Source organism: Paramormyrops kingsleyae, chromosome 23 (genome assembly GCF_048594095.1).
Source record: "Paramormyrops kingsleyae isolate MSU_618 chromosome 23, PKINGS_0.4, whole genome shotgun sequence".
Classification (NCBI taxonomy): domain Eukaryota; kingdom Metazoa; phylum Chordata; class Actinopteri; order Osteoglossiformes; family Mormyridae; genus Paramormyrops; species Paramormyrops kingsleyae.
This window is the reverse complement of record NC_132819.1, coordinates 21,240,527-21,312,444: the sequence shown is the minus strand read 5'-3', so window position 1 is coordinate 21,312,444 and position 71,918 is coordinate 21,240,527. Positions and strand designations below refer to the sequence as shown.

The 71,918-nt window shown below is 48.6% G+C and overlaps 1 protein-coding gene across 1 annotated transcript; it reads left to right on the top strand.

The window, feature by feature from the left end:
* Positions 1–43,359: 43,359 nt before the first annotated feature.
* LOC111848301 (adhesion G protein-coupled receptor B1a) lies at positions 43,360–67,736 on the top strand. Its single transcript, XM_023820193.2, has 32 exons — positions 43,360–43,929; positions 47,795–48,743; positions 50,582–50,740; positions 51,513–51,611; positions 51,823–51,984; positions 52,308–52,472; positions 52,756–52,920; positions 53,026–53,190; positions 53,403–53,504; positions 53,803–53,909; positions 54,051–54,245; positions 54,729–54,797; positions 54,904–55,012; positions 55,212–55,355; positions 55,495–55,567; positions 55,743–55,845; positions 55,984–56,027; positions 58,313–58,439; positions 60,756–60,859; positions 60,996–61,098; positions 61,211–61,361; positions 61,474–61,543; positions 61,649–61,715; positions 61,960–62,045; positions 62,160–62,331; positions 62,500–62,595; positions 62,705–62,735; positions 62,949–63,565; positions 64,519–64,554; positions 64,820–64,924; positions 65,180–65,233; positions 65,743–67,736. The coding sequence occupies exons 2-32, from the start codon at positions 48,056–48,058 to the stop codon at positions 65,935–65,937; spliced, it is 4,563 nt and encodes a 1,520-aa protein (XP_023675961.1). The 5' UTR covers positions 43,360–43,929; positions 47,795–48,055; the 3' UTR covers positions 65,938–67,736.
* Positions 67,737–71,918: the final 4,182 nt, after the last annotated feature.

Sequence of the window (71,918 nt, the reverse complement as noted above, 5' to 3'; positions counted from 1 at the left end):
AAGTACTATCTATCAATCTAGTCACATGACTTTTCCTCAGCCGTGAATATTAGCATCCCTTTTCATCACAACCGTAATAGCGATCAAGGACATGCTTGTTTTTCATTATTATCGATTTGGTCAATTTACAGTAATAATGTTGTCTCAGTTTTGAATATGAAAATCTTCATAAATGTACTTTTTGGGGGCAGGAGGAGCTGCAGGCGGGATCCAAGCTGGTCCGGGATTAAACTGTCCCCAAAATCCCGGGATCGGAGCCCACATGGCCAGCGGGCAGCTGCCAGACGGACGGGAGTGGGTCTCGTCCCTCGGGGATGCCGATTGGAGCTCACGCAGCGCACTGATGTGCTCTAAGCTAGTGTGTGTTTTCTCCTGTGTTAGTGTACTTATCGACTTAGCTGTGTTGATCCTGTGGTGTCCGTTTCATGAAGACAAACAGCATGTCTGGTCTTGTTCTAAGAGTTTGTACCTAATATAGCACAGCTGTTAGCAATATATTCTTACAGAGGCACTGCTATTACTGCTGACTACTGATGGGGAAAATGATTTCTGGAACCCATGATGGGATTAGTATGCACTTCAGCCCCTGACAGGCTCAGCTTGTGCCTTTAGATATTCTTAGTTTACTGAGTGTCTGATTCTGCTGCCTCGTGACAGTCCTATTCGTGTGACAGACCATGTTGAAAATTAAAGGACGATCTAGGTTCCGCTGGCTAGCCCCAGAATTGTCCCTTCCGATTGGCTCCTTGAAGCGTCAATCATGAACATATCATCGCTCAACCCCCTTCAGTGTTGTGCTTATATGCTGTCACTCACTCGCTGTTTACATATTTGGAGTCTTGGAGATCTCATAGGACCAGATAATCAGACGACAACAAAAGAGTTAATTTGTCTCCATTCTGTCAAGCCCCCCCTCCACAACGGAACCCACCTTAATTGTTTGTTGTGATGTCAGCTGCTTTCCCCTACTTCTTGTTTTGAGTTAGAAGGAATATTGCGCATCAAAGGCTGTTTTTAGCCTCATGCATCCAAATAGCGCACAGCGGGATGCATGAATGACTGCGATTGATTGGCGCATATTACCAGAGGCGAATCTGCAGCAGTAATAGCAGAATTAATCCATAAATGCTTAAATGTTTGTGTCACTGGTGAGCGCATATAAATCAGGAGGCCAAGAGCCTGGTGTGAGGGTTTATTACACTTCCTGTTTATGAGACTTTGGACGTCATTTCAGAAGGCAGATTTTCCTGGAAAGGGGCCATGTTGGTGTTATTGCGGGTCACCCAACGACCCACGACCTATAGGCCCTGTGGAAAGGAAGTGAGAGAAAGGCATCGTGGGAGTAAAACGATTCGAGAGTAGGAAAGACGCCACACAAAGGGGAACACTAAGCTGGGCTTATTTGCATGGGTGAATAAAGGATATAGCAGTTCACACTGTACTGGAGATCCAAGGGTGGAGACCCGCACTGTACAGGGGGTCTAAGGGTGGAGGCCCACACTGTACAGGAGATCTAAGGGTGGAGGCCCACACTGTACAGGAGATCTAATGGTGGAGGCCCACACTGTACAGGAGATCTAAGGGTGGAGGCCCACACTGTACAGGAGATCTAATGGTGGAGGCCCACACTGTACAGAAGATCTAAAAGTGGAGGCCCACACTGTACAGGAGATCTAAGGGTGGAGGCCCACACTGTACAGAAGATCTAAGGGTGGAGGCCTACACTGTACAGGAGATCTAACGGTGGAGGCCCACACTGTACAGAAGATCTAAGGGTGGAGGCCCACACTGTACAGAAGATCTAAAAGTGGAGGCCCACACTGTACAGGAAATATAATGGTGGAGGCCCACACTGTACAGAAGATCTAAAAGTGGAGGTCTACACTGTACTGGAGACCTAAGGGTGGAGGCCCACACTGTACAGAAGATCTAAGGGATGGAGGCCCACACTGTACAGAAGATCTAATGGTGGAGGCCCACACTGTACAGGAGATCTAAAAGTGGAGGCCTACACTGTACTGGAGACCTAAGGCTGGAGGCCTACACTGTACAGGGGATCTAAGGGTGGAGGCCCACACTGTACAGGAGATCTAATGGTGGAGGCTCACACTGTACAGGAGATAACAGTGTGATCATCAAGGAAAGATTAAAAGACTAGGTACAGCATGTAAGTTCCTGCCAACCTGGAGGTCTCTTGCGCCCCCCCCCCAGCCCTGCACCCCACACACACATACCCCCTGCTGGCTCCAATGTCAGAAATAGCCCCTAATGGGTTCTGAGAGGTGTGATCTGTGGGCGCGGCCAAAATGAGATGAAGGGCTCGTGCAGCCTCATGTGGGGGGCTAATTTCCTGCCTGGGAGGAGGGTCCTCCATCAACTGAATCTCCTGTTTTTTTTGTTTTTTTTTCCTTTACGAAATCGAGACAAATATGCTGATTCACCTCCCCTCCCCTCTATTGCTGAATGTGCTTTGGTGAAGTTTCTCACAGCAGATTGGGTCCGGCATCCTGCAACGCGCAACATGCACACTGCGCTTGGGAGGGGAACACAAAACACAAACAAATATTTTCCGGACTGTTCTGCTTTTATCCAGCCAGGTCGCTAGTCTCATAACCCACCACCACCCCCCCCCCACACACACACATAAACACACTTCATTTGTTTGTTTATTTGTTTCTGATTTTATTCCCCTGCTCAGCATTTACGTCTGAGTTTGAAAGCCCTTTGAGTGACTCGTATGCCCCCCACCTCTCTGCATTGTCTCTCTCTCTCCCTCCCTGGTCGCTGGGCCCCGTCGGGCCCTCTCCTGTCCTTCACCGCTTTGTGTCATCCTCCTCCTCATGTCCCCATTACGCTCTCAGAGGCTCTCTCACTCCCTCGCCCCATGATGCTTCTCATTTTGCGTTTGTTGCTCTCTTATTTTCTCCCATCCCTCTCTCTCTCTCTCTCTCTCTGTATCTCTCTGCTTTGTGTACGCCTCCAACTATCTGCCCACCACTTCCGCTCCCCCCCTTGCCTTTTGCTCTCTCTCTCTGTCTCACTCTCACTCCATCTCTCTCTCCCCACCTTGCACCTTGTACCCGTGGACCTTCTGAAAAGCTGGAAGGGAGCACCAGAAGGTCCAAGGACGACGTCACGTGATCCAGAAATCTAAAGGCAGTCTAAGGCTTTTACGCCTGAGTGCCGGCTTCCGTTACACTCTCTCAAATGAAAACAATACGAAACAAAAGAAGCAGAGGGTGAATATGAAAGAGGCCCATCGATGCATCACCCATGCTGCCCCAGTGACATGAACGATTAACCCCATGGAAGATCAAACAGACAGGTGTCACCCGTTGGGTTTGCACGCAGAGAATCCTATTAGGTACCTGAAAAACATGGACGTGCGATGTACGCCCCTGCTTTCGTGCAAGGATTCATGCTCTCAGGCGGAAACCCAAGCTGAAGATATGACTCAACACTCAAATGAACTGAATTAGGTCATTTATGCAATAATTTCTCCCTCTCCCTGGTCTTATCTTGATGGTCCACGTGTCTTGACTCGCAGATCGGGGGGTGCCGTGTGCATCATGAGGGAACTTGGAGTCTAGGTAAAAAAGGGAGGTGTCATATGCATGAATCACTTCCTGTGAGGGCGCCTGTGTGTTTTTAACTGACTGGCCTAGCATCCGTACACGGATCCGTGAGTCATGCGAGGAGATTCCGTAGTGAGAGACCCCCCCCTCCCTCCCAGAGTCTAGGATAGGTGAGTGGTCCTGGTGTGAAGGCAATCGAAGCCGAGAGATTCCAACACAGTCACCCCCCCCCCCCCGCGCCAGGGTGCCCAAAAGGTAGTACTCCAGAGCATCAGTTCTCCTGTGACACTTATTCAAAGTGACATTCCATTCATCGCTTTAACCGACCAGTTGTTCACCGGATGGATTTTCCTCAAAGGTGCCGCAGTTTCTCCCCAAGGTCCTGAAAGCCCTGGGAGATACGAGTTGCTCAGAAGTGGCTTTGAGCTGCAGGCCTCGCAGCCTGCTAGCTTTGTTAGCGAGCTGCGCTCATCAAACCACCCGCTGGGCCTTGATCATTGTCTGTGTGGGATTGTCGCTATACAGACCACGACTTTGATGGCTAAATATGTGGGATTGTCACAATGGAGACCCTAAGGCTCAGTGACTGTGAGGCTGTCACTAAGCACACCATTTTGGTTATTGATTATGTAGCATTTTTGCAAACCCTTTTTGGCGATGTAGGGTAGTCGCATTGAGAATCCTTAGGCTTTTAATGATGGGGGATGGCAAAGCAGACAGCAGGCCTAGTGGATATATAGCATTACAATTAAGTCCCCTAGGCTTAGTGACTATGTGGGATTGTCATTAAGCAGACAAGTGCATTTGGTTTTGCCGCCAAGCAGAAACTGGAGTTTGGATGGTGGATGCAAAGTCTAATCCCCATTAACTGGTGTCACTGCATGACCTTCACAAAGCAAAAACTTTACTATATGGTCACATTGTAGAGTTTGGGGGTCTTGACATAAATTGCAGCATCTCTTCTCCTATTATCATAACCAGCTCGTAATGAAAATATGTAAAACAGGACTTTGCTCTCAGCTCTAGGGACTAATAGATCGCCGCCTGACAGCCGTGCTTAACAGCCCCTGCTGCAGGACCCCAAACGGAAGCGGGGGGGGTCTTACTTACAGATTACTGTGTCTGATGGTGCCGCAATCAATGCCCCGCATCTTACCCTGACCTTGTTTTTCCCAAGATCAAGACAGAGTAGGTCGTTCACTTGATGTGTGGCAGCAAGATCATTTCTTAAGCCCTTTCATAGCAAATCCTTGAGGCCAGACTCTTTTATTTACCTGGGATTCTTTTCTCAGTTGCCAAGTCAGTTGCAAGTTCCTGAATTTCAGAGGATTATCTGGTGATTCTCTCCTTTCTAACTCTGCTGCACAACATGTGGGAATGAATCACACGTAGAAACTCCATCATCAGTGTTGCGGTCCAGAAACTACAAATCCAGTCCAAGATTTTGTGTCTACCAGCCAGTTGAGTACTATGTGACTGAGTCTCTTTACACTAAACTGGTTGGTAGAAACAAAATCTTGGTCTGGATCTGTAGTTTCTGGACCGGAAATGCCCAACACTGGGCATCATCATTCCTCCAATCCCTACTTCCCTTTTGCAAGAGGGGCTCAAGCAGTCACCAACTCGGAGTATATGTGCTGGGACAGGTGTCACTTTCCCAGTGAAAGAACCCAAAAGTGCGAATTGAGATGCTGAGAACAGGATGGTAACAGCAGAGTCTCTCAAGGCCGTCAGGAGGACTGAAGGCAGATTGGATCTCCTGTGTAATAATAATTGATACTTTACTGATCTCCGTGGGGAAATTGTCATTAAACCTCCCTCAACTTGCTCTTTGTAGAGTAAGCTGTCCGTGAAGGGCAGCCACCCATAGCGGCACCCAGGGAGCTGGGGGTTAAGGGCCTTGCTCAAGGAACCGCAGACATGCTGAGGCTGAGTTTGAACCAGTGACCTTCTGTTTACAGGCACACAGGCTTAGCCCATTGCTTCACACGCTGCCTCCAAGATCAGCCTCTAGAACATTCAAAATCGGGAAGGAGCAGAGTGAAGGTGAGGTGGTGGTTATGGTGGAGGGGGTATTTGGATTTCGCTTACAGCAGCCCCCGCCGGTGAATACCAGAAGAACAACACTTGACTGTAGACTGATTGTGAGACATCTGTCAGCATTTCCAAGACAATTGATGTAACCCTGCAGTTAAAGGAGCCCGACTGGCCCTTTGTAAAATGGGAGTTTGTACTGCAGTTTGGCTGAGCAGAATTATCATGGGATCTGAGGTTATTCCATTAGGGGTAGAATCTTTGGGGATGGAGAAGCTCTGCCCTGTAAATCCTACAATGCATGTAACAAATAAATATAATCAAGTGGTTTGGGTGGGTCATTGTCACAGGGAACTTCTGACATGCCGGACTAGGAACGGGGTAGTGAGGACCTTAACACTGATGATGGTGATGACGGAGTTTCTACGTGCGATTAATTTCCACATGTTGTGCCACAGAGTTAGAAAATCAGATGATGGGGAATAGGAGCAACCAGTATAGCCAGCGCCCATAGGAGCAGCCAGTATAGCCAGCGCCCATAGGAGCAGCCAGTATAGCCAGCGCCCATAGGAGCAGCCAGTATAGTCAGCGCCCATAGGAGCAGCCAGTATAGCCAGCGCCCATAGGAGCAGCCAGTATAGCCAGGGCCCATAGGAGCAGCCAGTATAGCCAGCGCCCATAGGAGCAGCCAGTTTAGCCAGCGCCCATAGGAGCAGCCAGTATAGCCAGCGCCCATAGGAGCAGCCAGTATAGCCAGCGCCCATAGGAGCAGCCAGTATAGCCAGGGCCCATAGGAGCAGCCAGTATAGCCAGTGCCCATAGGAGCAGCCAGTATAGCCAGCGCCCATAGGAGCAGCCAGTATAGCCAGGGCCCATAGGAGCGGCCAGTTTAGCCAGCTCCCATAGGAGCGGCCAGTATAGCCAGGGCCCATAGGAGCGGCCAGTTTAGCCAGCTCCCATAGGAGCGGCCAGTATAGCCAGGGCCCATAGGAGCAGCCAGTATAGCCAGGGCCCATAGGAGCAGCCAGTATAGCCAGCGCCCATAGGAGCAGCCAGTATAGCCAGGGCCCATAGGAGCGGCCAGTATAGCCAGCTCCCATAGGAGCGGCCAGTATAGCCAGCGCCCATAGGAGCAGCCAGTATAGCCAGCGCCCATAGGAGCAGCCAGTATAGCCAGCGCCCATAGGAGCAGCCAGTATAGCCAGCGCCCATAGGAGCAGCCAGTATAGCCAGCGCCCATAGGAGCAGCCAGTATAGCCAGCGCCCATAGGAGCAGCCAGTATAGCCAGCGCCCATAGGAGCAGCCAGTATAGCCAGCGCCCATAGGAGCAGCCAGTATAGCCAGCGCCCATAGGAGCAGCCAGTATAGCCAGCGCCCATAGGAGCAGCCAGTATAGCCAGGGCCCATAGGAGCAGCCAGTATAGCCAGCGCCCATAGGAGCAGCCAGTATAGCCAGCGCCCATAGGAGCAGCCAGTATAGCCAGCGCCCATAGGAGCAGCCAGTATAGCCAGCGCCAGTGGCGTGCACAGACATTTTGGGGGGCAAGTGCTCCAGGGGGAAAAAAGGGCACTTTTTGCATATGTGGAAAACCTTTTCTTTTTATAATAAAAAAAACGCACAGGTTAAATGCAATTTGACTTTTATTTCAAAACATTCTCTAAAAATAGACCAAAATGTATGAGAACGAATAAGACTGACTGTGGTCATTACAAGAACAGGGCAGAATGGTCGTTTTCACAGGCAATTGGGAACTGCCTATTTTTCCTTTAGCAAATTAATGTGTTAATGTTGCCAATATGTTACACCAAAAAAAATTAACATGTCTAACCAGTGCTTCTCAAAACTTTTAACATGCACCCCCAACACCGTACCCTACAAACTACCAATAACAACGTCACTGTTCTGTCACAATCAGGTCACAACACAGTGCGTAAATGTCTGCGAGCATCGCTGAGTCAGTAACAACCAGTTAGGCTAAAGACTGCATCTTTAGACAGTTGGACGGTGTTCTAACTTTCTCACAGGAGACACCTACTAAAGACAGTCAAAGACATTAATTTCAATCTTACCAAAGTAGGACAGTAGTTGACGTTAGTTATGGAAAGGCTAATCCACAAAAACGGAGAAACGTCCATAATTCTATTATTCATAATCATGTCAAGGTTTTAGGTTTTTCTGCAGTTCCATCTCTAAAAAGTGTGATGTCTTCCCGTCACTGACTTCAGTTTGAAAACTTTGTATTTATTCACAGATTTCCGTGAGATCATCCTAAAATTTGTAACGAAAAATGGGCTCAAAAGAGCCCTCTGCCTAACGGCATGTAGCCTATAGCATAACGTGATATTTTCAATAGTGTATGCAAAAAGGTCGGAATTGATGGAGAGTGGGGTTGCCTAAATGGTTTAGGTTACATTTTAAATGTGTCGTTTTTTTGTTTATCCATATGGATGGATGGAGGGGGCAAGCTGGCAAAGTTTGTCATGTGCAGTTTCTGACAGGCTACTTCACAACAAAACAATTGCAGGTTGGTCTTAGAGGGCAAACAGAATAATTTCACTCGATTCATGGGTTACCTGACTGGTTGGGAAGGGAAAGAGCTGCCGTGTTGTCCGCCGTGGCTCCCAGTCGCTATAGTTAGCCTACTATGCCTACTCCAAGTAGTCCTATGTCATGCCGCTGCTACACGCCTCACAACAAATGAACTGCAAGCGTGTTCACGTGACACGGTGACAGTGAAAAAGCGACAGGGTTCGGGTGTCTTTGAAGAAGGGGCACAAATCAAGCCATTATTTTCACACCTTTTTAAATCGCGCAGCTTTAAAAAAAAAAATAAAAATCACGTCTTTCAAAAGGGCACTTTTTTGGACTGAGGGCAAAAGGGCAAGTGCTTCAGCACCACCTCGTCTCTATCTGTGCACGCCAGTGGCCAGCGCCCATAGGAGCAGCCAGTATAGCCAGCGCCCATAGGAGCAGCCAGTATAGCCAGGGCCCATAGGAGCAGCCAGTATAGCCAGCGCCCATAGGAGCAGCCAGTTTAGCCAGCGCCCATAGGAGCAGCCAGTATAGCCAGCGCCCATAGGAGCAGCCAGTATAGCCAGCGCCCATAGGAGCAGCCAGTATAGCCAGGGCCCATAGGAGCAGCCAGTATAGCCAGCGCCCATAGGAGCAGCCAGTATAGCCAGCGCCCATAGGAGCAGCCAGTATAGCCAGGGCCCATAGGAGCAGCCAGTTTAGCCAGCTCCCATAGGAGCGGCCAGTATAGCCAGGGCCCATAGGAGCGGCCAGTATAGCCAGGGCCCATAGGAGCAGCCAGTATAGCCAGCGCCCATAGGAGCAGCCAGTATAGCCAGCGCCCATAGGAGCAGCCAGTATAGCCAGCGCCCATAGGAGCAGCCAGTATAGCCAGCGCCCATAGGAGCAGCCAGTATAGCCAGGGCCCATAGGAGCAGCCAGTATAGCCAGGGCCCATAGGAGCAGCCAGTATAGCCAGGGCCCATAGGAGCAGCCAGTATAGCCAGCGCCCATAGGAGCAGCCAGTATAGCCAGCGCCCATAGGAGCAGCCAGTATAGCCAGGGCCCATAGGAGCAGCCAGTATAGCCAGCTCCCATAGGAGCAGCCAGTATAGCCAGGGCCCATAGGAGCAGCCAGTATAGCCAGCTCCCATAGGAGCAGCCAGTATAGCCAGCGCCCATAGGAGCAGCCAGTATAGCCAGCTCCCATAGGAGCAGCCAGTATAGCCAGCTCCCATAGGAGCAGCCAGTATAGCCAGGGCCCATAGGAGCAGCCAGTATAGCCAGCGCCCATAGGAGCAGCCAGTATAGCCAGGGCCCATAGGAGCAGCCAGTATAGCCAGCTCCCATAGGAGCAGCCAGTATAGCCAGGGCCCATAGGAGCAGCCAGTATAGCCAGGGCCCATAGGAGCAGCCAGTATAGCCAGCGCCCATAGGAGCAGCCAGTATAGCCAGGGCCCATAGGAGCAGCCAGTATAGCCAGCTCCCATAGGAGCAGCCAGTATAGCCAGCGCCCATAGGAGCAGCCAGTATAGCCAGCTCCCATAGGAGCAGCCAGTATAGCCAGCTCCCATAGGAGCAGCCAGTATAGCCAGCGCCCATAGGAGCAGCCAGTATAGCCAGCGCCCATAGGAGCAGCCAGTATAGCCAGGGCCCATAGGAGCAGCCAGTATAGCCAGCTCCCATAGGAGCAGCCAGTATAGCCAGGGCCCATAGGAGCAGCCAGTATAGCCAGCTCCCATAGGAGCAGCCAGTATAGCCAGCTCCCATAGGAGCAGCCAGTATAGCCAGCGCCCATAGGAGCAGCCAGTATAGCCAGCGCCCATAGGAGCAGCCAGTATAGCCAGCGCCCATAGGAGCAGCCAGTATAGCCAGGGCCCATAGGAGCAGCCAGTATAGCCAGCGCCCATAGGAGCAGCCAGTTTAGCCAGCGCCCATAGGAGCAGCCAGTATAGCCAGCGCCCATAGGAGCAGCCAGTATAGCCAGGGCCCATAGGAGCAGCCAGTATAGCCAGCGCCCATAGGAGCAGCCAGTATAGCCAGCGCCCATAGGAGCAGCCAGTATAGCCAGGGCCCATAGGAGCAGCCAGTTTAGCCAGCTCCCATAGGAGCGGCCAGTATAGCCAGGGCCCATAGGAGCAGCCAGTATAGCCAGGGCCCATAGGAGCAGCCAGTATAGCCAGCGCCCATAGGAGCAGCCAGTATAGCCAGCGCCCATAGGAGCAGCCAGTATAGCCAGGGCCCATAGGAGCAGCCAGTATAGCCAGGGCCCATAGGAGCAGCCAGTATAGCCAGCGCCCATAGGAGCAGCCAGTATAGCCAGGGCCCATAGGAGCAGCCAGTATAGCCAGCTCCCATAGGAGCAGCCAGTATAGCCAGGGCCCATAGGAGCAGCCAGTATAGCCAGCGCCCATAGGAGCAGCCAGTATAGCCAGCGCCCATAGGAGCAGCCAGTATAGCCAGCGCCCATAGGAGCAGCCAGTATAGCCAGCGCCCATAGGAGCAGCCAGTATAGCCAGCGCCCATAGGAGCAGCCAGTATAGCCAGGGCCCATAGGAGCAGCCAGTATAGCCAGCGCCCATAGGAGCAGCCAGTATAGCCAGCGCCCATAGGAGCAGCCAGTTTAGCCAGCGCCCATAGGAGCAGCCAGTTTAGCCAGCGCCCATAGGAGCAGCCAGTATAGCCAGCGCCCATAGGAGCAGCCAGTATAGCCAGCGCCCATAGGAGCAGCCAGTATAGCCAGGGCCCATAGGAGCAGCCAGTATAGCCAGCGCCCATAGGAGCAGCCAGTATAGCCAGCGCCCATAGGAGCAGCCAGTATAGCCAGGGCCCATAGGAACAGCCAGTTTAGCCAGCTCCCATAGGAGCGGCCAGTATAGCCAGGGCCCATAGGAGCGGCCAGTATAGCCAGGGCCCATAGGAGCAGCCAGTATAGCCAGCGCCCATAGGAGCAGCCAGTATAGCCAGCGCCCATAGGAGCAGCCAGTATAGCCAGCGCCCATAGGAGCAGCCAGTATAGCCAGCGCCCATAGGAGCAGCCAGTATAGCCAGCGCCCATAGGAGCAGCCAGTATAGTCAGGGCCCATAGGAGCAGCCAGTATAGCCAGGGCCCATAGGAGCAGCCAGTATAGCCAGCGCCCATAGGAGCAGCCAGTATAGCCAGGGCCCATAGGAGCAGCCAGTATAGCCAGCGCCCATAGGAGCAGCCAGTATAGCCAGCGCCCATAGGAGCAGCCAGTATAGCCAGGGCCCATAGGAGCAGCCAGTATAGCCAGCTCCCATAGGAGCAGCCAGTATAGCCAGGGCCCATAGGAGCAGCCAGTATAGCCAGCTCCCATAGGAGCAGCCGGTATAGCCAGCGCCCATAGGAGCAGCCAGTATAGCCAGCGCCCATAGGAGCAGCCAGTATAGCCAGCGCCCATAGGAGCAGCCAGTATAGCCAGCGCCCATAGGTGGAGAAGGTGTGCATTCCCACTCTGGAGATCCAGAGCTTTTAGTCGCTGCTCTGAGGAGCCTGTCAGCCTTCTCTCTCGCCATCTTTTTATTTTTCTGTTTATCAGACGCTTTCACCCCAAGTGACACACAGGCGGCAGTCAGTGTTATTACAGTTTTGATTTAAATTAAATTAGTTTGATTTTTATATTATTTTTAATTTTCATTTGAAATCCAGTTTAGTTTTAGTTATTTTTCAGTGTGGTTGTGTTTGTAAATATGTATTTAACTTTCTGTTTAAGTTTTAGTAATTTCATTTCCGGTGATAGAGTTGTAGCGTTGTAGAGCTATTTACTGTGTCTGATTGTTGGAGGATCTTACATGAATACACAGTACACAACATGTCCTCAAAATAGGCAAAATATGTTTCAGGTATTATTATTGGTCATCAAAAGGTAATATACTGGCTTGCCTTTCTTCAAATTATGTCTATTACGGTGGAAAGATAAACAAATCATTATTTTAGCTAAATAGGATTAAGAATGGAAATGGGAAATATTTGATGTTTGTTTTTTATTTTATTTAAGTTAGTTTCAGAAGCAATATTTATAGTTTTCATTTAATTTTATTATTTTTAATTTAATTTTAGCATCATATTTTATTTTGGTTTACAATAATAACTCTGTTGACAATGCTAGGTCAGCCAGTCCCTGGAGCAATTGAGGCTCAAGGGTCCATCTCTCACATCAATCTGCCGACTGTGGAATTTGAACCTGTGAGCCATATATATGTACGTATATGTGTGTGTGTGTGTGTGTGTGTGTGTGTGTGTGTGTATATATATATATATATATATATATATATATATATATATATAGAGAGAGAGAGAGAGAGAGAGAGAGAGCTCTCAAATGAAAGATTATTTTTAGTTTATTTTATTAATTTTAGTTTAATTTATTTTCGTGACTTATTTAAGTTCAGTTTACGAAAATGTTTTCTTAGTTTACAATAATAACTCTGTTAACAATGCAGGGTCATCCTTAGGGAAATTGTGGGTTAAGGGCCTTGCTTAGGGGGCCAATGGCAACCTTTTGATGTTGTGTTTATGTCCTGGAGAACTGTTGATTTAATCAATTCTCAGACCCTCAGCCAATCAAATTGCTTTAGGAGGGATGTGACAATTCCTTTGTTCTACCAGGTGATAAGATTATCCACTTTGGTGGATTTATTCTTACTTTCTATATTTCTCTTATGGGAGAACATACTGCTTTAAGGTTGAGAGTATTGTGCCCGTCGTACTGTGACCATTCAAACGAGACCAAACATGGGTGTATGTGTCCCTGATGTTTGTCTGAGGTAATACCTCCTGTATTGGTGTGAGTTAGCGAGTGTAGGGTGTATCTGTATCTTGACAAAATCAAGTCTTGTCACTGGACTTTGGCTGCAGGGTTCTGGCTGCCCAGTGGGGGTGAGGTGTCCCTTTTGATGTGGTGATCGGGTGATTTGGGTCCAGTCTTGTCGGAGCTGGTGGACCTTTGCTTCAGGACACTGGGTGGAGCACCACAGGCTTGCCAGAGCTCAGACCGCCGGGGCCTGCAAGGTCTTCAGCCTCACACCCCCTCCACTAAACACAGGTAATTTCTTTAAAGTCTACTGTCCCAGTTTCTTTAAAAAGCTACATTTTAATGGGGCGAAAAAGCTTTCTGGGAAAGAAACATACGGAGTGACACCGGCAAAGCCCATCCCAAAGCTGCCGGCTTTGCCAGACTCCTGCAAAAACAGTCATTTGTGCCGTTTCATAATTTGCACCATATTCTTGCTGATGCATGTTCCAGTGTCCAGAAGGCCGTCCTCGAAAGCCGCCATGCTAGATTAATAATGGTAATCCAGACACATTTGGGCTGACGTCTTGCCCTTGGGGAAAATGAGCGTTGGCTCTACACAGGCAGCTTGATCGCAATGGAGTGAAATAACCAGAGGAAACCCAGGCCAATGCTGCTCGTTCTCAGGCATGAGCATTTCAGTGGACGTGATGGAATCTGATTCACCAGCAGGGGGCGTAGTGGTTAAGGAGCAATATATAGGCTGTACGCTTCTTTATTAACCTCAGCTGTGGTGTTTGAATTGTTTCTGATATGTATACAGATATGTGTGTCAAAGAAACTATCCTTAAAATCAGGTTCAGTGCTGATTAATGCTGGTTTTCTTAACTTGTGAAAAGAGTGAAGTTGCAGTTTTATAAAGGGAACTTCAGCTACGGTACTTTTTAAATAATATTTCACACATTTTTTTAACAGGATTGTTAAATTATAGCCAGCTGCTATCTGAGGCATTTGCCGTGACTTTTTTTTTTCCTCAGGAAATGAGTTAATTAATTAAGGTCTCGAATGGAAAAATGAAAGAAAATGAGGAGACCGGCGGTGATTTGAATTCCCCGTACATCACATGGAAGCAGGACTTTTGCCCTTTTCAGCATTTATTTGTAAATATTTATTCTATTAATAACTATAGCGACGTGCCAGAGGGAAGCTAATTTAGCACGTCGGGGGGGGACGGGACGGGACGGGGGGGGCAGTATATGAATGGACATAATATGCAAATGGTTCTAAAAACAAGTTTCATTTCCTTTATGTTCTCACAGGAACCCATCCGGGATGAAGAATATCTGTGTATCACAGATCATCAAGGAACCAATTCTAAAGAACCCACTTTGGTCGGTTTTCTATTTCCTGGATGGGTGCTGAGAGAGCCAGGGCCGTCGTCACGGCGATTCTGAAACCAGGAAGAGCGGGCCGACATCATAATCCATGAAGGAGAGCCGTGATTCGCCGAGCTACACGCCTGCCTTCCTGCCTGCCTTTCTGCTGGCCCTGTCCTCTTATTACTCATTATAATGTATGCCTCTTTGTGTGTGTGTGCCTGTTTGTTCTGCGTAGACTACGGCAGTGTGTGTTTAAAAGACTCTCTCTCTCGTCAGCCTCTCCTTCGGACCCCGACGTTGTGTAACACGGCTCATCTCCATCATCGAGAACAACAGCGGCAGCCGTCTCTTTTGTAAAGATGGCCGCATGTCGAACGTCTTTCTCACTTCCTGCCCCCCCCCCCTCGCACAGTAATAGCCAAATTACGAGCTAAAAGCAGTCCGCGGCCCGCCGGAGAGTCTTTCAACTCGGGCGGAAGTGAGAGAGACCCGGCCCAACATGATTCGTCCTTCTTATTTATTTTCATGTTCTCCTTGTCCTGAGGATCACAAGACATCCAGCTGAAACTATTTCTTTCAATCCACACAGTGACGAGACATTCTCTAGTGCTGTAGACCATTTCTAAATGATGCAGCTTTGCCTTGTAACCTCCCGAAAGCCCAAGTCTCATTCTGTTCTCTCACATGTCCGCAGGTTTGGTTCTGTCCCATTGATTCCTGTTGCTACACTCCCCGTTCCTACCCCCCATCCCTCCGCTATGTGCTTCTGCTTGGCATCCTGTCTCGGTAAGGTTAGGGGTGGTGTCGTGTCTTGGTGGGGGGGCTTTTTGACCTTGCGGTTAGCCTCCCACCCCAGGCTTTGTGTGTGGATCTCATATGTTCTCGATATACCTAGATATATAAAGATGCTCTGGTTCCCAATAACACACAGTCAGGTAAACTGGTGTCTGTGAATTAATCGAGCCCCCAAATCCCCCCCCCCCCCCTCCCCATCCAGGGTGCCCCCTGCCCCATGCTGCCTGGGATAGGTTCACTGTGACCCTGTCCTGAATTAGTGGTATGGAAGATGGATGATATATGGAACTTTTTTCAGCTCTGTTATTGTCACAGCAGTTAAAAGGCCACCTGAGAGGATCTTGGAGCTCTTACCTGCCATCAGGCCAGCAAAGTGGCTTCATTTCGCCTGCGATCGATTGGAGTGTGAGCTCTGAGTGCGGCTGGTGGGCTCAACTTTTACTGGAGGAACTGAGCGGGTCCAAGGACCACACAAGCAAGACACAAGCCCAAACTGTCACATACCATCATACTGTCTGTTAGTCAGCTTTATGTATACAAAAATAAACATATTTCATAACTAATGTGTAATAACCAGGGGTGAGTTTCCCGAAGCCTTCTTAACGCTACGTCGTTCTTTAGTTCTATCTTTTAACACAGAACTTAAGAACGACGTAGCGTTAAGAACACTTCGGGAAACTCACCCCAACATGCTAAAAAAATATGAAGACTAAGTGACGAAGTAGACTTTTATTCTGCGTAGAGACAGTCGGCGTTGAGTTATGCCCTCAGTTTGTGGGACGTAGCAGGAACCCGTGTATGAATAAGCCATTTACGGAACATTCTGGAATGTAGACCTTCCCGAGATCAACATCTCTGCTGCAGACGATCATGTCAACATTCAGAAGTCGGCGTAGTCGTCTCTTCTGACCAGATCATGGATGTTTCTTGGCGACGGCAAACCACCACACCGTCGCAGACAACATCTGGAACATTCTCTGTCAACAAAATCCACAAAGTCACTGGCTTAAACACATATTTGCATCGAGCTAAGTGTTTAGCAGTGAAGGGAGAGACTGCTGCTGCAATTACCTCAGCGGCTCAATCAAGCCAATCGGGCCCGACAGCTGGGCAGCTTGGTCACCATGGAGACAGACTTCGGCATCGACGGGGCTTGCTTACTGGCCCAAATTGAACTTAACGGACGAGCGCTGCGGTTGCTGCAGCTCCGGTCTGCGTAGCCCGAAGGCCGGGTGGGAACCTGAAAGGGTTTATTAGCTGACCCCTGGAGGAACCTGGAATGGTCCGTGCCGCGGGCAGGCTGGACAGCACGCACAGAAAGGCTTTGTAAGGGAGGTCGAGGATCCAGGGAGAATTGCTCATTTATTGTTTTGCTTGTTTGCGTCTGCGGCAAGCCTCTGTGGGCGTGAGTGGGCGTGCGAGGCCCGTGCATCACGGAGCTGCCCTAAATGGGAGAACGCGTGATTTAATCGACTCAATTCCCACATTCCCGCGTAAGGATGCCGTCATTCCCCTCCTTCGCTGGATCAAAGGCTCTGCTGCCGCCTGAGTGGATAGACGGTCCCCCCCACCGAAATCCCATTCACCCCAGCTGAAGCCCCGCACAGTCGCCCCGACTATGAAGACGTCCACCTTCACTAACCCCCCACAGCCCCTGCCTCCCCCGGCTCTGAATCACCTGCACTTTATGGTTCCATGTGCCCCCCCCCCCAAAGCCCCTTGATGCCCTCTATTACGATCAAGCTGTTAAAAAGTGTGTCGGGGGGGGGTGGCATGGAGGTGGCAGCAGAGACGGCCGTATGGGCGGGTCATTACCATAACAAACGATGCAGCAAAAGCTCCGTGTTTAGCCAATCAGATTGCTAGCCTCCCACCCGATGCCGTCCCCCCCCCGCCCCCACCCCCTGGCGCTGCAAAGGGCAGGGTCCACTTTCCCTCCTGCTCCGCAGTGGGCGGGGGGCCATTAAGTGCCAAGCTCATTTCCCCGCTTGCATATGCAGGGCTGTGAGAGTGAGCTTCCTTCTACGCCCTCTCGGGGGCCGTGTGAAACACGGCCGGGGCAACTGCTGCATCTCTGCAGGCTTTCAGTGCCCCCATGCCTTGGCTGCTGGTGTGTGTGTGTGTGTGTGTGTGTGTGCGTGCGAGCGGGTATACCTATCCTTACGGGGATACAATGTCCCCATAACGTGATAAATATCCGGTTTTTTTAATCTTATGGGGACCGATTTCCTCACACACACACACACACACACACACACACACGTGCGCACACGCACATGTAGGGTAAACATATCCTTACGGCAGGGGTCTCCAACTCCAGTCCTGGAGAGCTAATATCCAGTAGGTTTTCTGTCCTACTTGGCTTCTGATGAGCCGCACCTGGCCCAGGTATTTACCTGAGAAGCAGACAATGTGATACCGGGTGCAGAAGTTTTATTACAGCTGGTCGTTCAGGAGGTTTCTCTGTCAAACTGCCCATGTTCATACCCGCTTGGTCTCCTGTGCTTCACCATCCGCAGACAGTCTACGTTCAAAAATGCAGACTGTCCGGCAGGGAGCTGGGAGGGTCCCTGACGACCGGATTGGGAATGGCTGGATGTAACTGCCTGCTGATGAAGCTGAAGGCTCAGCTGCAGGTCCTCCAGCCCCAAGAATGAGCTGGGTTCCTAGGCAGGTTCCCCTCCCTCTCCTCCCCGGAGACCTCCTGAAGGAGACACCCTTCAGATTGACGGGTGTTCAGAACCCCACTCAGCCCAGTGCCATGCTTAGTGCAGGAGGCCTGGGAGAAATGAGGTATCTGGCCCCAGCAGATGGGAAGGTGGGAGGAGAAACAACCAGATAAAGAAAGGGACTGAAGACTGCAACTTTCCTGGCCTGAAACCAGAAGCCCAACTCAAAGGTCAGACAAGCAAAAATCTGCTCAGAGTAAGCAGGGGGGGAGCAGGGGGGAGGACGTGCTGAGTGTCGCACCCACTTTAAAATCAGCAAAATGAAAAGCATTCTGGTGTGTAATGCTGAGAAGCGCACATGCGGCATGCGTACGCATTAAACACACCCAGCATGCACGGCATCAAGATGCATGCGGGACGACAGGCCCGGCCTCGCGGCGCTACTGACCTCACCGTGTTCTGCAGCCACGTCGCAGGGGCGCAGATAAAAGCACCCGCCCGCCTTCCCCCGTCTGCACGCGCCTATTGGCTTAGCTTACCTCTCACACGCCCTCGCTAAGCGACTTTGCCCGTTTACACCGACCCGGAGCACGGCGACGGGGTTCAGCACCGATTTCTCCCCGAGGGTTTTCGACACGCGCCATCTGATCCAAAGGTCGACGCCTCGCTCACTGCCCCATCTGTCGCTCTTACTGCACATCACGGGTTTATTAGTAGTAGGTGGGGTGACAGCACAGTTTTTCGGGGGCAATTTCCAAAAGGGCACTGCCTACGTGCCAGAGCAGGCGTGGAGGAGCTGAAAAAAGCAGCGGCTGCCTGACCGAAGAAGTCCACAGAACGCAGGGCAACTCATTCCGTGCAATACACCGCTCAGCCAGCAGTGGGCGCGATGGTCAAAGACCTGTCCTGTTTCTATACCACTGGTCTGCTCTTACAGTCTGGTCCCTCTCTTGCTCTACCTTTAAAATTATTCCCATTACCCTGAACTTCAGTGCACTCCAGGAAAAATACATTTTAATATCATTTTTGTATAATTTTGTATCATTTTTATAAAATGACCCCCTATTAAATGAAAGGAAAAAGCAAAGCTGTGCAGGGTGAGTGTGTTTGTATTGCAAGACGGCCGTACTTCAGCCTTGGGGCTCATTTAAAATCCAGTAGCACAGTGGTTATGGGAAGGGATTTATAATGGGAAGGTCGATGGTCCAAGTCCCAGGAGGAGTCATAGCTCTGAATCCACTAAGCAATGCTATTTAACCCTTTAGTGGACGGAAAAGCCCTGAGGTGTTTTGGTCGCAACTGCATGTCAGTGTCTGTGTACAGGAGCAGTTAGAAAGTCTATTCTAAAAACATGCTAAAGGTACGAGGAAATATACTCACTTTGCAAAAAGGAAAAGCTCCTATTTAACTGCTTAATAAAGTACTGGTTAAAAATTGTTCCTTTCCATTGTCTTATATTGAGAGTGTGTTTAATAGAGTGCGCTCAGGTAATTGTTCACACATGATTTAAGGGCTACCCACGTCCCCGGCTCGACGCCCAATTCGAGATGCCGTCACCTTCCACGTCACGGATAGGAGTCGAACTCGGGCCACGCTGACGTCTGAAGGACCAAGCGTCTAAAAAAACCCCTCAGATTATGAGTGTCCGGTGCCCCGGGATTCGCTGGTCCCCGGGAAAGCCGAGGCGGAGACGAAGATACGTCGCCATGGCAGCACAGGTGTCTCCTTCTAAGATGAGGAACCACGCGCGGAGAACCGGCCCGCGCCCCTTCTCACCCTGGGGAACATTCTCACAGCGAGGAGCTGTCACATAAGCACCGGATGAATTCTGGGATGTGTGCGGGCGGCAGGGAACAGACACTTGCAAATGGAGACATTTTTTTTCAAGGGGATATTTTTAAGAAGACTTGATCTTACAACCCTTAAATGCCTTCTAATTGGCCGGTCTTTGAACGATTCACATAATCTCTTGCCCTCTAGGGCAAAATCGACAACCTCTGGGTATTGAGCTGCAGATCAGCTCCTGCGTGAAATGCATTTCCATTGTGTTAATTGCTCTCGGGATCCATAATTGAAATTTAATTGCTTAATTAAAACGTACTGCAGGCCTTCCCCTTGGCTCAGGCAGCTAAAGTATTCCCTCCTGATCCGCAGTGCAAGGAGAAGTTATCAATGGAGAACTAAAGCTAACATTATTATGAATGAAGTGCGCGGGAGGGGCTTAAATCAATCACGGGTAACTGACTGGTTTGATAATTGGTATCTGTGACCAATCGGAAGCTCAGGGGTTTCTGATTCGCGGCTGGAATATATTGTCAGCATCCTGGTGCGTGGGAAAAGCCATTGTGAACAGGAGAGAGATACTGTAGATTAATGGAACATGATACACGTTACATTAGTGGGAAGATAAAAAACCGCTGAGGCTTTGCGGTCTCCTGTTCTTGGACGCTGTCCCACTCTGTGAAAGATCCCCACCTTGGGTGTGTTTGCAGAGCTTCCTTCATAAACAAGCAGTTTGGGAAGCAGTATCCACTGCTCCCTGTGCAGAGTACGAGCATCAAGCCACACGCATGTACCTTCCGAGGAATGTTCCGGCATGTGTGTCGAAGGAGAACAGCATTACTGATTAAAAATCAGGCAGCTAAGTGATGTAACGTCATTCCTGCATGGTCAATGCTGGTTGCTATGGTGAATTGGGGGCTTCCCTTGGTTTCGGCCTCCTCTCTTCGGTCTGTGATGAGGTGGGCCCATCACACCTGCCGCGTCCAATCACAGGCGGGCTGTCCTCGAGATTCCAGCAGCCTGCTCCCGCCCACGATGGTCCGCCCCGGAATCCATTACCAGGTCACCTGAAAATCTCGAATGGCCAAGTGGGCGTGATGTTGCTTATGTGTGATTCTGTCAAACTGTTTAGAGAATGTGTTGCACTCACAAGCACCATTTAATCAATTTTTTTGGTTTTAGTCATTTTTCAGCCCTGTCGAGTACAGAGTGTCAGAGATTGTTTGCAGTCATACAGCCATACCTGATACTGTAACTAATGTATTTAACCTTTCTTGTTCCTGCCTTCTAGAATGTTCTGTTTAGTTTTCAGTCCCTTCTTCTACCACCTTACCTGTTGTAGGTTCTCCTACTCACTCTCTTACCTTTTATCAGTGACTGTTAGGTGTTTGATGGTCTAAGACTTGTCCAAAGATGCAGGATTGGCTTTTGTACCTTTGAGGTAGTCAAACAAAACCATATTTGATTTTCATGGCTGGAACATGTATCTGTGGATAAAAAGCACTGCCTAATTCAGGGGCGGGCAATCTTATCCGCAAAGGGCCGGTGTGTGTGCAGGTTTTTGGGATAACCTGTAGGTCAGCTGTTCAAACCCAGGTGTGAGGACTCTTCAGCCAATCAGTCCACTAATTAGCAATCTAATCTGGGAGTCACATTCACACCGGCCCTTTCTGGGTAAGATTGCCCCCCCACCCCCCCGGCCTAATTGTTTGATCAAATTTTTTATCTGACTATATATAAGCATATAACCTATCCTGCTTTAGCAATTCTTCCCAACCCGGTCCTCAGGCCGCACGATCGGTGCATGTTTTTGCTCCCCCTAAACTCCCTGCCATGCATTTTTGCTCATTTTCACCAACAACATGGACCGTCTGCGGGCCCCAGGGGACCAGATTGCGAGACGCTGTGCTTTGCCATCAGACTCCTTTAACATTGTTACCTTCCTTACTTTCTGATTTCCGTTTGTTGCTGAACTTTCAGCTTCTATAAGTTCCCCTATTTCTGTATTGTGCTCCCGTGGATGTTTACGCCTCACTCAGGATGGCAGGTTCTGTCAGCTATGAATAAAGTGCCGTACCGGTTTATTTTTTATTCATACTTTCACAGAACCCATTATCCAGGAGTGCTGCTTGATACCATCCTGCAAACAATTTTCGGCTGTGTTTTGTGTGTGGTTGTGTGTGTGTGTCGGTATGTTGGTTATGTATATATTACATTGTGGGGACCACAAGTCTCCACAGTGTGATAAAAACCTGTTATTTTGATGTTTTTCTGGTCCCCGCAAGGGGAAATTTGATAATTAAAAAAAAAACTGTGCCTGCAATCAAAAAACCTAAAAATGCCAGTCTTGTGTTACCTAAGGTTAAGGTTAGGTCTAGGTAGGGGTTAAGGGTGTCATAGTTGGGGTTAGGGTTTTGCCCAAAGAAAATTAATGGACGGTCCCCACAAAGATGTGAATACAAACATGTGTGTGTGTGTGTGTGTGTGTGTGTGTGTGTGTGTGTGCGTGTGTTTTCTGACCGGATTCTGCAATCCCCATCTCTGAGGTCATCGTTTCACAGCCCCTCGCCCAACCCGGGAACCGGCCTGAACCCGCAGCGTCGACAGACCGTTAGCAGTGTGGCGAGAATGAGGCTCATTCAGCGCTTGGAACATGAGGTTCGCGACGGGAGCGTGCGGCTGCCTCGTTAACCGGGTGTTAATTGGAGGGTGGGTGGTTGGAGTGGTGCATCCCTCGGGGCTCTGCGCCGACCATAATGGGCCACTCGCTCTCTCCCATTTAAAGTTGCTTCTGTTCCACAGCAGCAATAATCATCCACCCTTTTGCCGGCCGGCCTTCGTCCATGTGCTGTTTCTAAGTCATTTTGGAGGTAAAATAAACACACTGGGCCTGCAAGAGCTACTGATAAGAAGTGTGATGAAGATTCCCAGGAAGGACGATCCTCACGCATGAATGTACCAGCGTCACCGACGGGGCACGGAGAAGCGAAACGCTGAGGTCTGTGAGCATCTTCTAAGGCTCCTTCTGCTGCTGGACCCTTAAGCATAATTTTTACCACTCTAGTAAAAAAAAACAACAACAAGTAACAGGAAAGCATAAATACGTCTATCTATCTATCTATCTATCTATCTATCTATCTATCTATCTATCTATCTATCTATCTATCTATCTATAATCTAATTAGGCTTTATTATTATTATTATTATTATTATTATTATTATTATTATTGTTATTTTACCCATTAGTACAGGTGCATGTTCCAGTCATGAAAATCAATTCTGTTTTTGCTTGACTCTCTCAAAGGTACAAATTCCTCATTATCATCATCATCTTGTGCCAGCCAAACTAAATGTTGCACTAAAGCTTTAAGGATGAGGAGTTGTGTGACTAATCTTAACTAGCTTAATATAACTTGCAGCCCAGTATGGCGATTTGATGAAAAGTACAGTGCAGTCACACTGCCGGGAGAACATGGACCCTGAACGAAGCACGTCAGAGGACCCAGCATTAGGGGAACACTCCAAACAAGGCTGACGTGTTTCAAACCCTGCACTGGGTTTTCTTCAGTACACTTAAAGCTCTCATGTTCCTGAAAATGTCTAAATATAATACCTGACGAAAACTATATTGTACTTCGGCAAGCGACCAGGTAACGAGTCATATGTATGAGTGTGGATGGAATTTTTGTTACAATTTTTTTTTATTATAGGATTACGTCTGAATTACCATAACAACTTTGCCCAATAAGAGGTTTATAAAAAGGCCGGTGAATAATTTTCAGGTTTTCTGCAGGTACCGTAAAAAAAAAAATAATAATTAAAAAACGTTCCCTCTTCTTCCCTTCCGGTGTTGCAAAGTGAGCACCGTAAAATGGAAAAAAAATCCACTTAATCAGTCCGCAGCAAAGGATGCTGTCGTGCTGCTATTGATTTGTATTTTTGGCACTGTGCGCAACCAGTGGATTAAACCATTCTGATTCCCCAGTCGGTAAAAATAGGTCAGGTTATTTGTTAGTGGAAAAGTACATATGGCCGAGATAACCTGCGCTGAATCTTCCGGAAGCCCTTTCACATTTCCGAGGATGTCCCGGTGTCCGTAACCTTGCACAAAAGCCCGTTTACAACAAAATAAGGAAGAAGGATATTTTCATATCAAGGTCATGAGGTTTACGCTTGTGAAAAAGCAATGAGTGAACTTAAAAAAAACACAATAAAGAGCCAGAATTACTGGCAGCATTGTGCCATTCAATCGCTTCTCATATCGTGGCGTGTGGCTCAAAGGTCCAAATGCTGTGCCTGCGGACAGAGGCCTGCTAGTTCAAATCCTGGTGTTGGTCATGTGTGTTTCCTGTTGGGCCCCTCAGCAAGGGGTTTGACCCCCAAATGTGGCTCCAAGAAATGCCCTTAACCCTACAATAGTCAGACAGTCTTGGGTGGATATAGACATGCACAGGAACACATGGAGGTCTGGAAAGAGGCGGACAGGTTGGGGAGCAAAAGGTTCACTTTGTTACCTGCGTGGTCTGGACAGCTTGGGGGAGCTAGGAGAGAGGAACATTCTCTCTGATCTTATATCACAGGGGATCAGACGAGGCAGGAAGGATAAGGAGCCAGTGACGTACCGTCTGCCTGCCTTATACGTCATGCAGGACAAAAGCACCTGCCAGATGAATGTAAATGCAGGAAGGTGGCAGTGAGGTGAGACTCATCACTACGTAAAGAGCAGCTTAGTCAGATTAATGGTGAGAAAAAGGTTAAAGACTTTGGTGGGGCTCAGCCCTTCATACGCCATATATTGCTCACTGGAAACAGTCTGCCTTTACCTGGAGAAACTCCAGTTTGGGTGGCGCTGGGCTGCGGCCTAGCAAGCAGAGGCGGGCAGCACCAGTCAGCGTGATGATGTCAGTGGGTTTCCCCTCCGCCGCTCTCAGGGAGGGTCTTCCTCCACGCCCCCTCCCACCTCCTCTCCCTCTCCAGTGCGTTCCATCCTCAGGCCTGTTCTCCCGTTGCCCCGGTGCGTTCCTCTCGTGGGCTCTCATCCGCTCCTCCAGCGGGGTTCCCACGCGCTCGCGTACGCGGCCGGGTGACACCCAGCCCACGGCGCGGGCCGCCCCCCACACTGACGGGGACGCAGTGAGACACACACGCGTACACGAAGCAACACGCACATGCCAAGTCAAGTAAACATACCTAGACCAGACCGGGACCACGCATCAGATACACACATGCGGGTTTGCACAGAAACGCAAAGACACACTCACGTCCTCCCCCCTGCGCCCCCCCCCCGCCTACTGAGAAATGTGGTCCCATCTATAGATAGCTCAACGATGCCTGTGGAAGAACATGATCAAAACGCAGGGGAGGAGAGGAGAGCAAGAGATGAGATGATATAACTCGCTGGCAGCGGACCATGAACCAAAACGGAGTTTCCGGAACATCCCACACCCCGCTCCAGTCTCAGGGATCGCTGTGCATCACTGACAGAAGCTTGGATGAAGTCAAGAAAGAGTTAGAGGCCCTGTTAGTGACATCCGACCCTTATTCCTGTCATGTTGGCCGGTTTTAAGCACAGCCTGAATGATGCCCCCTGCCTGTGTTCATTTTAGTATTTAGTGAATCCTAAAGGGAGCAAAGTCCACGGCTTTTCCAGTAATCAATTAAGTTCCTTCACAATTTGGTAGTGAAGGCAACACAGATTGATATGCGTGTTACTGTTGTTGACATTAGAGTTTGATAACCTGAAGGCTCTGCGGCAACTAATCCATGAATGCAAAAACCCCAGGTTTACAGTTTGCAGGTGTTGAAAGAGGGTCACTGAATAATGGATATGGGGGGGGGGGGGGGTGTTGGGGCAGTCATTGGGACATTGGTTTAGTCTCCCCTGCACATATCCACAGAAACGTGTTTGGGGGACAATGGCACATCCTGCTGGAACATGATCGTTTAATGACCATCTCCAAATGAGTGTGAAAAGCCATTATTGAACCAGGAGCCGGTGAGATATCCATGGAAACCGAACAGGAAGTAAGAGGAGCTGTCCTGGTTTCCACGGCAACCACAGCAGAGCTAAAAGGAACAGTTGTACGGGGTTAGGTTCGCGCCAGGTCGCCCAGGGGCCCGGTGCATGGTCATGCTTGCTTCCAGAGCCTCGCCTTCCTGATGGATCTCCAAGGTGATCTCAGCTTCTGTGAAAGGTGACCATTCCCTAGTCATGTTTGAAAATGGTCAAATTCGGTTTGAAACTAGCCACCATGGCTGTGTATAAATTTATGCGTACAAATACAGATATATATTGAATATTGTATAAATGTATTCTTCAGTATATATGTGTAAACGAAAGTCTTTCAAACGTTTCATAATGGGTGCATTAAAATTTTGCATTAAAACAAAAAAAAAAAAAGAGTAAAAGTCACAAATTGCCCAATTACTGTTTCATTACCAGCATGTCCCATTTTCCCCACCAGGGCGACCAGGTGAGAACCAGCTTTTACATAATCCCCCTTGTCTGAATCACAGCCCAGGAGAGCGCAGCGGGCTTTCCGAACCGGGCCCCTCGGGTCTCGCTTCCTCCCGGGGGAACGCGGCGTCCTGTACGCTGTCAGGTCACTGTGGGGGCCGATCTGATCACGTCGGGCGGGGAATAGGAACTCAGCGAACCAGAGGAGGAGCAACAAAATTATGAATGAGCACCCCCCCACACACACATACAGACACACACACACAGACACACACACACACAGAGACAAGCAAACACACAGACAAACACACACACAGAGACACACAGAGACACACACACACACAGACACAAAGAGACACACACACACACAGAGACACACAGACACACACACAGACACAAAGAGACACACACACACAGAGACACGCACACACACACAGAGACACACAGACACACAGAGACACACACACACAGACACAAAGAGACACACACACACACACACACACACACACACACCTCCTGAACCCATGTAGCTTCCCCATTATCCCATCATTTACTGCCTTTTGCTTTGAAGTGTTTGACTGATGATATCAGGCATCAATTATTAAGCAAAACAAAACTGAAAGCGACGTATTAGAGAAAGGTTTTAACAAACGCCACTGCATCTAAGACAAATGTCACCGTAAGCATGGAGTCATTGTCATTATTATTTCAGTATTATTGAGGGTTGATTTAAATTGATATATCTATCTATCTATCTATCTATCTATCTATCTATCTATCTATCTATCTATCTATCTATCAAAAAGCCTGATGCTGTTTAGTGTTGCTCCCATTCCGGTGACCCACTGGTTCTCTTTAGCTCTTTCTTGGAGGTCTGCTGTGGGATTTGAACTCAGCACCTTTCGGTCATAACTACAGTCATTTAACCATTTCGGCGCACGTTTCAAAAGCCTTTGTTTTAATTACTAATATATTTAGCTCGACACCAGCCTGACATATTTATAACTGCAATCAGTCTAAAACCTCAGGGGGCCTTTGGAGACATTAATTAATTGATTGATGGATGGGTTGGTAGGTTGACTGATTGAAAAATGGCATTAATTAAAGGGCATTAATTAAGAGCGAAAAATAGAACAGGTAACACCTGTACCTCGACCTCTAGGGTTGGGGGTTTGAATCCCTCCTCTGATCTGTGTGAGGCTAGAGTTTGCAGGTTTATTTAAAACTTTCTCCCGGCCAGAAAGAGGTACTCATAAGAGGTACGATGAGCATTTCCATGAAGGACAAGCCTCACACACAAAACTAAATGTCATCGTTTTTTGTTTACCTCCACTCCAACCGTGCATTGTGTGGCAGCCATGAGAATAAGCCACAAACACTCACTGCAGTCACTAATTATTAAATACACCGTTCCTTATTTAAGAGATGTAGAAGCTGCATGTTCTGCTAAGTAGGCACTGTTACCAACTTATGATCTTCTGATTCTACTGACTAGCTATAAACATGCTTTTGAAATGTCCAAGGGTGGGGTGCGGGGGCCCCAAAGTGACTTTTTTGGTGGGGCCCCCCAGAAATGTACATCCAGGTGCCCTACAGTGGAGTGGCATCCCGTCCAGTGTGTACGCCAGCCTGTGCCCCGTGGCAGACTGGCATCCCGTCCAGGGTGTACGCCAGCCTCCAGGCCCCATCACGACCCCGACCGAGATGAGTGTCTAGGAGATGGACGTGTGGATGGAAAAACAGAGTGGTGACAAAGAAAGGTGAGTCGTGATGTCCATCAGCTGGGGGACCGCGGGCACGTAGGGGGGCCGCGGGCACGTAGGGGGGCCGCGGGCACCGGCGGAGTCACGAGGAGCATTGAGGGACGAAGGCCTTGTGTGGCTTTTGATATTTATGGCACAAAGGCCGTGGCATTCTGGGATAATCCGGCCTAACTGTCCACTCCCTCTGCCCACCCACCCCCCCCCCCCGGCTATGAAATGACTGCAATTACCCGCTCGTTTCGTGCGCCTTCATCAGACTCAAAGACTCAAAGCAGAAATACGTTTCCATATCGGGAATAATGACCTGGCATTAACGGGGGGGGTGTTATCTGAGCTGAAAACCAGATTCGTCTTTTTGCATGACAAGGGGTCCTGTGGTACATAATCCTCCCACATCGATTCAGAAAGGGCAGCGAAGCCGACTGTGCCCCCCCCGTCCCGGGACGTTGGGCTGCGTCCACACATAGCAGCCCTAGTAAGGCTAATATGGAAAACCATCGCATCTTTAATACTTTTCTGGAGGGTATCACAACTTCAATTCTAACTAGTAAGAATGCTCTATAGGTGTGGGGGCGCCACAGAAACCAAACGATATGACACCTTTGCTTGCACAATATGTCTTAATTATTCTTTGTTAGAATGGTAACCATTGGGAATCATTTTGGGGGAGGAAGGGGGCAAGGCCTCTTCAATGTCCCCCCATGACACTGAAGAACAAGTGTACGCAGTAGTGGAGCAAGAGCTACACAACATCTTCTAACAAAGCAAGAATCTAATAGGACAACTATTCACTCATCAGAACGTGCGATATTATGAACAGTCAGGTGACATGGAGTGATATTAGGCTGATGGACGTGTTCTGACGGTCTTGAGGCGCTTCTTGAAGGTGGAGAGGGAGTCTGATGACCGGATGGATGTGGTTCAGCAGCTTGTTTCAGGCGGCGCCGGTTTGCAGACCTTGAGGTCCCTCATGGAGACGTCTAAAAGTCAGCCTCTCTGAGGAAATGATCTGGCTGAAGGATGAGAGCGGCTGTAAGGGCGGAGAGGGCCAGAGGAGGGCTGGTGAGGTCAGCAGAGCGGGGAACCGTCAGGAGAGGAAGGCAGAAGGCTGAGATGCGAGCCCTGCTCGAACCCGACCCCGGGTCTCCACACAGGAGGCATGTCTGCCAGCACTGCTGTGTGTGCAGCCATCCAGGGCTCAGTAAAAGGACGATCAGTACGGTTTAAAGAGGAAGGTGACCCTCATTGAGACCACAGGCCCCCAGCCCCGCCCTCCCTGGGGTTCAGACGTGGCTCCAGACTCCGTCCCCAATGGCGACCATTGATGAATTGTTGCCGTGGGGACGGGTGAGGCAGCCGCTCATTCATAACTCCTCAGCAGTGACAAGGAAGGACACACGACAGGCTCATTGCGAGTGGCACCGATTGAAGCCCTGGCACCAGCCATCGGGGGCTGGACATGGCGGGGGCGCGAATCTGAGACTGCCACCCACCGGGCCCTCCAGGGGGCACCGGGGAGCCCGCCTCCGCCCTGCAGGCCTGGGCCGGGCACTCGTTGGCACGTTGGACTTCTTCCAGGGAGGACACCGCACGCTCAGCGCGTCAGCCTAGCTCATGACTGGGAAAGGAGACGAAGGAGAAGGAGGTGCTAATTAAATCCCTCACACTGCAGCATCATCATCGTCACCATCTGATCCTTCACACTGCCTTCGAGGTGATGGTTCACACCCAGGCGCCGTCAAAGGAGACGTTCTCGCCCTTTCTGCTGCGGTAACACTTATTTGGTGATTTATTTAGCATTCTGTTATAATTTTACAATCAAAAGGCCTCAATAATAGTACTTGGATAAGGAGGAAAACTTCCAGAATTTTGGAATTAATTCTCCAGTGCAGTGTTTTCCCATCCAAGCCAGTCCATGTTGCTGAGCTCTCTGGCAGACAGTCTACAGATAGTCTACATTTTTGCCCCCAGGGAGACTATCTGCTCTAGGAAATGAGGTCAATATCCCCCTTCAATCATGTGAGGTATTGCCATCACGGCCGGCTTTGTGAAGGGTTCAAAGCAGCCTCTGAGAATGAATTGGGTACACTTTAGAACTTCCGCTTTTGTAGACAGTTTGGAAGACATCGATCATTGCATTGTGTTGTATTGCTCCAGAACTTTCTATGCCTCCCAGGGTCAGTGGAGTGATTTCGCTGTCACTGTACATTGGCTCAGCGTGTTGCACCGTGGGCTCACACCTGTAATAGACTGACATCCCATCTAGAATATTCCCTGCCTTGGGCCCTGTGCTCCCTACAGAGAGGCCCCAGGGCTGACTGCTGGATGAGTGGTTATATTTACATTTTCATTGTATTCATGGGAAATGCAGAACACTGAAGCCAGGGAAGTGATGAATGTACTCAGTGGTAGCATTTACTGTCCTTGAAAGCATGCAATCGGGCACGGGGCTCCTGAGTTTTGGGGACCCCCGGTTGGGCACAAACAGTCACTACGCTCGGTAAAGTCACTCTGGAGGGCAGCCGAACAAATGCCAGCGTAATCCCTGATGATGGGTCTGAGACTCTTTAGTTAAAAAACAAAGATGCAGTCCTCAATTTCCGGTTCGAGCCGGATCATATTGTATTCCCCACTGAATAAAAATGAAATCTGATCCATTCAGACGCCACTTTTGCCTGCAATATCCCCAGAATCACAGAAGCATATCGGCGGCCCCCAGCCAGTCGACGTCAGCGGTAAAGGTGATAGCATACGAGCCGTTTCTGTTTTCGGCGATTTTAATGGTAAATATAAAACTTTCACGCCCAAAAACGGGATCTCGCATGTGCGGGGGGCTGGCGTTTTAAGTGCAATGTTCTGCTCCTATTTAAAAAAAAAAAAACAAAATCTTCATTTTCCAAGTTGGCGTTCATGACACCCCACATTCACCACGGATAAAAATGGCAAATTGTAACAACAAAATCATCTTAAAATATATTCTCAGCGTGGCTTCGAAGCGGAAGTCTCATCCAAAATTCAACGTGCTTTGTAATACTTCCAAATTCTTCAATCCAGGACTATAAGCAAACTTCTGTTCAAAACTGAGAAGCACTGAGTTTGGAGAATTTGCAATGCAGAAACACAGAAAAGCGGAAAATGTTATGAGCTGTATTTGTTATTTACATACACAGCACCATGTGCGTCCTCCTGGGACCCAGGGAAAAGAGTGTCCTTCAATTTTAGGTTATTTGTCTTTAGAGGAAATAAGACATCTTACAATGTAGATTTTTTCAAATGTATTTTTATTTTTTATTTCACAGCATGTCCTCTTTAGTGTATAACAGGAATAAATATGTTCAGTGAAAAGATAGATGCAAAAATTCCTTGTGTCCAGCCCCCCTGTTTCATACTGTCCTGTGTTTTTGCACTGTAAGTACTGTGAAATCCCCCCCCTCTTGTCAGTACAGTAGCTGTTTGTATGTTATTCTGTGCCACTCTATACCTGTATAAGGACGGCATGACAGTAGAGTCCACTTGACCTGACTTGACTTGACTTGAGTGTGGTTCATTTACTCAAGGGATACTGTGATTATGTTGAAATTCTATTCCCATTCATTCTGGATTCATGTCTGAAGTCAGTAGTCTTCCAGAACTTCATCGTGTGAAAAGCTTGCAGAATCACCCGCTCTGGTGGCCAACACAGCACACAGCCACGCCCGTGGGTGACCGTCACGTCAACTGTGACGATGTGGCGACTTGTGGATAGAAAGGTGCCGTGGAAACGCCAGCACCCTCGCATAGAGCAGCGAATCGTCACTTACCCTATGGTGCCAGAGGGTGAAATCGTAGGCTAAGTGAGTAGCGTGACATTTAATGACGGGCCAACCAAAAACACCCCAGGGAAAGGTCACAGGGAGCCTGGAGCCAAACACTAAACCAAGTTAACAAAGTGAAATTGAAGCCTGTCAGCTTTTAGCCAGAGCAGGTCTCCTGCCCCAGAACCCCAGGGCCATGAGGCTGCAGTGCTGTAGACCGACCCGCCATGACACCACCACTGCTTGCTCAAGCAGACGTCAGTGTGTGACCACCCGGCCTGTCCGACACTGACCACCAACACTCAGAAGCTCATACTGCTGTGAGCCGGTGTATTTCTGTCCCTGAATATTCCCTTTAATGTTTTGTTTGTTAAAAGGTGCCCTAGTGCTGCCTCTCAGTATTAATGTGGTGACAACCTGGGGCAGGAAATAGCTTTTAAGCAGCAGATGTTCATAAACAGACACGTTAAGTGAGATGCTGTTTAAAAGCCAGCGAGTGGTACGGATTGGGAGGCGATGAAACGGGACACCTGAGGGGTTGCCTGCGATGATGGCCTGTTACTGCCGGGCGCCTGGCCTCACGTCCTGACAGTAAATGCTTCCGCTGACTCCCCAGGGGCCTGAGAACAGGGTCACTGGCCGTCCCAGTGGAGCGGGGGGGTGTGCAGTTTGCATCTTCTCATCTCCTCTCAGGAGCTGCTTGTTAGGAATCCGTTCAGCGGGGGACCGTGTGCCTGTTTCCGGTTTTTGATAGAGTTCAAGTCAGTTACTGACTTCTGATCCCAGGATGTAATGGTTACCTGCCAGGGGAATCAAACCCTGGGCATCATAACTATGCGGGAGGGTGGGTTTAGGACCGGCGCGGTTTCGGCAGCCCCCCCCCCCTTCGGAGCTCAGGGGGCAGTTGCGGGTTTGGCAGGTTCCAACGGTCGTCCTCCAAGTCTAACATCACCCAACTAAACCGCCCTTTATTACATTTATCCACCAACCCACCAAAATGTAGCTAGAATTACCTGCAGCACCATAGAGCATAAGTCTCAAAACAATCTGGTTAACCATGTGTCCCGTATATGAAAATAAGGCAGATTAATTTTACATTTAAATGTAGCAGACATAAAGAAGTGAGAAACACATTTGTGAGAAAAAGGGGTCAGTCGACAGGCAACTGTGGAATTCGAACCAGCAGCCTTCTGACTAGCAGGTGACCAGTCAAACTAGAGTTTGAACCTGCAGAGGTAGACAGCAAACCCCAGAGAACCCTGCAATTGGGGGGACGGTGTGGAGCTCTCAGGAGTCTGTAGACAGTGGGGCGTTGGGGAAGCTTGAACAGGTGGACATTAGATCCGCTTGTTTATCGATTTGAGGTGAAGGACATACGTTACATGTGACAGTTCAGTGGTGGGATTTGCGCCACAGCTCAGGAAATAGCAGTTAATCTATTCTTGCGCCACAGGACAGAAAGAACTTGAACTGAGTCTTCATGAATCAAGCCTCCCCCCCCAGGCCTCCTTCCCACCTCCTACCTCTGTGGAAGTGCTTGGTGACGCCGGTGACGCACAGGGTTGCCATGGCGTATGTCCCGGAACTCCCGCTTCGTGTCATTAATTTTTTTTTTTATCTTGCTGTTTCTTTCCTTTTTTGTTCTGCGTTTCGATGCTTGCATCTGTTGTTCAGAAAGCACTCAGATTTTTTTTTTTTTTTTTAATCCCGGCATTCCATGCATGCTTGGGAAGTCCGTTCGAGGTGCAGGTGCACGGGTCATGAGCTCCGGTCAAACCCAGTGGACTCCGGAACATACCGGTCTATGGTGAAATGACGTACACTTCCGGTGCTAACGTGAACACGTCAGACCACTTTGCATGACAGGATTCAGGGTTAACTGAACAAAAAAAAAAAAAAACATTGACATATCTGAAAATCGACGTCCGTTCTGCAAAAGGAAAATACTTATCACTAAATATTCACCTGCATTACCAGCAAGTTCTGACCCATGACACATTAGCGCAAACTGGAAAGAACCGGGGATCGCCCCAGTAAATTAAACAAGTCGTTAACTGGATTTTAATTACTGCATTAATTATTTATGCTATTTTGATGTTCCAAGCCATCAATGCGTAATCCAACAGTACTGATGGAGGGGGGGGGGAATCCACGTCAGCACACACTGTACAACAAGATGAAGATTCGTGGGGGACAGCACCCGGCAGGTTACAAGCCAGAACCAGAAGGTCATGAGTTCAAACCCCCTTTAGTTTGATGTGGTCTATGAAGGAATCTTTTTCCATAGCCAGACATAGTGATGGCCAGTGCACACGGTTTTAATTTAATCCTTTGACACATTCATTCAGCAAGCTGGTTTTGATCCTCCTGGTTTAGGGGTTCGAATTGCCCCCCTGCTTGATGTGTGTGAAGTTTACATATTACCCCCATCTGGGGTGCCTCTGCTCTGTTTCATGTAGCTGCATGCATTGGTGCACTAGTGTGTCTGAGTGTGTATGTGCCCTGTAAAAAACTGACACTCTGTGCGTTTTCACCTGCGCTGTGCTCTCTGCTGCACGGGGAAGCCTCTCTGTAGCCTTGTATTAAATATCCGTTTGAAGGTTGATAGACGTACGCTCAAAGGAACGGCCTCGCTCTGCTGCCGCTGGATGGGCGATTAGCCGCACCCGGGGGGGCGACGCCGGGCATTGCAGACGCCGTGATGGTGCTGCCCCGCTGAATGTTTGCCCTGACAGCCTGACAGACTGACAGACTGCCCGCGAAATGAGGGTGAGTCACCATCACTAGGGGCAAACCTACATGGGGATTGGCGGTCTGTCTCACTCTTATCTACAAAGGACTGTTGTTTACGCAATCAAGTATTGTAGACTACCGGAACATTCTGTAGTCCATGTGTGTGTGTGTGTGGGGGGGGGTGCTCATTCATAATTTTGTTGCTCCTCCTCTGGGGGGGGGGTGTCTTTTGCTGTATTTCCCGTACCTGGAACATTCACATTTTCTGCATTTCAGAGTGACTTCCTTTCTCACAAGCCAGCTTGCTGTCATTCACCAATGTACCACGGTAACACGCCTATTGAGGTTTGAGGCATACTCGGCCATCCCCTGTTACTCCCAAGAACGCACCGTGCTGCGTCCCGTCTCTGTGTCCTATCGCTGCCTTCCCACCCCCCCCCCCCAATGAATCATGATCATAATCTGCGGAACAGACCCGTGATTTGGTCACGCGGCTTTTACTAAAACTGAGTCAACGAATGTATGTACATGGATTCCGCATCTCGCAGAAGCGTCTACAGTGAGGTCACGCCACGCAGTGAGGTCACGCCTCCGTTCCTGTCATCGCCTCCTGTAAATGTCTCGCCCCGAATCATGCACACTGATCGTCAAACTTAGCACATTCCTTAGCATTTGTGTCATGGGTCTAATTGGCGGTAATCCCATCTCACAACTGCACACACGCTACTTAGCTTGGAGAATAGAATGTTCCGGAAAGATAAATCTACATAAGTTCGAGGACGTCTATTGATGAGTCCTGTGGGCACGTGGGAGATGAAACTCGCACCTGCGGTCTCCTTCCCATGGCTGAATCAGGAACTCAACCCTTGACCTGCAGGCCAGTCGTTTTCCTGATTTATTAATGATATATTTCAATGAAGCGTGATAAAAGGTATGTAAACAGTTTCGTGCCCAATTCTAATTAACCTTTAAACGATTTGTGCTCCAGGCCTCCTGTGCTGGGCATCAGGAAACTGACGGATGACGATAACTTTTATCGGATATTTATTGACAGTGAGGGATTTTGATTTTTCTGAAAGGCAGTGGAAGCACCCAGGTGAAGGACCCAGGTTACATTAACTAGTTTCCAAAGTCCGCAGATCACCCGCAGTTACGGGACTGGTGAAGGAGCACGAAGAGGACACCACGCCCCACCACAGACAGCCGGGTGGAGAGAATCACCATTAACGTAAGCGCCGCCCCCGAGACGCGGCCCGGGATCCGTTCCAGATATACGGCTCCATGTGCGACACGAAAGCAATGCAATGTTGCCTGGCGTGTGGGGGCTGCATGGACTAGCAGGGCATGGTAAATATAAGGCGCTTCACACCTTCCCCTCACTGGCGGCGACTGCTGCGCCGTGACGTCACAATCAGACACCGGGCACGGGGGATCTCTGAGCCAGTTACTAAGAAAAGCCGTTGAGGAATAAGAGTGGCCCTACAGACAGTGCTTCCCCTTAAGGAAGGCGATGACAAGACGGAGGGGCCATCTGCCTCTCTCGTTTGCTCTCCCTTCCTGCACGCGCTGCCTCCTCGGCCCCGCGCTGTCCCTGCCATGCGCTTCCTGCCTGCCCATATATGGGCAGGCAGGCAGAGCAGCGCGCGTGGAGTGACTCAGCAAGCCGCCCGCTCAGCCACCAAGGCGAACATGTGAGGGGAAAGTAAGCGATGCGAAGTGAAGTCGCAGGGAAGCGGCCATGCGGCAGGGAGGCTGGCTGCTGCACAATGCCTCGCTTTATTCGCAAGCGCGCCCTGGCCTTCAGAGGCCCGAGGCAGCAGAGGTAGAGAGGGGACCCATTTTGTGGGCAGTCAAGATGGGGAAGGAGAACTTGCATGTCAGACACGTGAGCTCAGCACCAGGGGGTGGGGTGTATAGTGAGTGATGCACGTGCATCGCATGCATGGGGGTCCAATCAGAAGCCTACCTCTCCTTACTTTTTTCAGAGGGCTATTGCTTAAGCCAGTGAGTTTGGGAGGAGTCAGAATTGCATTCTGTGATTGGTTACACCAATCCTTATGGTACAAGTCAGCCGTAGTGGCCCCTCCCCCTTCAGGCCCCACCTCCGGCATGGGGGATGGATATCAGTCTGGCATCCATAACCCTACAAACTCAGATACATCACATCTGGGGATCATTGTTTGTTGCTGTACGTCAGCTTTGGCAAGGAAGCAAGCAGATCAGTGACGACCTCTGGCTGGCTAACCAAGAACCTGCCAAGACTGGGGCTGCTATTGCCTGATATTACATAAATATGACGCCTGCAATGAACACTGGGCACCCATGAGCTCCTGGAAGAACCTTTCTTTCAACAAACCCACTACTTCCCCAACTCCTATATGTTTTTGGGAAACTTTTCATTGGCAGGTGAATAAGAACGACAACAGGAAGCACATGAGCAACGTAGTGAATTAAACAGGTTGGTTCTTGACAGTTTCTCCTGTGTCCTCAGAGGCACCATCCAGCATCCTGAAGATCTCCAATCTAGTCACATTCGTACGGGGGTGTGACGTTTGCCTGGACAGGACTCACCCCCAGGAAGCTATGACTCCATAGCGGGCAGCAACCACGTCATCTTTCCCCGCAGACAGCGGCGGATACAAAGGTGCAAGTTGCGCTGACATCAGAGGGTGAAATCCACTTCCCTCCTAATCTCCTCCAGCCAAGTGCCCCATTCATCTATTTCAGCCCACTGGCTTAACTTTGCTGGCCTGGGGAGTATATCTTATCTCCAATTTCCGGGTGACCTGTCAAAGCAGCCCGCTCCAGGACCAGGGCTGGAGATCAACGCCATTCCTACCTCATTTCTGCTTTACTACTTTATCTCTTACCAACTGCACCGAAAGATATCGCGCACCTCCACCAGGCCTTACAGAGCTCTCCCCTTTTCTAGCGAGCATTTAACGTTTTCAGACCCACAGCCATTAACCAGCTGGAGTTGTAAAAAAGAACCAGCGAAGTTTCGACCTCAGCTAACAGCTGGGCTCATTTCCGATGTCAGTCGGGGGACATCTGTCCGTTCTGTGTTGTTTTTCTTCCCTACACACACACTACTGTCTGCAAACCTATTTCTCCATTATTTGCCCCCATCCGCTTCAACGGTGCCGGTCTTTCATTCAGCTTCTGAGGACCTGGGATTTAAAAAATTGCCTGCTTGACAAGGACATGCCAAGGGGGATTATTATTTAATTTCTTTTCTACGGCAAGATGTGAAGCAGTAGAGAGAGCTCGCCTCGAGCGACACTAGCAATTAACCCACGAGTGGCTGCGGTCCCCAGTCGGAGCCTACCCCCCTCCCCCCTCCCGCAGCCACTTCCCCCTCCCCTTCCTACCCTCTGTCAAGCCCTGTGAGAACCTGGCAGCTATGGCAACCACATCAGGATGTCGACTGCAGAGTTAGCGAGGCCCACCATCAGTGGTCATTATTTTCTCTCCTTGCTGCTTTCCGCTTTCTCGACGTGCACTGACTTCTTCACCTTTGTCTGAATGCTTGTTCCAGTCTGCTCTATAACTCCTGTTACCACCAGGATATTGCACTTCCGTTTTTTATAGACTTTATATGAATGCAAATTCAACTGCTTCTCTACTTTTTTTTCCCCATAATAAAAACTAGGCTGGGAAATGCCCAGGGAGGGATTAACTTATCTGTGGGCTCTGAACGGACATCGACATGGACACAAACTCTTCCATGTTTCATCAGACGGGGTGGGGTCCTGCCGGTTGCCGAGGCCCCAGGCTATAGCCTATGATATTCTATGCATTATTCTGCCCCTGGTGACATCAACTGCGTGGAACGAGATAATCTCCCATCAGTCCTCAGTGTTTCTTTTCATTTAATATCACATATCATTTAACTTGCAAAGGTAAAGTATTATTGCACAGCTTTTTCATTCCATGGATTTTATCATTCCCTGTTTAAACTTCTGTCCGTCCTGCGGTTTTTGTCTGGACTGGAAACCAGCCAAACTGTCTGGTTGCGTCGCCTTTTAATCCTTGTCTATACAAAAGTCATATTCGAAGGCGGACAACCCTACTTTCTGCATAACCATACCCTGGGCAGTAGCTGTTTTATTTCCATCTCAAACCCACAGCACAATTATTGATTAACTGTGTGCTTGTTAAAATTAAAACTGATTTTATTATTTTTACACACTAAAAAAGGAATATTTTTTACGACCACAGGGCTGCATTCCTTTCTAAGCAAAGTCACAAAATCGTACATATTATTTCGCAAAAAAATTTAAATTGTTCGATTTGCACAGACTGATGATGTTTTTTGTTGTTTCCATTGTCAAAGTGACATTGATTGAAATACCAATTGGCAACATCTATAAAAGGTGGCAGAAGGAGTGGAGTTTGAAGCCCATATTCTCCTTGGGGATTAGGCTCCATCTTGCACAAGCACAGCGTTTCCAACAAATTAGACGTTAAAGAGGTTTGAGGATTGTGATTTTGAAAATTTGGGCCCTGCGACCGCACAGTGTGGCTGTTCAGCCTGAAGGGTGCTCCAGTCACACGCACGGGGAAATCTCATTGGAGGAGACCTAAGGGTGGGGTCCCTCCAGGCGGTCTGGATAATCTTTGAGAGGTCATCGGATCACAAGATGATTTGAGTTACATAGGCACCTCCTGGGCGCATTCAGGACACCACTGTCCCGAGCTCTTAGGAGGCTGGATCCCTCTCTTCCTCTTCATCACGTGTATCTCCAGTTTGTCCTCAAAAACAAACATCAAGACCCTTTGTTGCTTGAGTTGCTGGAGATTCGTTTGATAGGTTGAACACAGGTGGCAGTGAGACCTTTATGTTGCAGGCCGGGCCTGGCGCTCCTTCCTGCATTGAGGACAGAAAGCCCGTAGGAGTGTGTGGGCCAGCGTGGGCACCGACTGCTGCTGCCGGACCTCGTGCCCGCGATCAGCCCCTTTAACAAAGGGCCTCATGGTTTAAATCCTTTTTCACTTATCACTGTGATGCCAAATGACCGCTGTGGGAAATGAGGGCTAAAGCACTAAATTACAGGTAATCATGTATTGAAACCACCCCCACCCCAGCCTCTCCCCCCCCCAACAAGAAAGGGCATTTCAAGATATATAGTGGAAATGTTAGACATTTAAGCTTTTCAGATGTGCTGTATGATGAGCCTTTTACTGCACCTTGATTTTGGGAAAATTTTTGGGAAAACATGCAAATATTTATGCCCCCCCCCCCCACACCAGTTCCCAGAATTCCATTTAATATACATAGTCTTTCCCATCCACTGATAATGTACTGAGCACAAATCTATATAATTTGTTAAAAGTTGAGGTGTTTCTAAACTTGCAGTTTCTTTAAAATCCTGGAGGCTTATCTCACGTTTAATCTGGAAAAGTGAAGCATTAGACCTTGGGGAATTAGTTACTTTTATATATATATAATCAGTCATTTGCACATTTACCTGAACCAATTCCAAACCCAATCCAAATGTTATCCACGTATATTGCAGGATATTTTCACTGGTTCAATTCAGGTCTGATGACCAACTCCCCCCATGGGATTTATGAAAAGACAAGATGATTGTAAACATCACAGACTATACTTGAATAGAGACAGGCATCATGTTTAATCGTTTCTCTTTTCTTGGTCCTTAGGCTCAGAGTTTCGCGAAACAGCGCCCTCTGGAGGTCACACTGCAGCGTTGCCACTTGGACAGAAAGGCACAGGCCGCTTTCCTAGAGACGTGAGCCTCAACAATAACTGCTCCCTGCTAGCTGAGCGTGCTACCTGCCCTACAGCATACGCTTTCTGTCATTGAAGGGTTATTTTAGTGTGTAGATAACATCCTGTAAAACACAAATTAAATACTGTTTCGTGTATTTACACAACTAGAGTAGCAGCATAAACAGCTTCAAACACAGGTTAGTAGTTGTTGTTTTGAAAAGGTGTCATGGGCATGAAAATTACAAAGAGCACCAGCTGAGTGGAATATTATGGGATATAAAAGATTGGCAAGCACAGTAAACCCACCCTGTACCGTAGCAGCTGTCTCCAAGTGAGGTCTTATGCGTTGACGGGACTTTGTTTGCAAGTCACAGCTGGTGCGGTCTTAGCAGTGCAGTTCCATTATCCACCGTTATTGTCCCCCCCCCCGCAGTCAAGTCAGGCTTCCCCAGGGGGCAAACCAAGAGAGTCGGGCTGGCCAGGACTCCACGGCAGCAGCCAGGCCGTGTTTGCCAAGGCGAGGCTGGGGTTCACAGTCAGAGGAGGGAGTCCGTGAAGGGATTTCACTCCTGCTGCGGGGGAAAGGGTTGTCCGCTAGATGCCTTTGCACCAAGATTTTATAAGAAGTACAATTCCAGTGGCTCGTATTCGGTGTCACAGGCACACGGCGAGGCTTGATAAGTAGTTTTCTCGAACACTTTTTAAAAATCACCATGACTTGCCGTGTTACCCTGCACCTGTGAACAATCACAGCTTCGAGACCCAGGAGAGGGGGATAGGTTGTTAGTTCACCCAATGTACTTGAGAGAATTACTAAATTGGGGGTGATTCTGCTGCATAAACAGGGAATAATATATGCCCGAGTGAGTCCCAAAAGTTTGGAGGAAAGTTTGTGATTGATTAATCTATACTGCATGCATGCAATACAGTTCTTGCCTCCATTAACATTTAAGGCAGCATATAACTAAATTAAGGTGGCATATAAGTAAATAAATAACTACATTTACATATAAAATAATGAGGTAGAAGCAGAGCTGGATGGACGACTTTGACCAAAGGGAGGCAGAGGGGCAGCATGCTGTTCCGTAAACAATGCAGGCTCAGGTCTCCGAAGCCCCAGAATTCCGGCGATTAATGACTAATCCGACATCCCCGTCTGTCCCAGAGCCTCCTCCGTCTCCTCTTCCGCTCCTACATACCCACAACAGATGCGCCTGGAGAGAGGGGGCGGCTCCAGGCCGCCTCCCCGTTTTGCTCGTCCGGCATTCTCCGCCCCTCTTTCCTGGACATGTGACCAAATTCCCGAACTGCAAGGGGTTGAACTGCTGGTCTCTGCTGAGCAAAACACCTGGATGACACCCCACCGAGATCCCCACCTTACTGACGGAAACAAGGTGCTGCTGTTCTCTAAACTGACTCGTGCATTTCCCACAAGAGCCAAGGTGCCATTAAACAGCCATCTGTGAATTTAACAGTTCAGACCCAGAAGAATGCTGTCATACCTGCACTGACCCTTTACGTGCCAAGAAGTGATGCCTCTTTTACCACACTAAACTCTTTTTCTCATTTAATTTTGAAAGACGGGGCACAGTGTGAAAACACAGGCACAAAATAAAACCCAGCAGGGCCTTGTCTGGCTGCTCTGCCAGTGACCTTTCTGTGCCATGCAGTACCATAAACTGCACTCATAGTACAGTCTGTGGTCTGCCTATAAACAATACTGCTTGTGGTCTATCCACTACAGCAAACTGTACTCAGTACAATATGCACACTACCCAGTACTGCCTGTGGTCTACTCTATCATGAGCGTAAATTACAGTGGTAACCCCCCATCCATAATTAAAACTGCCCAATGCAACCCCCTGGAACCCCCTAAATGTGTGGAGACCTCAACCCCCCAATATTCAACCCAAAGTTACACCATTGCACCCAATACTCAATAAAGTCTCCCTCAGTCTGTACTCAACTCAATACAATACACTTTCTGCATTACATTTTTCAGTCTATTAACACACTGAGTAATATCTGTCCTCTGTCCCAAACTCAACCCAGTCATCAAGTATAGTCTAAAGTCTCTAAACATTACTGAAACTCAATACTATGAACTCAACACTAAAGTCCGTCTACCCATAGATACTCTATGCTAATGTTTTAGCCTGTACCTCAATACTCAGGATTTACATTATTTGCTCTGTACAGGGTTCAGACCAATCCTCTAAATCGGTGGCAGTGAGATATTATTATGATTATTATTATTATTATTATTATTATTATTATTATTATTATTATTTGTACGGGTACAAATCAGTAATCTGGGAAACTGAAGAGTGGGTAGAAATAGACGTAATTTTCTAAGTTGTGATTTCGGATCACGTTCGATTATTCACTTCCTCGTCGAATCGTGTTTAAAGGAACATTAATCATAGGTCTAGATGACTATTTCAAAATGGAAACGCAAAGCCACACGCAGCGCAGCCCCCAAAGAAACCCGGCCAAGACAACCACTCAGTGGACGGCCGAGGCTCCTCTGCCCACGGCGCTCTGTGATCGGAGAGCCGCCCACACGGCCACACCAGGGAGATCCTGGAAGTCTCCAGAAGCATTTCCGTTCCGTCACATGTATGCACCAAGCTCACATTCTTTCATTGCACCGCAATATACATCATCTTAGTGCAAGACAAGTTGAATTGCAAGACGTCCCTCGACCACCGATATCGGGAGTTGTAAGAAGAAAAAAAAACATTTAGTGAATCATACAGCATCGCCTATAACCTTTCTCTAATAAATCGTTAATCACCCACGTCACCCGTCAATCCATAGATTTTCTATACCCATATGTACTGTGCATTGTTGCATTGACTTGAAGTTAATAATGCAAGTAAATACGGTCTTTTGCATTATTATTATTATTATTATTATTATTATTAATATTAATATTATCTCTTTTTATTAGGATACAATTCACATATTGTCATTTTAAACACAATGCATGTTATTCCGATACGTCTTTAGTTCGAGGTAACAGCGAAGTATTTTATTATTATTTCATTACATCAATGCCTTGATAAGTTCGAGCGCTTTATGCAGTTCGTGCAGAAACAGCCTTCTTCAACAACTGCATCCTCTATGTCTCTAAAGAAATATTTTAAAAGACGCTGCAAGCGTAAGGACGACAACGCAGACAAAGTGCTAGGGAATAAAGTTCCCCCCCAGAAGAACTGACTATGCCTCACAGCGCACTCCTTTCCGGTTCCCTGCTTCTGCGTGCATCTCTGCGTAGTTCAGCGCTTACATCGTCTCTTCTCCTTCTGCTTCTCCCTCCCTCCCTCTCTCTCTCTCCCTCTCTCTCTCCACACATTCGCTTCTCCCCCGCCCTCCTCCCATCCTCGCCATGTCTCATACAATTAGGTGTGCGATCCACGCACCTCCCCGACTCCACGCGAGGGGGGGGACTACTGGATATATGCGATCGGGCCGAGCCTCCAAAGCTTCAAAGGCTCGATCCAGTTGGAGTGCAAACACGATCAGCAAGGAGATTCTGAAGCCGGAGTTAAAAGTACCAGCGAAAGTGTGCAGAAGAGCAAATGAACCAAACAGCTTTTGCCTCTAGACGGCTGCGTTGCTAGAGCAAATCGCCTCGTTTGGTTTCGACCAGAGTAAGAGGATAACCAAGTCGGTACTAAACTTCGGAGTTCGATTAGAATCGTTTTACTTGCGTGTATAACTGGATGCTGATACAGCCTTTAAGCTTGGGATTGGTCCGATCAAGCGGGGTCTCAACTTTCCTTTTCTTTTTTGTTTTTAAATCGCAGTACATTTGCTTTATTTTATGCCTCTCCTGAAGAAATTTTGAATAATCTGCAAAATCAAGCACAAGGAGTTTTGGTTGCCTTTAGAAGGTACTTGGGTTCCGTGGAAGACCCACCGACGGACCCAGCATTCTAAAGGTAAGGTGAAGTATACTTTTATTAACACGTGTGTGCGTATCATTAGTTTCAAACTCCACATGCTGCCGGTGTCTGCTGCTCCTTTATCAATGGCTTTTGTCAACTGCATCTGTTAAGGAGCTCATTTTCATCCATAATATTACTTTTCTCTTTAAAAAATTGCATCTGATCGTTTGTCTTGGTATGTTTTAGTGTTATGTCTTGCTTGTTAGTATTCAATGTCTAGTCACATCTCCGCAGCCCAAAATCTCAGTCTGATGGATTTAATAGTGTCCTTTTAGATTGAACAACTTTAGAACTTGAAGTTTCTGCAGAACAGCAGAAATACTAATCAAAATAGATTCGTGCTTCGGTTTGTATGTGTCGCTGTCCATGGTACCTCCGGTGGTATGGAGGTATGGGTTAACACACACAAGCGCTTCTGCAGGAAGGATCATGCTTCCTGCAGCAAAGTGCTTAAGTAAAATACATGCACATTCATATAAGAACAAATTTCTCAAATTTTTCTTTTACCGCTATAGCTTTTCCAGTTCCGGCAATTGCTCTATGCATTTCTTTTCAGATGACTTTCAGGTGATCCAGTTGAGGATCACGATGAAACTCGCATCACAATCTGCACTCTCAGATACACAGAAACCGAAGCATGATGTTTGCAAGTTTTCATTGAAAAATGCAAAGGCAACGAAATAACCTGAACCGATATCTGAAGAGATATCATCTGGAGCGGTCTTTGGATTCAAGTCTTTGGATCAGTCTATATAATAACGATTGGTTTCAAGTGTATGAATTCATAGATAATATGAACCCGCACAAGTAGTGCTAAGTCATACAGATCTCGGACTATATATAACTGAAGCAAACGTGAATAACACTATTTTAAAAATTCTCAGACGAATACACAGATGTAGATATTCCCACTCAATCATTGCATTACATACGAACACCAATCTACATTTGCAATGTGCGTCATGCATCTCTGTCCTCACACTAGGAAAAAAAAAGAAATTGTCTAGTGCTTGTGTTGATAATGCATTCAAACGGGTTTGATGTGCAGATTGTCAAAAAGGAAAATAAATCGGGGCACTTATTTGCTTAGAGAAGGTTTTGCAAAGAAATCAGAGATTTTAGTAAGTATAAAGAGCGTTGAGTCAGTATGACAGTGCCGGTTGAGTTTTGTAAATCCTGCAGCAATAGTGATGCTATTATTAAGAGAACATCAGCTTTGCTTCTGGTGCATAATATACCGAATCACACTGAACTCAAATGGAACTCACGTTACTGGTAATGCCACTGAAAATATATTGCAGGAACATCCATTTTCCACTCTTTCAGAGAGTTAAGCGCAGCAGCAAAGAGTTACGCCCAACGTAATAGAAAATGTACGTATACATCAACATCTTAAAAGTATTAAGTGTTTGTTTCAGTGTTAGGAGGTCTGTCTGGGAAGCGCACAACACGCGTTCCGGCTTCCATATAAGGAGTCTTTACAATGTTTCGCTCAGCCGACTGACATCAGCGGGCCTCCAATGCGCATGCGATGATCGGAGGCGCAGCACTTCGTACATCATAAGGACGTGCGCGACTTTGCTTACAAGCCAAGTGAAGCCGACTTGTTAAAAACACCTCGAGCTCTGCTGCCGAATGACGAAACCGTCGTCATTTGCATATCTCAGTTAGAATTTCACTTCACACTTAAGTTACTTTTTTCTCACCTCGTATGTCGTAAGAAGGAATATTTTAAATAACCAGCAAAGCTTAAATTATTAATGTTTAAATGTAACATTTCGTTTTCAATATTTTTTGTTCCAATCGTTGTTGCTGATTTTCTGCAGTCAAAACAGTAACTATCTGATTATGGCATACTAAATTCAGAACATCCACAATCGGATAATTACAATTAACCTATAAGGTATTCTTTTGTATTATCTATTAAAATGTTTTATGCCAATTTAATATATGTTGGGAAAATTAGTTATATTCGCTACATTTTTGACCTGTTAGAATGACACGTTAACCGCAGGGTTGGAAATATTACGAGAAAGTATCTATATTCTAGCTAATAAACCAGTACCTCGTCTTTAGTAGGTAAATATTACACTTCGATTTTCCTTGTGTGAGCCGCACCGTGATTGGCTGCGAGGGGCGCCTTTCTTTACTACAGTATGCGTCACACGCACCCACATGGTCTTGTGGAACACGTACAACGGTCTTCTGAGATTGTGTGACAATAGTGTGCTTTTTGGAGAAACACTGTTTCCCACATCCGCATACAGAAGCTTGACGTTACAAACAGCGCCATTCAGTGTCGCACAATGTAGGGGAAACACATTATCCAAGGTAAAGGGTCTCAGGAAATTCAGACCATCAGGAGGTCCTTGTATACCCTGCTCATTAGGGCTCAGGGGATCCACGTGGGACCCCAGCTGGGTGTCAGACAAAGAGAAGAAAGACTAGACTGCGGAAATGAGAGAACAAGGGGGCCGCCATCTGCAGCACAGGGAACACGAATAGGGGCTGAAGGCAGTGTTAGTGCTTCAAGTCGGCTATATGGCACATTTTCCTCTGCCGCTGGCTTTTCTTTACCCTTGAATCTGTTAATGGAAACGATTAACCAGACATGGGGAGCCATAGCATACAGTCTGTACGCAAGAAAGCAACAACGAGGCAGAGTCATTCACACTCTCAGCCAGATGCAAGCCTACATCTCTGTATCAGTAATGGCTGCAAACAAACTGTGCATGGAGCCATTATGCAATCTGTAGACATTAACAAGAGGAGTTCGAGGTGTTTTTTTTTTGAAAGCTCAGGATGTACTGCTGATAATGTGTAGAGAGTGACAGCTTCTGAAATGCGCATCTCAGCAAAAACAGGAGCGACACAACCTAGGGCAATCAGCCGTCTCTTCTGCTCGATGAGGCAGCCGTTGCCATAGCGACCTGCCACCGGTATCTCATGGCTTGTGCTGAGAGGATGCGGGTGAAGAGGTCCGCCACGTGACAGCCAGGCCGCCAGGCTCTCCACTCCGCTACGGCTACCCGCCAAAACGAAACCAGTCCCTTCTGTGGGGGGGCACTCATTTGGTTGCAGATTATGGCTTCTGCTGAGGGAGGGGTGATGGTCCTGTTTTCCAAGGCTGGAGGGGGGGGGCAATCTAGTGGATGCCTCTGTCAATAAATCATTCAATTACATTTTATTTTACAAACTAGGTTGCAGAACAAACTGAAAAAAAAAAAAAACAACATTGGGGAAAATTAATATTATTTCCTGAAACCTTCCTAGGGGGTGAAAGAGTTAATCTTCTGATGACGTGTCGAAAGCATTTACAGATATTTCAGAACATAGTATGGACCAGAATGGAGGATGGTCACCAACAAGAACCCAACAGAAGCCTGATATTCGCCAAAGGCATTGCAATGGAAATTCAACTAGTGTTTCCCCTTCTCAACCAAAACAGAAAAGCCAGCCCTTGTCCCTTGCAGTGGCCGTGCCAAGTGCTGAAATAGACATGCCGTTGAGCCTACTGTGAATGAGTCACTTGATGACTTTGGTTCTTAGCGTGGGAGTAGGACTGTGCTGTGATTGTTGGGTGGAGGTTAGGGGTTACCTTCCCGTAGTTTTGCTCATAATTTACACATGTCCATAAGTCTACACCCCCCCCCTGCAGACAAGTAAGCAATTCAATTAATTCTTGTACAATCAAGGCTGTGTCTCACCAGTCATGGTTAGCTAACTTACAGCAGAATGGAACAAAGCACTGTTGATTTTCAGAAATTCCCGAACCAGCCCTGTCGTTGATTGAGTTTTTTTTCCCGCGTAAGATGTTCTTCTGGATTTCATTTCCTTTTTGTCTCTTCTAACCCCACAGAGCTAAAGTAATCAAGGGCCAGCTGTACAACCAACTTGGCCATCCATTTGAATTTGTGAAGAACCGAGTCAGGTTCTTCAAACAGCAGAACCAGCCTCCAAGAGTCAATTAAATCATCAGAAGTCAATTAGATTATTTGTAGTAAAGGAGAGGCACAGAGAAGAAGAGAGAGGGGGAGAGATTAGCTCATCACTGGGAGTTTCCCTCCCGCCTCGATCTTCAGTCGTCCTTCACAGACCTCAAGCTTCCCGGACCACAACCATGACCCCGACGTTCGTCTTGTCCGCCTGTATGGCCTTGCTCCTGCTTGGCCCTGCCTCCAGCACCCCATCTGGACCTGCCTCTGAAACCTGTGTGACCCTGGTCCAGGGTCGCTTCTTTGGCTTCTTCTCCTCGACCACGGCCTTCCCCAGCGCACCCTGTTCCTGGACCCTGCAGAACCCCGACCCCCGGCGCTACACCGTCTTTGTCAAGGTCACCAAGCCCACTGAGTCCTGCCAGCCCCGCCGACTCAAGACCTTCCAGTTCGACTCCTTCCTTGACACGTCTCGCACCTTCTTGGGCATGGAGAGCTTCGATGAGGTGGTGAAGCTGTGTGATGCCTCTGCCCCCGTGGCCTTCCTGCAGTCCAACAAGCAGTTCCTCCAGATGCGCAAGATCCTGCCCCAGGAGGGGCCTGCACTCATTGAGGGGGACGGCGAGTTCAAGGCCGAGTACCTCGTAGTGGGCAACCGCAATCCCAGCATGCCAGCCTGTCAGATGCTCTGCCAGTGGTTGGAGGCCTGCCTGGCGACCAGCACCAACGCTAACCCTTGCGGCATCATGCACACCCCCTGCCAGTGCTGGGAGACCGCTCAGCGCAAGTCCAACGGCTGCTACAGAGGAGGTGTCTACCTGGAGAAGTGCAACCCCGGCCTGCGGGAGATTGGGCGCGACGCTGAGATCACGGGTGCGTATCTCTGGGATTAGCCCATCTTAGTGCCTCTCAAATCAACACTGCCCTGCTTTGTTAACACAAATGTCAGAGTCCCCCATGCAGCTGCTCTTGGGTGCAGCAAAGATGTGCAGAAAGTTCTGGAAATCTGGAGAATGGGCAGATCAGTTGCATACATGCAGTTGCAGGGACGCCAGACAAATCTGGCAAATGCATTTATTTAATAATTTAGCAAATGCATTCACATTATGTTTATCTGACACTTTAATCCAAAGTGATGTAGACTAGATAGAAGGGTTACAATTTATGTGATTTGAATTCAGGACATCTGCATTGTTAGCGCGATGCTTTAATTGTCGAGCTGCAGTATAATAATTAAAGGCTGCAGCACTGCGTAATCTGGGCTGGACACGCGTGAGTTAGACATCACCTGCAGCCTTTTGATTGGACATTTGGGCAGCTTGGATGTAGCTGAAAGAAGCAGCCAAGGCAGCACCACGGGTATTGAAAAGAGCGCTGTACAAAAAGGGGGGTGGGGGGGGCGTTTCACAAAGCTCCCTCATAGCTACCATCGGCAGAGGGTAGGGGAAGGGGGGGGGCAGACGTGACAGAACTGAACTGTTGGAGGAAATGGAAGCAGAACACTCATGGTTACCATGGCGACAGGCTCCATCCTGGGCGCTTGGAAGTTATAAGGAGCGAAAAAAAAAAAGGATTTGCGTCACAGTCTAAACTTTTGTTGGTGGACCACCAGGTGGCGCAGCGGTGTACCATCGTTCCAGGCCCTCAGGTTACTTGGTGCACAGTCATTCTCTTTTTCCCTCCTGTGTCGTGTGTTTAAAGGGTTTGCCGCTCTCCCCTTGTGTGTGAGCACATGCACACGTGTGTTTGCAGGTGCGTGCGCGTCGGCTCATTGGTATTCCGGCGACGGTGCCGGTTGCCGGCGCTGATTGTTCACTGGGGCTGAAGGAGTGCAAACTGGGAGGGCTGGGGGCTCCACACAGTGCCTAACAGGTGGCGAGGCAGTGAAAATGTAGCCAAACCCTCAGCCAGAATGGACTGGCATTCCTTTGTAGGAACCAAGATGGCAATTACAAAGTTAATCCTAATTTCCCTTTTGTTTAAGTACTGGTTTAGGTGGCAGGATGCTGCTGTAACATGCAGATCTGTGAATTAGCATGATAATTTTGCAGCATCATCTCCCTTTCTTCCAGCGCTTTCTATGCAGTTACCTATGTTGCCCTCAAGGTGGCAGTACTCACATTCACTGGGACACTCTTTCTCCCTTTTATTCTGACGCAGGTCGATATTGAACGTTCATGCCTCAAATCCCCATGTTCGGTTTGCTTTTGTGCAACGCTAGAGTTCAATACTGGAACGATTACCTGGAACAGCTTAATAACAAATAATTTTGCCCTGAACTGAATGTTCTAGGTAACATAATTTAACATTAATTGCATCTATAGCCTGTAAGTTTAATACCTTTTCCCCCCTGCAAAAAAGGAGGATGATATAGGAAAAGGCTGGATTAGGGAAATCATATTGCAAATTAGGTAATAAATGTTCCCTGATGTAAAAAAATGCAATTACTCTCAGCCTTAAGCAGACAAGAGACAAAGGTATAGGGATTATTACCTGAGTAAAGGTCAGAGATCTCAAGTAATGAGAGTATCTGAGGGTCTTTGTGCAGCTTCTGCTGGCTATAGTGGGTCGTATTACAATTTTTATCAGTGTGTTAGTGCTCTAGCATCTCAGAGACTAATCTGTGTGACTTTATTGGATGTTTTCATCTTCTGTGTTGAGGCTTGGAGTGGGGTGGTTCTCACAAAGCCTGATTGGTTCTTGTGATCCAGGAGGGTGGAGCGCCTGGGGCCGTTGGTCAGAGTGCAGCAGCGAGTGCGGGGGCGGAACCCAGACCCGGAGCCGCACCTGTCAGTCAAACCTGGAAGAAGGGTTCCTGTGTGAGGGGGTGGTCGAGGAGGGCCGACCCTGCAACCCTCAACCCTGCACCGGTAAGTCAGCCCGCCTTTCTGTCTGTAATTCTGTCAGTCTGTGAGTCACTGCCAAGCGTTTCTGAAGCCTGTAGATTTGCCTGGAGCCCAGTCCCTGTAGGAGTGTCACTATGCCTGTAGCTTTTTGCCTATCCTTCCTAGTTTTTACCCGAATTAGTAAAAATGCAGCTTAATCCTAATTGGTCGACACAGTACTGCCCGCATGCCAACACGGACGCTAACAGAGTCGCCGTCCAATCAGAAGCAGAGTTTGATCAATAGCCGTCCCCTGTAAGCCGTGGTAATGTAGCACTCAGCTGGAGTGCAGACCAGCACCTGCAGCGAGTGCCCTGTACTGAAAGGTTGCAGGCACTGGATTATGCTCCTACCATGGCCACCATGCCTCTAATGCAGCCCTGCGCTGCTGCGACCTGGGGGAGCGGGCATCGCCGATTCGCTCTGTCCGCTGGGATGATCGATAGTATGCGGGACAGGGAGAATCGAAGGCACAGCAGATGTCCCTGGATATAGATGTATAAGTCCAGAACAGAACCTCCATAACACAACAAGAAGCTGCCACTGATTTTAGACCCCCCACCCCCCCCCCCGGATGTAATTATGAATCGATCGTTCATTTGAAATTGCAAGCAACTGCACAAGCTCCACAGTCGTATGAGGATATCGAAGTGCCTTTGGAAGGGAGGTAGAGCGAGGTGTCCTGTGCTGAAAGGCGAGTCTGTGAAGTTGAACGTGCCCAGAACCTCGCTGACCCTCGACCGTGGTCCACCTGCAGGCAAAGTCCGCTCCAGAAGCCAGTCCCTGCGTGCCCTCGACAGCCGCAAGCGCGAGAACACCGATGCGGCCCGCTTCGGGAACCTGGCACCCCATACAGGTAAGAAAGTTCCACGCACGGTTTCGTGAAAGGTTTTGAGGAACAGGTTTTCCTTGGGTTTGGATTTTTGGGAAACACAAGGATAGAAGTTGGAGCTCATGATTTGGAGGTGGCGTGAGGTGATGGGTGGGAATAGCTTCTCCATGGCATGGAACCACTTTCTTATTTCTGTTGACTGACCCATCGCTCAACTCGCTCGCCTTCTCCACAGTAGATGCCTTGACTGACGAATGGTCCACCTGGAGCGAATGCTCAGCTACCTGCGGCCAGGCCTGGCAAACCCGCACCCGCTTCTGCACCACCTCCTCCAGCAGTGCTCCCTGCTCCGGACCCCTGCGCGAGAACCGCCCCTGCAACACCACCGCCTGTCCCCGTAAGTCCTCTGCCCCTGGCCCCGCCCCTTCCCGCCATATAACCCAAACTCCACCCTAAACTGCTCTCAAGTAAAATTCCCTGCTACCTCCTTTACTCCTCCTCTCCTTGTGTGCTATTTGCGTTGTGGGCGTTCAGAAGGCGTTTGAAGCAGATTGATGCTGATTTTGAAAAACCAGGCACATTAATAAAGGAAAAATAAATAGCTGTTGAAATGAGAACCTGTAACGGCACTGCATGTGTGGGACAGCTCACGGTGCGTTCTGTATGCTGCCCCGTGTGTCGTCTTCTGCCTGAATCACGCCCCCGGTTCTCTGATCGCAGTGCACGGAGTCTGGGACGAGTGGTCGCCATGGAGCCTGTGCTCGTCCACCTGCGGCCGCGGCTACCGCGATCGCTCCCGCATCTGCAAGCAGCCGCAGTTCGGCGGAAACCCCTGCACCGGCCCCGAGAAGCAAACCAAGTTCTGTAACATCGCCGTGTGCCCCGGTGAGTGTCCATTGCTCTCGAACCCCTTGCTGTCGACATTTGATATGATGAAGAGGTATTAGCAAGCTGGTGATATGACAGTATTTACATAAAGTCCCTTCTTTATTACTTTCTAAATCGTATAATAATAGTCATAATCACTGCTGTAATATACTATAATATACCATGCTGATAAGTAATGCAAAACCAAAAACGGTTGACTGCTCTCTACTGTCCCCTGGTGGACAGTATGTGTAAAAACCATTCTTGACGCTGAGATTTCCTCATGTTTGGCTCCCTCTAGTGGATGGTGCTTGGACTGAATGGTCACGCTGGACCTCATGTTCGACCACCTGCTCTAATGGCACTATGCAGCGCACACGTGAATGCAATGGCCCATCTTACGGGGGCGCCGAATGCCGCGGCGACTGGCTGGACACGCAGAACTGCTTCTTGGCTGACTGCCCAGGTGAGACCCGTCCATCAGTAGGAACGGGTCACATGACAGGTGTAAACAAAGCCTTCTTTGGATAGGCTGAGGCTCACCAGGGACGTGAATATTTCCCATCTGCAGTGAATGGCAAGTGGCAGCCCTGGGGCTCGTGGGGCAGCTGCTCCCGGAGTTGCGGTGGGGGGAGCCAGGTGCGGCGTCGTTTCTGCAGCGGCCCATTTTTTGGCGGAGTGCCATGCCCGGGCAACCGTGAGGAACAACGAAAGTGCAACGAGAAGAGATGCCCAGGTGAGGAGCGTGGCTTGAATCTGAGGCTCCGCCCCCTAAAGCTGTGGCTGTTTGGCATTTAACGGGCACTACAGGCTCCCCCTTGTGTTAGCAAGCTGGCATGGTCATGTGACTGTCTGCGTGAGGCCTGTCGAGACATTAGCTAGCTCCTTTGACTGAGCCACAGACGGGTCTCTGGCCTCGTAGTCGATCGCTGTTCCCTCTGTCCGCAGAGCCCCATGAGATCTGCGGTGAAGAGACCTTTGCTGATGTCATCTGGAAGAAAACCCCCGCGGGCGACACCGCAGCTGTGCACTGCCCCCCAAACGCCTCAGGTGAGACCCCGGTCACCATCCCATGGGACAGCAGGGGGCGTAGCATTTAAAGAATTGAAGGTTGTACCATTGACTAATATGATATATCTGTGTTGCTTCAATATATGTCGGACCATGCAAGTTTTAATGGTTAACATATAAAGGCTTTAAAGAGTAGCTGTGGTGTTTGAAATACTACTAAAAATAACACCACATAAACACAGTTCTAGAACAGACCCTCCCAAGGGACAGCAGCAAGATAGCATTATATAACGCTACATGTACCGTAGCCTTATCTGAGTTTGGCACCCTGAAACAGGGCTGATTCTCCGACGGTGCACCTTCAACGAGGCTGGTGTTGCATTCTGGGAGAGGCCTACCTACATCAAGTGCATTTCCAATGACTACCGGGACCTCCAGAAGCTGGTAAGCAGGGTATTTCTCTTTCAGCAGAGTATTTTACTGTTTGGAAGATGGATAAATGGATGGATGTATGGATGGAATAAGTGTTTAGCATTGTGTGTATGTAGCGGTTTAAGTGACGTCCTGAGTGTCATTTCTCCTCAGACACGTGACCAGCTCTTAAGGACTCAGAGGGGGATGCAGGGAGATGGAATCTCTGAGGTACTTGCCAAGTTGAAGGCCACTTCTGACGATGGGACCAGCTACAGTGGCGACCTGCTTGCCATCATCGAGATCCTGAAGAACATGACAGATCTCTTCAAGGGACCCAGCTACAGCCCGAGCGCTGTGGATGTGCAGGTCCGTCCGCGTTCAGGAGTCAAACGGTCCTCCAAAGCAGTGCTTCCTAACCCGGCCCTCAGGGACTCACAGACAGCCCATGTTTTTGCTTCCTCCGAATTCCCTACCAGAAGCTGGGAGGGAGCAAAAACGTGGAGTGTCTGTGGGCCCCTGAGGAGCAGATTGAGAAACATTGTTCTAGAGCGTCGCCAAAAGTAGCCAGTTATTTTTCTGCACACAGTCAGTGCAGAAAAGGCTTGAGAGTGAAATTGGAAAAATTAAACAAGTCACGTGTTGTTTTGCTATTTAATACTTATCTGGGATGAGTTTCATCTCATCAAATGTTGTTATTCTTTCTGTTAAATTTAACATTAGCAGGTCAGCCAAGCCCCCGTTTCGTGGGGAGCAGTTTTTGTGTGGGATGATTGTTTTCCTCAGACTTCTACAAAAGCACAGAGTTTAAGCTCTCTAAAGCTGGACCGGCTCCTATTCTCTCTCTTACAGAACTTTGCCCGTTCAATTAGCAACTTGTTGATGGAAGAGAACCGTGAAAAATGGGAAGAGGCTCAGATGGTGAGTGACGCAGTCTGATCAACGCCTCGCAGTTCGATGGAGTCGTCTCAGTATGGAGGACATATAATTGCATATCTTGCTGACTCTGGGGCTCTTTCCACACCAGCTGGTGCCCAACATCAAGGAGCTCTTCCGCCTGGTTGAAGATTTTGTTGAAGTCATTGGCCTGCAGATGGAGGACTTCCAGGACACTTATGAAGCGACAGATAATCTAGGTCAGTCTTTGGCCACTTCTGGGTGTCTTTGCTGTGGGTTTCCTGTGCAGGTGAACATTATGATGTGGTTGACCAGACTATACTCTCCTCGCGATTCACTCTGTAGCGATCAAAGAAAACATTATGATGTGACTGGTGCTGTCAATGGATTGTTGTTTGGCCGAATGCCTTTCTGACCAACTGACTTCCCTTCCCCCAGTCCTGAGCATTCACAAGCGCCCAGCCACTGTCACCTCTGACATTAATTTCCCGGTGAGGGGCTGGAGGGGAATGATGGAGTGGGTCAGAAAATCAGAAGACAAGGTCACCATTACCCAGAATGCCGTGTCAACAGCCATTCCAGGTAGAAATCCCACATGGAGAGATGATGTACAATCACACCATCACTCTGGGACATGCCCATAACTCCTCTGTACATTTTTCATTGTCTTTCTCCTAAACCTGCTTCTAAATGATTTTTTGTGGTCTTTTAAATGTTCCAGAAGCAATCAACAGCTCCTATGTGACTGGAATTGTCCTGTACAGAAACTTAGGCAGCGTCCTGTCCCTACAGAGGTGAGATCATGTTTACCAGCAATCTGAAGATCTGACTTGTGGAAATAATTGCAGTTATTTTAAATTTCAATCTAAACACTTTAAATATATTTACATTTTGGACGAGGGTTAAAGGAGAGACAAGCAGAAAACAAGGCTAATGTTTATGACCTCATTTTCCACTATTCCGCTGCAGGAACACCACTGTGCTCAACTCCAAAGTGGTCTCTGTCACAGTCAGGCCCACCCCAGACTTCCTGCCCTCCCCAATTGAGATTGAGTTTGCCCACGCCTACAATGTGAGTTCTCTGGCACCCCTACCCCAAATCTGCATGCCGTTACATCAGTGGCCACAGTGAATACTTTGTGAACAAAGGTGAAAGCTATCACTGTGTGAGAAGGACCATCTGAATGATGTTCTCTTCTTCTCCATACAGAGTACCACCAACCAGACCTGTATCTCCTGGGATGAAAGTGAAAGGTAGGTCCACATTTTTGCTGTCCATCTCTCATCCTTCTCCACACTTCCTCAATCCCCTTCGCTTTCACAGAAGTGCCCCTATTGGCTTTTAGGACCAATGGCCTCTTTTTCACTCTCTATCTGGTTCAAGGGCAGAATCTGTTTCCTTCCTGGGCTGTTGACGTCAGCGCTGTTCAGATCCATCCCCAAACCCTAAAGTCTAACCACAACTGATACTGTTTAGAAATAAAAAAAAAAAATCAATGCCTGCATCCATACTTCAGTTGCAGAGCTGTGAAGCATCCAAATTTCCTGCATGTCTCTTTCTTCTGGGCTAAAAATGAACACGTAAAGCTGTTTCAGCTCTTAAGAGCATGAATAAGGAGCTTTCAAACTCCAAATGGCCACGGCCGGCACATCCGCTAGGCTTCTCTGGAAGATCGCTGTGCTTTTGGAGGCAGCAGGCAGGTATTTTGGAATTGGCCCCCACCATCTGTAATTATCAATGGCTCCCGTCCCCTGCCGGCTACTCAGTGGGACTTCCCCCCTCCTTTCAAATGGCTCCAAGCATGGGTCCCTCCACTCCAGCCAAATCTTTGCATCAGAGATTTATATACAGAGCTCATCACTGCTGGAGCTCAAAAGCATTTCCCAGAATGCCTTGTGGGCATCGGCTTAGTCGTGCAGTTGAGTACCAATGTCTAGACCATGCACGCATGACACATTATATACAAAGTCTTATAAATTCATAACCTGTTCGTAAATTGCCTCAAAATGTAAAACACACAAAAACAAAATGAACATTACATACATTTTTATTTAGAAATTAAGAAGTCACTCAAATTTAAGCACTTAAGAAGTGCTGTTTGGAAAGTCAGGACATTTCCAGAAGATTCTAGTAGATGTTTGGACACTGGGATGAAAGCTAGACCAGAACCAATGGACCGTGATCCCAAAACGCTGAAATGCGCGCTGGTCCCATTGACGCAACATGTGCGAATGCAAGCGTCACGACAGGAGGATCTTGCCAGTAGATCTCACACCCCCCACACATGTCGCCACCCACGCGCCCCTCCAGGCCCCCGTGCTCCCTGCTTCTGAGAAATCCACGTTTTTCAAAAATATCACCATGTTCACCGCGTAGTGTGAAGTCAATGACTTCATCGGTGACTCGTGAGATTTTCTTAGAGGTGTGAATAGAATTTGAAGTAATGTTCACCTCATTTTTCTTGGTTCAAAAGAGATTATTTGGGGCAGGGATTTAAGGCACAGTAAATTACCCTCCCCGTTAACCATTTATGAGTCATAATTCATTGTGACCTCTGAATAACACATGCTTCTCCAGGGCTTGTTAATGGTGCCAATGTCTCCATGGCATCCAATTGACCCAGATGTCAGAACCATTCAGGACCACTAGTGGAAGAAAAAATATACCTCCACTGTGACTAGTCCCCCACACCACCACCACCTCTCAAATTCTCAAAACAAGCCAATGCAACCCTGTGGATCCCCTTAAATTGGTGAGACCTTGACTACTCCAATGCTCAACCCAAAGTTACACTCTTGCAGTTTATTCCTTATCTGTCAGGGTGGACCAGCGGTTGCTAAATATCACTTATTGTTGAGTTCTACAGCATATTCCCCAAGAGCAATTTGTGGACTCCATAACCAAAACCTAGGTGAGAAAAATAATACAGAAGTCAATAATAGACTCTGAAAGTCTGTGTAGCCACTGAAACCCCTGCCTGCTGTCCTCTGTAGCCGCACAGATCCCTGCAAACTGCCCTTTAGACCGATCCATCCTACTGCAGCCTCAAACTAAGCCAGATGTTTTTTCTTTCATGAACCTAAAAACACAGCAGCTGTTGTCCATTTTCATGTTCCCTTGGTGCCTTTATTATACCGATTAAGGTTAAAATGCTTAGCCCAGGTGTAATAAAACATAAATAGGTCTTAGGGCGAAATTACACATCGTTTTCCCTGGTCTTGATTGCCAGTTTTAGTAAACTGCATTCGACACGTGTCATTATTGTTTTTCTAGCTAATATTATTTACAGTATTGGGCAAAGCGGTATATTTCTGAGGCTTTGCATCTGATATTGATTTCTGAAACTGTTGCATGGTGGGGTAATCGATTTTGTCGCGGCGAGCCAGCCGTACTGCGCGCGTGCACGCCGCCCGTTCGCCGCCGCTTGTCTCCCGGTCCCCGGTGCCCCCTTCTCCCCCCCGCCCGACGGCGCCGCTTTGCCCCCCCCTCCTCCCTCCTCCCTCCTCCCCCGCCTAACGCGCCGCTCTCCTTGTCGCAGCTCGTCGCTGCTCGGCTCCTGGTCTGCGCGGAGCTGCAGAGCGGTCCCGCTCGACGCGCACCGGACCAAATGCGTGTGTGAGCGCCTCTCCACCTTCGCCATCTTAGCGCAGCTCAGCCCAGACATGGTGAGTGCCGCCGGCCGCATGCGTCCGCGGGCTGCGTCCTGTGCCTGCATGCCGCATGCTCCCGCTCGCTTTGTCGCAGCCCTCTGTCGTTATTTTCGATACATCAGCAGACACCATTTACTCATTCGGGTGAAGGCTGCGGCAGCGGGCAACGTATAGGAATTACCGCTTCATTCCTTTTTGCATGCAAATTGAAAAACAAAATAACGTATTACGATAAATATAGGTGACGATTTATATATATATATATATATATATATATATATATATATATATATATATATATATATATATATATATATATATAGCACCATTGCTTTTACATTCTTGGCACCAATTAGCAAATAATTTTGGGGACTATTTACTGGGATATTTGCGCAGATAAGCTTGCCATTTCATGTAAGAACGGCCGTTTCAGATTTTTATCCGTGAAGTCGAATGATAACTAATTGGCATTTATGTTTTCCTTTGTGTTGAGGGAAGGTTCATTACCTTTGTGCGAGATGACAATGATCTGTTATTATCTGACTACCAAAATACGATGTTCCAGGTTGCCATGGTAACAGCATCTGCAGAACAGAGCTGATGTACTTGGGAGCGGGGGGGCTGGGATGGGGGGCTACAGGTCTTTGTATGGTGGGTAGGATGCCTCTGGACCCCAGGTATGAGAGGTTATTGATAAAATAAAATTCAGTCTCATTTATACGCCAGCGCGTAGGCGATTATAATGCACGTAATGTGCAAGCGGACAGCGGATGACATCATTTTGTGGGCGTGTGGGTCTGATCGAACATCTCCGCTGCCTTCTACCTTCCATCCTGCTGCAGAGGGGAAGGGTACAAGCAGCACAAGATGGAGGTCGCTTTAAAAAGCGAGCTCCCCCCCCCCACCCTGTGCAAAGCAGTCATGTGCTTTATTTGACTGTGGCCGCACTGGGCGCTGTACACAATTCCCATCGCCCGGTTTCGTATCTGCGGACGACCATATCACACCGGCTCCTCTCTTCACCGCGGCCCGGCCGGGACTGTGCCGGCGGGATAGTGACCGGTATCCACACTCGTAAAACGTCGCCACGGTCTTGCCAAGTTCCGGTCAGACGGCGGCTGTCTGATAGAAGGCCGGCACACATGGCTGCCAAACGGGCACGGTGACGGGCACGGTGACAGGGGGGCAGGTTCTGCGTAGAGTAGTGCGTCATCGGCTCCGTGTGGGTGGGTGTTTGTTACTTCTTTCAAGGAAGACTAGTAACAGGGTGAGCGGCGGGGGGTGGACGGGTGCGGCGAGGAGGCGGTTGATGGCTGCTTCTGGTTGGCCGGGCTGATGGGCGCCTACACACGTGCGCCAGTCCTTACGCACAACCGCGTCGATGCTGCTCAGGGGGTCAGCTCAACAGGGACGGGTATGGACAGCTTTTCCCAGGCACCCCCCCCCCCCCCCCCGAGCCAGGACCAAGCTAGGAGAAGACAGACCGCTGCTTAAGCACCCCTGTCCGTCCTCAGCAGAGGTTCAGACAGAGTGACAAGCTGATCTGCTTGTTTACAAGAGATTATGCAGCTCTGCTTTGTGTGTGACTGGGCAGAGGGAACAGATCAAGAAAGCCTTCTTAAACTCCCCCCCCATGCTGATGGACATGTGCCATGGGGCCGCGTGCATCGTCTGACCCATCCAGCATCTTTAATGTCCCCGTTCCATTTACACAACTGTTCAAATTCTGCTGGCCTCATGCAGCAACCTTTACTCCTGCCTTAAGGGTTTCGCTCCTATTGGCTACACCCCAGCATTCCTCCCGCTCCGATTGGACAGCTCGCCAGTTTCCATGGAGCTCGTAATCTTTTTTTTTTTTTTCCTTCTTTATATGGGATGCATTGCAGATAAATCATAGGCACTGAAGGAAGGCAGCCCAGTGCATGCTTACGATCGGCGGCTCGGGCGAGGCGATGGTAAATACCAGGTAGCGGCCAGCGGTCTGACCGAAGACCCTAGGGACCCACACGCATGCGCACACTCCTCCAGGATCTCAGCAAAGGCCGGAGGGCGGGGAAAACCAGCGAGGCCAGGAGGGCGTCCGGGATCTGCTTGCCGGTAGACTGGTTGCACTACTAACCATGGCCACTGAGGGAGCTTTAGTTTCATTACTGCTTTTCGTCCGGTCACCTTGAAGTCACCTTGTTTCGGAGCGTCGGCCTAATTGTGCCAGTCAGCTGACTGCACAGGGCTGGCCCACTCTATTTCTGGGAAGCGGTAACCCAGAAAGGCAAAGAAGCCGCCTCTGCGCATCCGTGAGGCTCTAACCGTGAGCCGCATCCCTCTCCCCAGAACATGGACAAGGCGGCGTTGCCCTCGGTGACGATGATCGTCGGCTGCGGGGTGTCCACGCTCACGCTCCTGCTGCTCATCATCATCTACGTGTCGGTGTGGAGGTACGTCCTGCCCGCTCTGCAAGGAATTGGGGGGGGGGGCAGAGGGGGAAGGGCGGAGTACGTGCGGAACAGCCATTTATCTAAGGAGGCTCACTGGGTCCTCACCCTCTCCCTCCTCCGATTTTTTTGCCCGCAGGTACATCCGTTCGGAGCGCTCTGTCATCCTCATCAACTTCTGCCTCTCCATTATCTGCTCCAATGCCCTCATCCTGGTAGGACAGACCCAGGCCCGCAGCAAGGTACCTACTCGCTCCTCTCTGATCCTGGCTCCGCCCTGTTCCGCTCTAGCCACGCCCACCGCTCCGCCCCTGCCCCACCCCTCACAGCTTCCTCCCTCTCTCTCTCTCACAGCTGGGCTGCACTATGGTGGCTGCACTGCTGCACTTCTTCTTCCTGTCGTCCTTCTGCTGGGTGCTGACGGAGGCGTGGCAGTCCTACATGGCCGTGACGGGCCGGCTGAGGAACCGTATCATCCGCAAGCGCTTCCTCTGCTTGGGCTGGGGTAAGGGGCCACCCCTCTTATTCGCCTCCCTCATCTTCTACCCCTTTCCTCCCATTTTCCCCCCATCCTCCCTTCTTTTCTAACGCCATTCCCTCTCTCGCTCCTCTCCCAGGTCTTCCTGCTCTCGTGGTCGCCGTGTCAGTGGGCTTCACCAAAGCGAAGGGCTACGGCACCGTTAACTAGTAAGCATCCGATCTAGATGCTAACGTGTCCGATCCGCCCACCTAACCTCACATTCCCAAATCTCTGTGTCTGTATCTCACAATGTCCCCTCTCTCTCACCGTAGCTGCTGGCTGTCCCTGGAAGGCGGTCTCCTCTACTCGTTCGTGGGTCCCGCTGCCGCCGTCGTCCTGGTACGTCCTCGTTCAGATGTGGGCACTGTCAAATGGTGTGCTGGGTGCCCTGTTGCCCTGCCATCGCTGTTCCACATTATGACAAGACAGATGGCTGCATTTTGTATTTGTCCACTGGATTCTGTCGATAGGACAATGCCAAGAACCAAGAGTAGTTTGCACAGGCTTTGTTGTTCATACTGTAATACTTGCAATGTGGAAGAAAAGTTCCAAAATATGAATGTTATTTCTTTGTCTACCACAGGTGAACATGATCATCGGTATTCTGGTTTTTAACAAGCTTGTGTCCAAAGATGGCATCACCGACGTGAAGCTGAAGGAACGTGCTGGGTACGTCTCGAAGACCCTTCATCTCTTCCTCCCCATCTTCACTCTCTTTTTTGATTTTTGATCAATCCTGCAAAGGAAAAAATGTTTGACCGCTTTCCCCTTTCTGTCCTGCAGGGCGTCGCTGTGGAGCTCATGTGTGGTCTTGCCCCTGCTGGCCCTAACCTGGATGTCCGCCGTGCTGGCCATCACCGATCGCCGTTCAGCCCTGTTCCAGATTCTCTTTGCCGTCTTTGACTCCCTAGAGGGCTTCATCATCGTCATGGTGCACTGCATCCTTCGCAGAGAGGTATCCTAGAGACCTTTGCCCGTTTCCATGGCACCCAGAACAATGGCTGGGTTGTTGGCAGATGGCTCTAACCGTAAAAGATAAATCTAGCTGGAAAGATGCTGGGGATGATGCAGTCTAAGTTGTGTGCAGCCTGTGTTTGTGACCGGGACTTTCGTGCCACTGTAGGTTCAAGAAGCAGTGAAGTGCCGTGTGGTCGACCGTAAGGACGATGGAAATGGAGATGGCAGCGGTTCCCACAAGAATGGCCACACCCAGCTCATGGTAAGAACTAAAACATGGCTGCTCTTTATCCAAGAGGCTGTTAATCCTACTGCCTGCAGTCTGACATCACTTACAATCTTCCGCTTTCGTTTTTTCCTCTCTTCTGCAGTCAAAAGAAAGCGACACTCAGTCCACATCAGGTGAGCCTCTTCCCCTCAGACCTGCATGCTTTGGCATCTCCGGCCAGCACTGCACTACATTGCTGTAACTTTTTATATAACAAATCATATGCCTAATAGCCTCATCAATGAAAGCTGAAATCGATGAAACATTATTTAGTTACACTCCTCCCCTGTCCGCTCAGCCAATCCCAGAGGCTCCAGCTTCTCACCGAGTGTCCCTCTGTCCCCCAGGCACCCTGAAACGCCCCATGCCCCCCTCTGAGGAGAAGTCCGCTCCCCCACCAATGTCCGCACCAAAGGGATCCTTCCACACGCTGCCCGGTAGCATTGCCAAGGCACCCCTGCCCTCCGTGCCCGACTACGCCAGCCACACGCTCACCCTGAAGAGGGAGAAGAGCCGCGGCGGGCCTGGCGGGGAGGCCTCCGGGGGGCGCTCCGTCTACGTCTGCGACAGCGAGCTCTTCAAGCAGCTGGACGCCGAGCTGGGCCGCGGCCCCGTGCCGGGAGGGGCCCCCGACGGCAGCGGCTACGTCATTCTGCCCAACAGCACCTCCACGCTGCGGTCCAAGCCCAAGGACGACCAGGGCAAGTACAACATCAGCATCGAGCAGCTGCCCCAGACGCGCTTCGTGCACCTGAGCAACCCGTTCAGCGAGCCGGCGTCCGGCTTCGGCCTGCCCTCCGACCGCGTCAGCGTCTCCTACTCCGAGCGGGACTCTCCGGTGCAGAACCTGCACAACCTGTCCAGCGAGTCGCAGATGACGGGCAGCCTGTGTGACGCCGGCGACTCCGTTAACTCCATGACCAAGAGCGAGACCATCTCCAGCCTGTCCATGAGCTCGCTAGAGGTGAGGGGACAGGGGCTGCGTCTGACGTCCAGCTTGTGGTGTGGTGTCGTGTGACGTGAGTGGTGACAATGACCAAGGAGCAAGTAACTCAGAAAGAGTAACATCCCATGCTGTCACTGAGCAAGCAGAAAATCAATACTACTACTACTACTACTACTACTACTACTACTACTACTACTACTAATAATAATAATAATAATAATAATAATAATAATAATAATAATAATAATGGTAATAGGCAGGCATGTGATCCCCCATGTTTGTGTAGGTTTTCTGAACATTCCCTCAACATACGATGAGGTGAATTAGTGTCTCTAAATTGCCGATGAGTGTGCTGCCCTTGTTGGACACCATCCGGGGTTGTCTCAAGCCCCGGTGCATCCTGGGATAGGCTCCAAACTCACCGCGACCCTGTGCTGGATAAGGGGTCACGGAGGACGGCCCCACCGCGTTCTTTTCCCCACCTTTCAGTGACCTCCGATTACAGCCGGAGCGGCGGCCGGGGAGACGAGAGCCCATTAGCAGAGGCCAGCGAGATTAGTGCCGCTCCGGGGAGGCGGGAAATTGGGAGGCAGATCGGGTCCCGCTTAGGGTGACAGAGAGCAGCTTTCCTGTTATGGGATTCGGACTTGTGCTTATAGTTAGACCAGCTAATTACATTTTGTTGTGTTTTATCAACAAGTGCTACAGATAGTTTGAAGCCAGAGGAAAACAAAACATTACGTTCATCCATTGTAGGACGTTTTCTTTTAGAAGAGGTGCAGTTCTCTATAAATCAATGCAAATTGACATAATAAAGATTAACTGGATAGTATGTGGGTTAGGCTCCAGATTTCCTTCAGCCCTACTGGGTAAAGGATTATGGATGATTGATGAGATGGATGGATGCATGGATGGATGGTTTTATGCATGCATGGATATTAATAGTCCTTCTTTCCATGTTTGTCTGACAGAGAACAAAGTCACGCTACGCAGAGCTAGACTTTGAGGTAATCCTTCTTTCATTTGAACTTGAAATTGATCTTTGAATTTAGAGTGCATCCACATTAGCATGTGGTACATTTGAAATGAAACCTCTAAATATGAAAATAAAATACATACTGAACATCATCTAAGGTATATAATGTGTTTATCTAATATTTAGATGTATATTATGAAAAGTAAAGCCTTAGATAGCACATTAGGATTGTCTTGCTCTTTACACTGGGACCGAAGGTGACCCTGGCTGAGTTCTTGCATGTTTCTTGCGTGCAGAAGGTCATGCACACACGGAAACGCCACCAGGACATGTTCCAGGACCTTAACAGGAAGATGCAGCATGCAGAGAAGGAGCGGGAGTCACCACCCTCAGACAGCAAGGTGAGGGCCGGGCACGGGCACACATGGCACCACCCGGGCACACGCAGCACCGCACAACCAGAAACCAGCACACTGATCCACTGAGCTACTCACCAAGTTTCTGATTTAACCCAAAAACTGGTTGTGATGAGTCACCAGGAGGTGGCGTAGCGGCTTAGAGACTCCTCACCCAAAGGCTGCTAGTTCATGTCCCACACTAAATAATTTTGCCTTTGGACGTCTCTCTAAAAGAACTCTGTTTGTCCCTACCCGCAGTCCGTCCAGAGATGGAGCGTCTCCTCAGGAGGCAGTGACAAGACCAACCTCAGCGTAAGTACCCGGCCCCTTGCTCACGCTCCCCCTGTCCAGGAGGTGTAGCAGTAGAGCTTGGAACATGCCAGCCTGGCCCAGTTTTAATGCAGAGCTAGGCCTTAGATCAGGAGTCCGCCCCACCCTGCCCAAGCCCAGCAGGGCTGCCATCTGTCACGGGCAGCAGTCGCATCTCTTTAGCCGCAGGAACTGGGTCACCAGCCCCTTTCACACTCAGTCTGAATCCAAAATGTAGTAATCTCATTTAGCAGTTAGGGGTCATGGTCACAGTTGGTGGTCTTGGCCTTGCTTTGGAGGAGAGATTGTTCTCCTTTGGTCTTGGGCATTCTTGTGCAGTTACGCATTGGTTTGTATTAAACAGAACAGCACCTTTTTCGGACCCAGTCATTGCAGACCTATAGTGGCTAAGACCCCTAGATAAGAAGCTTAGTTCTTTTGATACATTTACTGAGAAACTCACCGCTGAATGTCAACCAATGCCTCTCCTGTCCCCCCCCCCCCCCAAACAGGACAAGCCACAGACCCCCAGCGACAGAGCCTGGGAGGGCGTCCCGAAGCCCCACTCGCCCCCCGCCTGGGTCTGCCCAGAGCTGGAGCCGCTGCAGGCGTCTCCGCTGGAGCTCCAGACGGTGGAGTGGGAAAAGGCCAGCGCCTCCATCCCGCTGGTGGGCCAGGAGATCATCGACCTGCAGACGGAGGTCTGAAGAGCGAACTCCACCCTCCCTTCTAGAGTCTTCTCCTCATTTCACGCTGGCTTGAAAGCACAGGCCGGGAAGAACGGAACCAGATGGAGAGCGGAGTCCCACGTTCCGTGTGGGCGGAACCCGTTTCCAGTTTGGTATCATGAACTATAACCAAACTTCTCTTTAGAAAACGGGGAAAATGGAAAATAACAATGCTTAGTTGTGCCGGTGTGGGGCTCTGTTCGGTTCTGTCCTGGCTTCGATCCACGGAGAGATTTCCCATGCTCTCTGATCTGGACTCCGAAGTGCTGGCCAACGTTCCGGCCGCTCCACCTTCTTCCTTTCCGGCCGCAATCGTGCGGCAGGGTGGGGCTTCCCCTGGCAACGGGCCGCCCCCCATGGTTTGGGCGGCCTTTTGGTGGTGTCTTCCGAGGACAGCCTGCTGCGGACGCTCTCGTGGGTCCCATCGCCGCCGCCGGGCCGCGCAATGCCTTCTGGTTTGGAGATGGACGCCCCCTACTGGCGTTTTTGCTTTTGTCGTGTGGCCTCTAGTGGAACTGCTCAGTCCTGTCAGTTACTAGACCCCAATCGGCCCTGGCTTATAAACTGACTGTGTAGAACAAGCTTCTGAAAGGGACTGTATTCACAGACCTGGACTTAATATTATTGTTATTGATACTAAAGTTTGTACTACTATTATTATTATTATTGCAAGGATAATGACAAAGATTATATTGTTATTACTATTCTTATTATTACTGTTGTTGTTACATCTTTCCATTTTTCTGTTTTTTTTTTATATGTATGATGTCTGATATGTTAAAAAAAAAAAAAAAATGACATAAAAGAATACCCAAAAAGAATACAGATGGTGACAGCCCATTATGTTTGTGTCGCATATTTGAAGAAATTTGTTTAGCTGAGTAGGAGAACTGTGCATTGCGGGGACATGCATGAGCCCCCCCCCCCCCCACCCAGCCGCCAGCCCTGTTCAGGGTGGACCTGGTCACAGGTCTCACATCTCCTGTGATCTCCCTTCAGTGCTCAACCTGGGGGTGAGGCTGCAGTGTTGCCCTGGAGCTGACTTGGGGGAGTGGGTTTCGGGGGGGGGGGAGTAAGACTACAGAGATGTATTTTGTATGACTGTGGTTGTCAGCTGACACATTGCCTTGAGTGCCTCAGAGTCGCTTGGATACACACCTTCGTCTCACACAACCACCAACACGAGAGTCAGACCGATGGCGCATCGAAGCCAGATAAGGCATTTTCAACTGTGGACAACTTCATATCATTAAAAAAAGGGAATTTCTTTAATAAAATGAGTGTTCCTTGTATTTTACAGAAAATGTAATGATTATTATGAAAAGATCTGTGTGGTTATGGTGTACTCCACAGCATCAAAACTGTGACTCGCAGTGTGTTCAACTGCATTAAAAGTGAGTAATAACATTCAAACTGTTGTTATAGCGAAATGGAAACTCAAAAGCATTCATTTTAGGAAATAGGCACCTTCAAAGTGCATTTTTAATGTGTTTTATGTTTTTTTAAGTCCCTTGTCCTGTCGGGGTAATTGAATATATTATTGTTATATTAATAATAAACTGTTGTGTGCCGAAAGGTCACCGTCCATCGCACTCCCCCCGTCAACCCAGCCAAAGTCCCCAAAATTGCCCCCATATCAATTTCCCCACCATGTATTTGTCTGAATCATTCCATTCCAGGTTTTTTTTATATACTTTATTTTCTGTTACTGTAACTTTATTTTTTTCCTGAACGCAAACTGTGTATAATTTGCAATAAAATATCTATATAATAAATGAGACAGTCTTTTTGAATTATTACATTGCATCACTTCACTGATTTAACTGGTGATTAATCTGGTAAATTAATTGCTGTTCAAAGATATAACATCCAGGCCCCTCTTGATCTGTCTGCCGCGGAGATCCCCACATACGCTTCAGTTTCAAATGGTTTTGTGTAGTGTCTCCCCGAGCTGATTAGTCAGGCACTAAATGTAACAATGTTTACTGTAAGGGTGATGACTCATGTTGAATTGGCACTAATGTCGAGTAACTCTTACTGGTTTGTTTGTGTGTAACACAGCTAATGAATTTTGGGTCCCATAGCCAAACATCGACTCCTGCCTCCATACGGCTTCCTGCCTCTAACAGCATCACTGCAGTAGAGGTGTCCCACTATGACGTCTGCTAATCATCTGCTTTATCTTTCTCTCTCATGGATGAGGGCATCCAAGGTCTGCACGCACCTTCTAGCCATTTATCCCACTTAGGGTCGCTGGGGGCACCTGGACCTTATCCCAGGCAGCACATGGCACCAGGCAGGGGTACACACCCTAGACGGGATGCCAGTCCATCACAGGGCAGGGAGACACACCCTAGACGGGATGCCAGTCCATCACGGGGCAGGGGGACACCCTAGACGGGATGCCAGTCCATCACAGGGCAGGGGGACACCCTAGACGGGATGCCAGTCCATCACAGGGCAGGGGGACACCCTAGACGGGATGCCAGTCCATCACAGGGCAGGGGGACACACCCTAGACGGGATGCCAGTCCATCACAGGGCAGGGGTACACACCCTAGACGGGATGCCAGTCCATCACAGGGCAGGGAGACACACCCTAGACGGGATGCCAGTCCATCACGGGGCAGGGGGACACCCTAGACGGGATGCCAGTCCATCACAGGGCAGGGGGACACCCTAGACGGGATGCCAGTCCATCAAGGCCCATTCACACCTTATAGGTGATTTAGAAACAGAAATTAGCCTGACTGCATGTCTTTGGATCAGTAGCCGTCTTAGTCGACCATCAGCATCGGCACCGACACCCCCCATCCGATGCAAAGTGAAATTAGCTGGCGCCCCCTCAGAAGTTGGTGCCCTAGGCGGCCGCCTATGTCACCTATAGTATTGGCCGGCCCTGCTTTGGATTGTGGGAGAAAGCTGGAGTACTCAGAACCTCCACACACACACACACAGGTTTGTAATTATATCTTTGTGGTGACTCCCCATTCATTTCTATGGGAAATCCCTAATCCCGACAATGACAACCTTAACCCTAACCCTAACCCTAACCCTAACCCGTACCCAGCTCTAACTTCAACCATAAGTAACCAAACAAAATAAAAGACTTTGGGCATTTTTAGTTTTTGGACTGCATTCACAGATTGTTAGAAAATTGAGTTTCCTCTTGTGAGAACTGAATAAATGTCACGGCAAGGTCAAATTAAAAGATTTTTATGACATGGTGGGGACATTTGGTCCCCATAATGTAACACACAGCAAAGGTGGGATTCAAACCCTCGATCCTGAAGTGTGAAGTAACACCACTGCCCACTGAGCCACTGTGCCACCCCAGAATTACCCCGGGGGAAAACTATAAAGTACACAAGTCATTCAAGGACAGAGTAGGACCCCGGAGGCTGTGAAGTAAATATTTACTATGGCTGGAACGGTCACTGCCAGCACTTTACTTCTGAGTAAAGTCACAGACCTGGCCTGACTGCTTATCCAGCACAGGGACACTGTCACCTTGTGGCCCCCCAGGAAGCAGGGGGGCGCCTGGCAGGGTGCTTCCATATTTAAAAACACGTCAGACTGGGAACACCGAACGTGCAGTGAACAATTTGAACATACGATGGCATTTTCAGGAGATACTATGGCTGGGAAGATATTTGTGATATAGGCGGGATTTTCTTATAACAAAGAAAACAATTATTGTCTGTTTTCAAGTAGAAAATCAAGGAAAACAAATCCTTAAACTCAAATAAAGGCTGGATAGGCAATATACACAGAAGTAATAGGCTCTTCTTTATATATATATATATATATATATATATATATATATATATATATAAAATCCCACTCAAAAGCATAAACGTTACAAAGAAACAATCACAGATGCTTAAATAGTCTGATAGCAAAAAGGTGGCATGAACCAGAAAATAAACAAGCTTCGTATTTGTTAAATTATTATGAAGCCTTTGAAAGCAAACAGCATAGACATAGTAATCAAAGTGCCATTAAATGTATAAAATGTCCCACTTCTAAATGACATTTTATTTTTAAAAATGTCCTTCAATCTGATATATTTAGCCAAGACCTGCTTACTTCCCAAGTCTATTTTCTGTTTTTAAACAGCTTCTGACAGCCTCAGATAGATTTGATGGAAATAAGCTTGTAAACTTCACTTTTCTCCCATAATGCTAGAGTGCTTTCAAATCTATTAGGGCACTTGAAGAAAACCACTATGGGATAAAAATATGGATTACTATTGGATTGTCTATTGAGATGGAGTGTCTGGCATCCAAAAAAAATAAATTTAAAATACATTTTAAAAACTCAATAGCCATCCATCCATCCACCCATCCATCTATGCCCATTCTAATCACTTATCCTGGTCAGGGTCATTGGGAAGAACTTGTGTTTTCTGCTATATTATGAAAATCTATGTAGTTTCACCAGTATGTGCTTGTATGTCAGTTAAGAAGAAGGTGCAAAGCTGCATACTGCATTGTTTGGCTCAAATAATGTCAATTTCCCCAACAAATATGCTTTACAATCGAGCTTGTGAGAAATCATCTACTAACAAGAGAGCCTCAATATTCTGCAACAAAATACTGCACCAGGTGTGAAAATTAGTACTTACTCCAAAAAGTATTGCTCCAAAGCTAAAAAAGTTCTGATTTTCTCTCCCCTGAATATTCAGTGTATAATTTATACATTATTATATTCTTAAGTTCATCAATAATAGCTTGTCTTGAGTACTTCCAAACAAAAAACATTTGCGTCAGTGGTAAATTAAGATTGCCAACCTCTCCAGTGAATATGGCAGAACTGTAGGGTTTCGTGCCGAGTCGTGCAAAATTCAGTGGTAACACTGCTGGTAACGACACGGTCGGCGGTATAAGGTATTTTAAGACTATTGTCATGGAAACGATATGAGGATTACGCAAATGACAGAAAGGCAAATGTCACTTTGGAAAGGAGACTTGTCACGCAGGCCGCCAGCGATGGGAACAGAATCACTAGTGAAAAATCCGTCATCTGTCGGCCTACACGGACCCGCTTGGAGAAGAGGCTCACTGATGCAGTTGCACTACGACTGCAGTGTACACCTTGTCGTCATTAGATAAGGCACATTTTCACTATATTCCATAATGTTAGCATACCTGGGGGGGGGGGATGTGCAGCCGGTTGACCTTGGACACCCAGAGGATTTTTTGCTTCCTTACTAAGCAGTTTCTGCTTCCTCTCCTCTGCCATCTTCTGGCATTAATTGATTGATTGATTACTTAATTCATTCATTGTTTATTTCCCTTTTCCTATTTCATGCACCATTTCGTATAAATGATGCAGTAATGGATTTCCACACACTCTAGTCAAGTGTCTTGGGGCGACTTTAAAAGGCCCTATATCATAATAAAACAAGCTGAACTGAAATCCTGCCGAGTTTTTCCTGGGTAAGCTGCTTTCAGACAGACACGGCATTCGGGCAACCCGAGGTGTCTTGTGTGTGCATGTATGTGGGGGAACCATGAAGCATGCCCCCGCCTCATGCCCAGGCGTTCCTGGGGGAGGCTTCTAGCTCAGCCGGGCCCTGGTAGGAGGAGAATGGAGGAATCTGTGGGTGGACATATAGATACAGATGCATATCATTAATTCAGCATGGACAAATAGCTAGTTTGATGGTCTGGAATGACCCAAACATGTTTGTGGCTGCAAATCAATATTTCAGTTTTTCATTTAAGGGAGGGAGGGATGGAATTATCCAAATTAGTTTAGAAAGACAGACTAGAAACATTTTGTATTTGTTATTTAAATCTCTCTGCGATCTTCCCTTCAAATGCTATTGTCTTGTTTCAGTTTGACTTTTTGGTTGCTATGAGACAGTAATTCAAAACGATTAACAATCAAGCGCAAAGTCTATTATCCATATGTTTGTTACAGTGAATTTGGAGCTCGTCACAGGGAGCACAGGG

Excerpts from the sequence above, each read along its gene's own strand:
- LOC111848301 (XM_023820193.2), top strand. The coding sequence starts at position 48,056 with ATGACCCCGACGTTCGTCTTGTCCGCCTGTATGGCCTTGCTCCTGCTT. Across the intron at positions 55,568-55,742 it reads AGCGTCCTGTCCCTACAGAG|GAACACCACTGTGCTCAACT; the intron begins GTGAGATCATGT and ends ATTCCGCTGCAG. Across the intron at positions 61,544-61,648 it reads GGCTACGGCACCGTTAACTA|CTGCTGGCTGTCCCTGGAAG; the intron begins GTAAGCATCCGA and ends CTCTCACCGTAG.